The following is a 72,089-nucleotide window of genomic DNA, read 5'->3' as shown; positions in this document are numbered from 1 at the left end:
AGCCATACTGCTTCTTTAGCTGCCTCAGAGGCTGCTACATACTCTGCTTCCATGGTTGAGTCCGAAACACATTTCTGCTTAATACTCCTCCATGAAATGGCTCCACCTCCTAAAGTAAACACATAGCCTGATGTAGACTTACTGTTGTCCCTATCTGATTGGAAATCTGAATCCGTGTAACCCACAGGGAGTAAATCGTCTGCTTGGTAAACTAGCATATAATCTCTAGTCCTTCTCAGGTACTTTAATATATGCTTTACCGCAGTCCAATGTCCTTGTCCAGGGTTACTCTAATATCTGCTGACCATGCCCACGGAAAAACAAATATCAGGTCTCGTACATAGCATTGCATACATAAGGCTTCCTACAGCCGAGGCATAAGGAACTGCTTTCATGTCTTCTATCTCCTTTGAAGTCTTAGGAGACATCTCTTTAGAAAGAGCTATTCCATGCCTGAAAGGTAAGAAACCTTTCTTGGAATCTTGCATGCTAAAACGAGCAAGGATTGTATCTGTATATGAAGCTTGGGACAGACACAACATTCTTTTCTTGCGATCCCTTATTACTTTGATCCCAAGTATGTGTGCACACTCTCCTAAGTCCTTCATATCAAATTGTTTGGAAAACCATACCCTTACGTCTGACAATACCTTGACATTGTTGCCAATTAACAAAATATCATCTACGTATAGTATAAGAAATACCACCACGTTTCCGTTACACTTCTTATATACACAAGACTCATCCGGACTTAGAATAAATCCATATGACTGGATTACTTCATTAAACCGGATGTTCCAAGATCTTGAAGCTTGCTTCAGTCCATAAATGGACCGATTGAGCTTGCACACTAGATGCTCTTTGCCTTTTTCAATGAACCCTTCTGGTTACTTCATATGGATGTTTTCTTCAAGACTTCCATTAAGGAAAGCTGTCTTGACATCCATTTGCCAAATCTCATAATCCATATGAGCAGCAATGGATAAGAGTATCCGGATAGACTTAAGCATGGCTACCGGAGAAAAGGTTTCCTCATAATCGATTCCCTCTTTCTGAGTGTACCCTTTTGCAACAAGCCTAGCTTTGAAGGTTTCTACCTTCCCGTCTGTCCCTCTTTTCCTTTTGTAGATCCACTTGCATCCAACGACTTTTACACCATCAGGTGGTTCTACAAGCTCCCAGACCTTATTAGAGTACATAGACTCTCTTTCAGAATTCATTGCCTTTTGCCAAGATGCTGCATCTATATCTTGGAGTGCTTCGTTATATGTTTGTGGATCAGGTTCATGTTTACCCGGGATCAAGTCCGAAGACTCTCACAAAAACATGAATTACAACTCTCCCACTACGACGAGGCACTGTCTGTGGTTGTGTATCATGTGTGACACGTGCTGCAGTCTCTTGTGGTATTTCATCTTGTACTGTTGGTACTAAAGCAGATGTGTCCTCTCTAAGTTCTTCTAAAACAATTTTGCTACTAGGCTTGTGATCCATTACATAGTCTTCTTCTAAAAATTGGGCAATAGTACTAACAATGACCTTTTGGTCTTTAGGACTATAAAATAAATCACCTTTCGTTCCTCTGGGATAACCCATAAATACGCGAACTTCTGTACGAGATTCTAACTTATCAGCATCTAGTTTCAGCACATATGCTGGACTACCCAAAATCCGAATATGTCTTAGACTGTGTTTTCGCTCATTCCATAATTCTGTGGGAGTAGAAGATACTGATTTAGAAGGTACTAAGTTCAGAACGTATACTGCTATTTCCAGAGCATATCCCCAAAACGAATTTGGTAATTCTGAATAACTCATCATCGATCTAACCATCTCCATAAGAGTCCTGTTCCTTCGTTCTGCTACACCATTCTGTTGGGGTGTTCCAGGTGCAGACAATTAGGATTGAATCCCGGCCTCTGATAAGTAATTCCTAAACTCTCCTAAGAGGTACTCGCCACCACGATCTGACCGTAGTATCTTGATACTTTTACCTAGTCGTTTCTCCACATCAGCCTTGTACTCTTTGAACTTATCAAAGCATTCGGACTTGCGGCGCATTAGGTAAATGTATCCATATCTTGAATAATCGTCTACGAAAGAGACAAAATATTCAAAACCTCCTCTTGCCTGGACAGACATAGGCCCACATAAATCAGAGTGAACCAACTCTAACACTTCTTTGGCTCTATACCCCTTGGCCTTGAACGACCTCTTGGTCATTTTACCTTCCAAGCAGGATTCACAAGTTGGAAAATTTTCCAACTCTAATGAACCCAAAAGTCCATCGGCTATAAGCCTCTGAATCTTACTTAAGTTAATATGACCAAGCCTTAGATGCCAAAGATATGCTTGGTTCATTTCCGAAGGTTCTTTTCTCTTATTAGAATTAGAAGATGAGTTATAAATTTCCATGTTTTGCTTTGTGGAAGAAATTGGATTTAAAGTATACAAATTGCCAACCAATGCACCAGAACAGATAATCACATTATTTCTTTTAATAACTACATCGTTACTGAAAGAAACAAAATATCCATCTAGAAACAGTTTAGAAACTGAAATTAAATTCTTTCTAAAACTGGGTACATAAAGACAATTCTTAAAACCAAATTTCTATTTCTACTAAAAGATAAGTAGACGTCTCCCACTGCAACAACTGCCACCTTAGTAGCATTGCCCATGTAGACGGTAATTTCTCCTTCAGATAGTCGTCGGGTTTCCTGGAACCCCTGCAAGGAATTGCAGACATGATCAGTGGCTCCCGTATCTACACACCAGGTGCTGGTAGATAACACCGCTAAACATGTTTCAACAACTAGAGCATGAGATATACCTTTGTTTTGGTTCCTACGAGGACAGTCCGCCTTCCAATGTCCTGCCTACTTGCAGATGAAGCACTTCGGCTTCTTCACTCCAGCTTTAAATCCCGTACTCTGAGATTTATTCACTTTCTTTGCTGAACCAACTTGTTTCTTCTTCTTCTTTCCTCTCGGTTTAGAAGTAGAACCATTTTCAGCATAGTGAATTTGAGCATTGTGACGAAATAATCCTTCTGCTGCTTGAAGTTCTGTCAGTAGTTCCGCTAATGAATAAATCCTCTTATTCATATTATAGTTCAGGCGGAACTGCTCAAAACTTCTAGGTAGCGTTTGGAGGATCATATCGATCTGGGTTTCCCCATCAATTTCTCCTCCAAGGATCTGTATCTTGTTCAGATAAGCCATCATCTTTAGGATATGATCCCTTACAGGAGTACCCTCTTGCATGGTGGCTGTCATTATCTTTCTCATGGCTTCTTGCCTAGAAGCCCTATCCTGATGACCAAAGAGTTCCTTGAGATTGTTCATAATATCATAGGCTGTTGGTAAATCTTGATGCTGATGTTGCAATACATTTGACATTGAAGCCAAAATGTAACACCGCGCCATCTCATCTGCTTTTATCCATTTCCTATGATATTCAATCTCCTCTTGGGTAGATTCACCAGTAGGTGCTTCAGGGCACTGCTCAGTCAGTACAAATTTATAGCTTTCAGTAGTAAGAACAATGTCCAGGTTCCTTTTCCAATCTATGTAATTAGGTCCAGTAAGTCTATTCTGTTGAAGTATGATGGACAGTGGGTTGAAAGTCATCCTAAGAATCACAAATAATTTTTGGTCAGAACTCTAAATTTAGAATAATATTGATTCCTCAAACAATACTATTTTAAATTAACCAACACCTCAAAACACCGTGAATTTTGTATGTCACGTTAGTGTGGACGTATACAAATTCAACATTTGTAAAAGGAGGATTTTAACCCATTAATTTTATTATCTTGTCAACCTAACTTTTTGACAAATAAAATTAATAGTTGGTATCATTTGGTCACACAAATAATAGCAGTGACTCCGATGGGGAGGATACTATTAGATGTGTCTAAGTGTATACCACTACTTGACACTAAGTCCATTAATAAGATTATGCCCCTTCCTTTGGGGAAGATCACACGCTCTTAATTAACTTCCTATAGTCATCCAAAAATGGAAGTCTGTTCTAGTGATCCGCAAACAAGCTCATCCGTTATGGAGGAAGGCACTCAGAGCCAACGCGCAAGCTTGTTTGCATCACTTACAAACCAGTAATGGAGACCATGGGATTTACTTAAAAATCCCTCTCCCACTTAGTTATTTATAAATGAGGAATTTTAACTATGCTAGCCTACTAAACTTGTAAACTAACATGCACACACAGCACAATATAAATGCAATTAATAGAAAATCTAATTTTCAACTATTATGGCTTTTGTCTCTAGTTGTCCTCCGTGTGTTGTCATCTCAAGCTGCTGCCATATTTGGCCACCGCCACCGGGTCTAGCTGTCGCATCCATCTTGCTCCTAGTTCCACTGCGCCTCTGGTCCTTAGAAGGTTCCACGCGTTGCAAGATTCGATCCTCGACATAAATAGAATTTTACATTTTGATCCTATATTCCATAAAAGGAATGTACATGTATCTAGATCAAAAATAAAATTCTAATAAAACTAAATACAGCTCCTGCTGCATTTAAATACAATCATGCACACACATATAAATGCCCTTGAGATGTCTAAGGGTCCAATCAAACACATAATAACTAAAAGCCATAATAGTTGGATCCTGCATCCACAAAGTTAGCACATCCTACTATTAACCTGCCTAAATTATGTTTGACATGTGCATAATTAACCTAATACTAAATACACAGAGGCAAAACCCTAGCTCTAATACCAATTGTTGGTTGCTACTCGGAAAACCTAGAGGTTCCACTGTACAAAAATTTTGTACAAAGGTCTGAACCTTTTCCTAGCTACCATGTGTTCTTTTAAATTAAATTTTGGATCGCCTGCGGAACTTAACACGTTTGATCCAAAACTTAATATATTTGTTCTTTTAGGTTTTGACTTGGATCTCCTGCGGAACTTAACACGTTTGACCCAAATCACCTTAAGTTATTAATTCCATTAAATATTAATTTCCATAATCGGTTCCCAGTACTGATGTGGCGAGGCACATGGCCTTCTTGGATATGGGAGCAACCACCACCGACTAGACAAAACCTTTTATAGAAATCTAATATTTAATTTCCTAAAATAACTTTAGGTTAACCGAAGAGAACAATCAAATCACAAGGAAAAGAAAAAACAAAAGAACACAACATTGAAAAACATATTCGAAATTCTAGAATGTAAGCCTCTTGTATTTGGTATTATTTCCATAAATAACCAGTATGATGCGGAAAGAAAAAATTACTAGTTATACCTTGTAGAAAAAACCTCTTGATCTTCTACCGTATTCCTCTTCTAACCTCGGACGTTGTGTGGGCAACGATCTTCCGAGATGAGAAACCACCAACCACCTTCTTCTCCTCCTAGCTAGGTTCGGCCACAAAGAAAGAAGCTTCACCAAGGAAGAAAATCAAAACACTAACCAAGCTCCAAGAGATGCTCGCTTCCTCTCCTTCTTCTTCTTCTTCTCCAAGTAGTATCCGACCACCACAAGAGCTCCAAGGAAAGAGAGGGGTTCGGCCACCACAAGAGGAAGAGAGGGAAAGGATGGCCGGCCACACCAAGGAACAAAAGAGGGAGAGAAAATAATAGAGGTTGTGTCTTGTGAAGGCACCCTCACCCCTTCTTTTATATTCCTTGGCCTAGGCAAATTAGGAAATTTAATTACAATAAAATTTCCTTAATTTCCTTGACATGATTTAATTGAGAAAAAAAAAAAATTCCCCAATTAAATTCAAGTGGCCGACCACATCATGAAGAACAAATTGGACAAGTTTCAATCAACAATTAAAACTTCCTAATTTGTTTCCGGAAATTTTAAAATTAAAATTTCTATTCAAAAATCTCTTCATGGTTGATAAAAAGAAATTTCCATAATTTTAATTTTACAACATGTGAATAATTTTAAAAGAGAAAATAAAATATCTCACCAATCTACAAATAAGGAAAGAGATCTAATCTCTTTCTTTAATCTATTGTAGATCTTTTACAAGAGAGATATTTTAATTTTAAATCTCTTTAATAAATTATATTTTCCACATAATAAAAATTAAAATTAAATTTATTTTTTAATTTAATTTAGCCGGCCCCCACTAGCTTGGGTTCAAGCTAGGGCCGGCCACCCAATCTTATACCTAGGCCGGCCCTAGCTTGGTTCCCAAGCTAGCTTGGCCGGCCCCTTATTGGTGGGTATAGAAGGTGGGTATAGGTGGGTATAATACTCTATAAATAAGAGGCTACGATAGGAACCGAGAGGAGGAATTGGTTTTGGTCTCCCGATAAAATTAAGCATCCCGTGTTGGCCCCGAACACACAACTTAATTTTATCAATAATAATTCATTCCACTAGAGAACTATTATTGAACTACCGCACCAATCCCAAATTACATTTTTAGGCTCCTTCTTATTATGAGTGTGTTAGTCTCCCTGTGTTTAAAATATCGAATGTCCACTAATTAAGTGAGTTACTGACAACTCATTTAATTAATATCTTAGTCCAAGAGTAGTACCACTCAACCTTATCATCATGTCGGACTAAGTCCACCTGCAGGGTTTAACATGACAATCCTTATGAGCTCCTCTTGAGGACATTATCAACCTAGTATCACTAGGACACAGTTTCCTTCTATAATCGACAACACACACTATAAGTGATATCATTTCCCAACTTATCGGGTTTATTGATTCATCGAACTAAATTTCACCCATTGATAAATTAAAGAAATAAATATCAAATATATGTGCTTGTTATTATATTAGAATTAAGAGCACACACTTCCATAATAACTGAGGTCTTTGTTTCTTTATAAAGTCAGTATAAAAGAAACGACCTCAAATGGTCTTACTCAATACACTCTGAGTGTACTAGTGTAATTATATAGTCAAGATAAACTAATACCTAATTACACTACGACCTTCTAATGGTTTGTTCCTTTCCATTTTTGTCGTGAGCAACTGTTTATAATTTATAAGGTACTGATAACATTATCTTCTGTATGTGACATCATATACTATGTTATCTACAATATAAATTAATTGAACAACTACAACTAAATGTAGACAATTTGACCAAATGTGATTCTTTATTCATAATGAATGTTTACAAAGCTTAGGCTTTCAGTATACACTCCAACAGAATGTCCACTAATTAAGTGAGTTACTGACAACTCATTTATTTAATATCGTAGTCCAAGAGTAGTACCACTCAACCTTATCATCATGTCGGACTAGGTCCACCTGCAGGGTTTAACATGACAATCCTTATGAGCTCCTCTTGAGGACATTATCAACCTAGTATCTCTAGGACACAGTTTCCTTCTATAATCAACAACAAACACTATAAGTGATGCCATTTTCCAACTTATCGGGCTTATTGATTCATCGAACTAAATCTCACCCATTGATAAATTAAAGAAATAAATATCAAATATATGTGCTTGTTATTATATTAGGATTAAGAGCACACACTTCCATAATAAACGAGGTCTTTGTTTCTTTATAAAGTCAGTATAAAAGAAACGACCTCAAATGGTCCTACTCAATACACTCTAAGTGTACTAGTGTAATTATACAATCAAGATAAACTGATACCTAATTACACTACGACCTTCTAATGGTTTGTTCCTTTCCATTTTGGTCATGAGCTACTGTTTATAATTTATAAGGTACTGATAACATCATCTTCTGCATGTGGCACCACATACTATGTTATCTACAGTATAAATTAATTGAACAACTACATTTATCACAAATGTAGACATTTGACCAATGTGATTCTTATTTCTAGATAAATGTTTTATATCAAAAGCTAGGCTTTTAGTATACATTCTAACATTACTATATCCCCTAGAACACTTAGGTAGAAAAATGTGTTAGGGCTTTGAAATTTAACACACCAAAACCTTAGCATTATAGTAAGGGGAGTAATAAAATAAGGAGGATTAATAAATTAAGGGAGAGTAATAAATTAAAGGAGTATCAAATTCAGGGGGGGTTTATTTTTTTTAATTATCTCCTTAAGTGTTTTTTTTTTTATTTTATCTTTAAAATCTCTTTAGAAAACTCTACCTCAATTTATATTTTTTTTTAAATTAAAAAAATTATTTTGAAAATCTTATATTAAATATTCTTTGCAAATATTTTCAAAAGCTCTATTTTAATAATATCAGGTTCAGGGGGAGTAATAATTATTTTCACATCTATTTTTTACTAAAAATTTTTTTGAAATTAGGTTTTGGAAAATATTTTCTAAAAATGTTTTAGAAATGTGTTTATGAAACCTAACCTTTGTAAAACTAAGTTTTAGGTTAAATTTTTTTAAACTTGGTTTTGAAAATTGTATGTTATAATTCGGTTTGAAAACTGATTTTGAAAATCAAATGTTACAAACTTAGTTTTGAAATTATGATTTTTCAAACTTAATGATGAAAATTAATTTAAGAAAATAGAAACTTAGTTTTGCAAATTAGATTTCACAAACTTAACTTTGAAAAATTAGATTTTGAACATTGAATTTTATCTGGTTTGTGAAAATTTTACTTTTGTAAAATTATCTTTATAGAATTTATGTTTGGAAAATGTTTCAAAAGTTGGATTTTACAAACTGAGTCTTGAAAAATTAAATTTTATTTAGTTTTAAAAACTTGATTTGATAATTGGACTTAACCCTAATAATCATTCTTTAAAAATGCTATATTTGAAAATTATGTTTGCAAATTTTAAAGTCAAAAATTATCTTTTCAAAGCTTCAAAACTTAGTTATTTTCTTAACTAAAGATGTTAAAACTCCCCCAAGTCAATCCGACTTACATAGGTAGCCTTTATTACATGTTAAATCATCCTTTGTTCTCTATTTTTTGATGAATACCAAAGGGGGAGGGTTAGATGGTTAAGTTAGCTAAAATTAATTGAAAATAAAAACTAACTTAAAAACTTGTTAATGCTTGTCTTACTTGCATTTTACACTAACTTAACCAGGTTGTCATTCCATCAAAAAGGGGGAGATTGTTGGTGCGGTTAGCACTAACGGTCTAACCCAGATTTGATGAATGACAAATAGGTTAAGTTAGTTTTGTTGTTGATCTAACACTCTAACCGAGTGTGAAGGAGAAGCCCAGACAGGTCGACGGGTTGACCGGATGTCTGGCACGAAGCCCAGCTAGGTCAACGGGCTGACCGGATAGCTAGCACGAAGTCTAAACGGGTCGACGGGCTGACCAGACGTTTGGCACGAAGTCCAGCTAGGTCGACGGGCTGACCAGATAGCTGGCACGAAGTCTAGACGGGTTGAAAGGCTGATCGGACGTCTGCCAGGTAAGTAAAGGTAAGTCACTGGAGGGGAGTGACTGGGAGGACGCGTTCTAGGGAAGTGAACTTAGGCGCCGATCCGACTTAGAACCATTTCGAAACTCTAAGTTAAGATCTTGACTAGATTCCGGTCTCGGAGGCGTCAATCCGACTCTAATACTATTTTTGTTCATTATAACTATTCTAATAATCTGTTTTGCAGGAAATATAAGTGCCCAGGACTAACGGTTTCTTACAGGAAGGAAGCTGCTATAAATCAAGGTCCGGGCGCCCGGGAGGTACTCAGGCGCCCTGAGGCAAAAAGTTATCCCCAACGTAATTTTGTCGCGTGGAGTCCGCTGGTTGGCTCGGCTACATCATGGTTAGGGCACCCTGAAGGTTCTAGGTGCCTCGAACCTCTTATATAAGGAGGGTCAAGGCTGAAGCTCCAACAACGACTGAAAACATGCTCTCCTGTGCTCCTGCGACGTTACGAAAGCTCTCCGACAAAGCTCTTCTCTTTTTCTTATTGTTTATTGTCGGTATTTTCATTCTAGCATTTCTGTACTTAATTTTTGTAATCAATATTCAAATTGCTAGTGGATTGCCCATCGAAAGCACCCTTACATGCGGACCTTGGATTACGAGTCGTCAAAGGCTCCAAACCAAGTAAATTGACTTTGTTAGCATTGTTTTTGCTTTTCCGTTGTGTTTACTCTCGACGAAATTTTGAAATCGATATTCACCCCCCTATCGACTTTCACGATCTAACACAGTTAGTACTAACGGTCTAACCCAGGTTTTGATGAATGACAAAACATGTTAAGTTAGTTTTGTTATGATCTAACACTCTGATCGAGTGTGCAGGAGAAGTCCAGACAGGTCGACGGTGTCACGCTTCCAGAGGTGTAACACCCACGAAATTATAAGATAAGTATATGGGTGTTATTTTCTTTAGAGCATAAAAGTAAGAGGAATCAAAAAGGAATAATAGAAATAAAAAGGAGAGAGAGGTGAAGGTTTGAACCTTGAACCTCCCACAAGTAATAGAGATAAATTTGATGTATGATAACCACTAGAATAATGAAAAATATATGGATAGAAGGGAATGAAAATTGTAGTTAAAGGTGGGAAGAAAAAAACTAAGCAAAAGAGCAAGAGAAAACCAAATTGCTTACCTCCTTTTCCTCTTGGTTAAGAGAGGGAGCAAGAAGAAGGCAAATTGCCTTCCTCCCCTTTTCTTCTTCTCATTTTCGTGGGAATCAAAGAGAGAAGGGATAGAAGAGTTAAGGGAGGGATTAATGAAGACATAATTCACTCTCATGATGAATAAATAGGATTTAGAGGAGAAAAGAGAAAGAAAATTTCTAATTCTTCTTCTTCTTCCTCCTTCTTCCTCCTCTTTTCTTTTCCACCGAAACTTGGAGCTTTTCCTTCTCATTCTCAAGAGTAAAGTTAAGGTTTCCTCTCTAAGAAAACCTTATTTCCAAGGAGGAGTCTCAAGGTTTACCTCTTACAAGAAGAAGAAAACGAAAAGGGAAAACTAGGAAGAGAAGTTCTTCTTCCTCCTCACAAGGGTATTATTTTTCTTAAGGAACAACAAGCGAAAAATTATGTAAGTTTCCCCTCACCTATGGTACAATAGTTTATGTATTTTCTATGAGATTAGGTTGCCTAAAAACCTAGGATACCTTCATGGAATTTTCAGCCAAGACAAAAAGAAGGACCTAGGAAATGTAAAGACCCAAATTTTACATGCTCAATATGTTTCTTGTAACATGTATCTTATAGTAGGGGTTTTATCTAATGTTTATATGCTAGAATGTTTGGTTAGAACTTAGAATCATGCCGCTAGACTCTCGGCCAAGCATGAATAAAAGAAATAGGTAAGTTTAAGACTCAAACCAAACATGCTCCTTTTGTTTTATAATATGTGCCTTATGATGAGAGAGTTGTTAACATGATATGCTCATGCTTATATGTTGATTGAACTTGATTTCTTGCTCATAAGCATTCGGCCATGATAGGATTAGGGGCCTAGGAAATTGTTAAACTTAAACTAATCATGCCATGATCCTCCTTAAGACAAGATATGAAATTAATATGACATGCTCATGTTAGTAGTGTGGTTAGAACTTGTTTTCATGCCCCATGAACTTTCGGCCACAACAATTCTAAAGGCCTAGGAAACTTATAATCTAACCTAAATATGCTCATGATGTTCCTTGTAGGGAATACTATGAAAATGGTTTAGGGTTCTCATGTTTTTATGACACTTGAAACCTAGTTCCAAGCTTTACAAGTTTCGGCCACAATAAGTTTAAGGGCCTAGGAAACTTAGAACCTAACCTAATTATGCTCATGATGTTTCTCGTAATAAATACTATGAAAATGGTTTAGGGTTCTCATGTTTTTATGACACTTGAAACCTAGTTCCAAGCTTTCCAAGTTTCGGCCACAATAAGTTTAAGGGCCTAGGAAACTTAGAACCTAACCTAATTATGCTCATGATGTTTCTTGTAATAATTGCTATGAAATTGGTTTAGGGTTCTCATGCTTTTATGACACTTGAAACCTAGTTTCAAGCTTTACAAGTTTCAGCCATAACAAGTTAAGGGCCTAGGAAACTTAGAACCTAACCTAATTATGCTCATGATGTTCCTTGTAATGATTGCTATGAAATTAGGGTTCACATGTTTTCAAGCTACTTGTAACCTAGAATTGTGCTTACTAGGGTTTCGGCCATGACAAGTTTATAAGCTTAAGAAACCTTGAACCTAACCCAAACATGCTCATGATGTTCCTTATGGTATATGATATGATATTGGTTTAGGGTTCACATGCTTGTATGTTGATTTTAACCCAATGTGATGCTTGATAAGATTCGGCCATGACATGTTTAAAGACTTAGGAAGCTTAGAACCCAAACTAAACATGTTCAAGATGTTCCTTATGATATATGATAAGATAATGGTTTAGGGTTCACATGCTTTTATGTTGCTTGCTAACCTAGTCTACAACTACATGGTTCGGCCACTACATGATATTAGGGTAGGAGACCTAATTATGATTTTTATATGTGTCTCAAATGCAATACTTCATGATATGATAAGAACATGCCATTCTTCTACTCTCATTTAAGTATGCTTATGACCTATGCATGATGATGACCCTTATGAGGTGCTATGTGCCCAAATTATGCATGCTTTTATGATGTGCTATGTGCCCAAATTATGCATGCTTTTATGATGTGCTGTGTGCCCAAATTATGCATGCTATTATGATGAGCTGTGTGCCTAAACTATGCATGTATTTATGATGTGCTTGTTAGTTAGAGCCCTAGAGTCAATCATTTGATGATTGTATGGACTCATTGTATCATATTCTTGTATATTAATAAAGGCATTTGTTTGGTTATTATACTTATTTGTATTAGTGCCAAATAGACTAAGTATAATAGCGTCCTTGAGTAGAAGGTTCTTACCTATATCAATCGATTGGTTGAATCGATAGTGAGATGATATAGGGAACACTACTCTAAATCATTCCTAGTCGAGTATTAACATTCAGGGACAATGTTAATACAATAAGACTAGCATGTAGGTCAGCTCGATGACTTGATCTCACAAGTCATGGATATAGAGATATCAAGCTGACACATGAGTATGCATTAGAGAATGTATACTGAATGATCCGCCATGAGAAAGTATCATGGATCGTTATATGAGTGTCATATACTTTCTCATGTGGCTATTAGTATGACTATTAGTCCTTTGACCTGAAGTCACCATGAATCCCTACATAAGGAGTTATGTGTTTTGGTTTCGTCAAACGTCACCCGTAACAGAGTGGACTATAAAGGCGATTACTGGGTATGTAACAAATTATGCAGAGGGATGTGAGTGATGTAGATGGGATCTATCCCTCCCATATGACGGGAGAGACATCAATATTCTTGATAGAGTTAGACCACGAAGTGCATGGCCATGCCCAAATGAGTCAACATTAGATGTTGAGCTCATTTGATCGAGTGAGTCTACTTGGAGTTCAAGATTTAGATTGATTAGAGGATGACACGGTCTATGCCTCACATTGATCAATCTAGATGTCAAGGATAGAAGGACAATGTCACATATTGTGAGGAGTCACAATTAGTAGTCACAAGGTGATGTTGGATCTCAACATTCTTGTAACTTGGGTAGTAATGATGTGTTGCTAGATACCGCTCATTACTTATGCTCCTAAATGAGTTTAGGGGCATTGCCAATGTTACAAGAACCTATAGGGTCACACACTAAGGACAATTAGATGGAGATTTGGTTCATACGATGAACCAAGAGGATTAGATTCATTTGATGAATTAAATTGGATTAAGAGTAATCTAAATTGGGCTAATTGAGTTAGACTCAAGTTGATTCATGCATTTAATGAGTCTAATTTAGATTATGACTCATTAGATCAATTTAATTTAATGAATTAGATTCATTATATTAAGTTGGCTTGAATCAAATGGTTAGATTAGATCAACCATGAGAGAGATTGAGTCAAGTTTGACTTGACTAGAGAGGAAGAGGAAGAGTCAAGTTTGACTTGACTCTTTGCCACATCATGAGTGAGGTGGCAAGATGTGGACCAATAGTGTTGTTCTACATCATCTTGCTTTGCCACCTCATGGAGGTTACAAGCCTCCATTGGATTTAATGTGGGTTGGCCACATTAAATGAGTGGAGGTTGCTCATTTGCCACATCATTGTGAGGTGGCAAGATGTGGACCAATGGTAATGGTCCACATCTTCATGATGTGCCACATCATAGGAGTTACACAACACCTCTTAATGGATTCACATTAATTGTGATTAATGTGGAATGGGAGTTACACTCCATGGAGTGGCCGGCCACACAAAAGTGTGAATGGAATTTGATTTTCATTCAAGGCATTACTTCTTCTTCTTCTTCCTCAAGAGAGCTCTCTCCCTCTCCTCCTCTTGCCGTGACCACACAAGGTGCTAGCACACCTTTTGTGTGTTTTCTCCATCTACGTGTTCGTGTGGATACTTCTAGAGGAGTATCTATTTTGATACTTTAGAGATCCGGCAATTCCTTGGACGAGCGGGAACGCGAAAGGGCACGCTTCGAAGGTATAACTCTCATCTAGTGTAGATCTAGAGTCTTTGAAACTCGTACTCGTATTTTCGTTCGGTTTTTCTTTGCACGGATCTACGGCTTTGGGTGATTCGGGGTTTCCGCGACGCGAAAAGCGGTTTTCGCGGCCCGAAAAACCCAACAGTGGTATCAGAGCCACGTGCAAGGCTTGTACGAGTTTAAATTTTTGGTTTTATGAAAACTAAACCTTCTGTGATTTTCTGTAAAATTTAGTTTTTTATGTTTTTATGGGTAATTTTTCCGTAGAAGCGAAGCACAAGTGTCTCGGCACTTGTAGGCTTCGGCTACCGGGAAGTTTTTCCTTAAACGGCTTCGTTTTGCCCCAAATTTGTTTGGGACAGCAGGCTTGGGTGCCATTAGATCGCAAAGGAGCAACTCACGATGGTTAGATCGTGGGTAGGGGTACAGCCCCTAACCCCGCAAGGGGATTTGCTCCGCGATTGCACCCGAAATCGCTAAAAACGAATCCGCCGGGAAGATTTTTCCGAAACGGCAATGTCTCGACCCAAATCGTTTTAGGACAGCGGGTTTAGGTGCTGTTGGATCGCAAAGGAACCCTCGCGATGGTTAGATCGCGGGTAGGGGCGCTGCCCCTGGCCCCGCAAGGGGATCCGTTCCGCGATTGCGCCCGAAATCGCTAAACGGGATCGCCGGGAAATTTTACTCGTAAAATTGTAAAAAAATTAATTTTAAAATTACAGAAAATTATGAAAATATATAATTTTGAATTATATATTAATTTAGTGATAGTAATGGCCCAAAAACCCAATATGATTGGATTGTGTTGTAATTCATAATACGGCCTGCGTGCCGTTATGTGTTTGCCCGTGTTGTATTTTTTTATTTTTTCCGCGACCTGCGCGTCGTGCCTTTCTCATATATTCTGGTTGTAAATTAGATTTAGACTCGAATGTAACTCGAGTTTCAAATTGTAATGTACAAATTGGAGCGGTGGAGGGTCCACACGAGACGGAGTTCCGAGGCGGGCACGAGCAACACAAGGTGGTCAAAGGGAGGAGCTTGGAGAAGCTGTTGACCCTAGGTTGACCATTCGATCTTCTCATTGGCTTGAGAAGATCGTAGTAGGGCCATGACTAAATCACAAATAGATTAATTAGTTAATTGCTTATGTATATGATGTATGTTTAATAAGTAATTAATTAATTAGTGCCTTACGATTAGATTAGATCTAAGTCGTGCACATGATGCACCCTTGGGATTAGATTAGATCTAAGTCGTGCACAAGATGCATCCTTTTCGATTAGATTAGATCTCGATCTAACCAACTCTAAATGCCTAACCGTGCCGTGATACCTATCACTACCTCGATCACATGTATTGTTGAATCTGCCAAAGCAGAGCAATACATATTATCTTGGTAGGGTACGGAGGGACAATCTTGGTCCCGCCTATCAACGCATGGGTGAATACAAACTCAATTAGATTGAGTATTCCTAGTTACTCGGTTGGATCGAGTCAACTATAGGCATTCTTCCAATAATTGGAAAGGTAGGACAAAATCATGTTTATATTAACTCTCGGGCGTATTAGCCAAAGCTAACTTGAGTTTTAATATAAATATGGATCTTGATCCTATAAACAAGAGTTGCATAGAGATGTAATTGGTAATCGTTACCTACCGATCATACTAAGCCTTGGGCGTATTAGCCAAAGCTAACTCAAGGGTTAGTATGATGTAGATCTTGTCCCACAAGAATTATAGTATTCAGTGGGAGCATCATTTAGTTAAAGGCCTAATTAAATGATTTTAAAAGAATATGATATTTATTTCTGCAAATTTTCTGTTGTAGATAACCATGACGTCGAATACGAACACTTTCTCTCTGCGATCTGTCCTTAAGAAGGACAAGCTCAACGGAGCAAATTTCCTGGACTGGTATAGGAACCTGAGAATAGTTCTCACCCAAGAACGTAAATTGTACGTTCTGGTGCAGCCCATTCCGGAGGCTCCTCCTACCACTGCCACGTGAGCAGACCAAGATGCTTACAAGAAGCATCAAGATGACGCATTAGATGTGTCCTGTCTTATGCTCGTGACCATGAACTCTGAGCTTAAGAAGCAACATGAGTTGATGGGTGCTTACGATATGGTTGAACATCTTTGTCACCTATATCAAGGACAAGCAAGGCACTGGAAGAGGAACTCCAAAGAATACCTGGAAGATCTTAAGAAGAATAGAAATAAGATTTCTACTTCAGGTATACATGTTATAGATGTCAACCTCTCTGTTTCTTCATCGTGGGTATTAGATACCGGATGTGCTTCGCACATTTGTACTAATGTACAAGCGTTGAGAAATAGCAGGGCATTGACGAAGGGTGAGATAGACCTACGAGTAGGCAATGGAGCACGGGTTGCTGCTATTACTGTAGGAACTTATCATCTATCTCTGCCCTCTGGCTTGTACTAGAATTAGATGATTGTTGTGATGTGCCTGCCATGACTAAGAACATAATTTCAGTTTCTTGTTTGGACAAGAAAGGATTTTCGTTTACAATAACGAACAAATGTTGTTCTGTCTATTTAAACGATATGTTCTATTGCAGTGCACCTCTGATAAACAGACTCTATATTCTAGACCTTGAAAGCCCTATCTATAACGTAAATACCAAGAGGTTCAAGTCTAATGACATGAACCAAACTTACCTTTGGCACTGTCGCTTAGGTCATATAAATGACAAGCGCTTATCACAGTTCCATAAGGATGGTTTGCTGGACTAATTTTATTTTGAATCATATGAGATATGCGAGTCATGCCTACGAGGCAAGATGACCAAGACTTCCTTTAGTGGGCACAGTGAGAGAGCAACTGATTTGTTAGGACTCATACATAGTGATGTATGTTGCCCTTTCAATGTTGCTGCTAGAGGCGGTTATAGGTACTTCATCACATTTACTGATGATTTCAGTAGATATGGTTATGTGTACTTGATGACACATAAGTCTGAATCCTTTGAAAAGTTCAAAGAATTCAAGAATGAAGTACAGAACCAGCTTGGCAAGAGTATTAAGATACTTCGATCAGATCGAGGTGGAGAATACCTTAGCCATGAGTTTCGTGACTACCTATCTGAGTGTGTGATTCTATCCCAACTCACTCCTCCTGGAACACCACAGTGGAATGGTGTATCCGAAAGGAGGAATCGTACCCTATTAGATATGGTACGATCTATGATGAGTCACACTGATCTTCCGACATACCTTTGGGGCTATGCTCTAGACACGGCAGCTTTTATACTCAACCGAGTTCCATCCAAGGCCGTGATAAAGACACCATATAGGATATGGACTGGGAGAGATGCCCAGGTGTCTTTCATGAGGATTTGGGGTTGTGAAGCTTACGTTCGACGTCAAGTCTCAGACAAGTTAGGACCCAAATCAAACAAGTGTTATTTCATCAGATATCCCAAGGAAACTAAGGGATATTACTTCTACATTCCCAGTCAGCACAAGGTAGTTGTGGCAAAGACTGGGGTCTTTCTAGAAAGGGACTTTGTTTCTAGAAAGACTAGTGGGAGCACGTTCGATCTTGAAGAAGTTCAAGATGCGAACAATAGCACTGATGCCTCGATGGAAATTGAACTGGAACCACAAAGTGTTGTGGATGATGTTGTTCCACAAGGAGTTGAGGAACAACAACCGGTTCAAGTAGACATACCTCTTCGCAGGTCTGATAGGGTACGTCGTTAGCCTGAGAGATACTCATTTCTCTTGTCTGACCATGATGACATTGTGCTCATAGAGGATGAGCCCACCACCTACCAGGAAGCTGTGATGAGACCAGATTCCGATAAATGGCTAGAGGCCATGAGATCCGAAATGAAATCCATGTACACCAACCAAGTATGGACTTTGGTTGATCCACCTGAAGGGGTAAAACCCATTGGGTGTAAGTGGGTCTTTAAGAGAAAGACTGACATGGATGGACTTATCTATAAGGGTCGCTTGGTAGCTAAAGGTTTCAAGCAGATTCATGGTATTGACTATGATGAAACCTTTTCTCCAGTAGCGATGTTTAAGTCCATTCGGATCATGCTTGCTATTGCAGCCTACCATGACTATGAGATATGGCAGATGGATGTCAAAACTGCGTTTCTGAATGGAAACCTGCTCAAGGATGTGTACATGACACAACCTGAGGGTTTTGTAGATCCACAGCATACTAGCAGAGTATGCAAGCTGCATAGGTCCATTTATGGACTAAAGCAAGCTTCTCGGAGCTGGAATCTTCGATTCGATGATGCAATCAAACAGTTTGGTTTCATCAAGAACGAAGATGAGACTTGTGTCTACAAGAAGGTTGTAGGGGATATAGTTGTCTTCCTCATATTGTATGTGGATGACATACTACTCATTGGGAAAGACATCCCTATTCTTCAGTCTGTCAAGACCTGGCTAGGGAGTTGCTTCTCAATGAAGGACTTATGTGAGGCATCCCGCATTCTAGGGATACATATCTATAGAGATAGATCTAAAAGATTACTTGGCCTAAGTCAGAGTACATACATTGACAAGGTACTCCTTCGGTTTGCCATGCAGAACTCCAAGAAGGGATTTCTGCCGATGTCACATGGCGTGAGTCTTTCGAAGACTCAAGGTCCCTCTTCTAGAGAGGAGAGAGACTGCATGGATCAGATCCCTTATGCCTTAGCCATAGGATCGATCATGTACGCTATGCTATGTACTCGACCTGATGTCTCGTATGCTTTGAGCATGACGAGTAGGTACCAGTCAGATCCAGGTGAAAGTCACTGGATAGCGGTCAAGAATATTCTTAAGTACTTACGAAGGACTAAAGAATATTTCTTGATATATGGAGGCAATGATGAGCTAACTGTAAAGGGTTATAGTGATGCAAGCTTCCAGACCGAACAGGATGATTACCGATCGCAGTCAGGGTTCGTGTTTTGCTTAAATGGTGGTGCTGTGAGCTGGAAGAGTTCAAAGCAGGACACAGTAGCTGATTCTACAACAGAGGCCGAGTATATTGCTGCATCAGAGGCAGCAAAGGAGACAGTTTGGATCCGCAAGTTCATCACTGAACTTGGGGTGGTTCCTAGCATCGCTGACCCAGTTGAGCACTATTGTGACAATAATGGAGCTATTGCACAGGCGAAGGAACCTCGCTCACACCAGGGGACCAAGCACATATTACGGCGCTTCCATCTCATTCGAGAGATTATCGATAGAGGAGATGTGAAGATTTGCAGAGTACCTACAGAGGCTAACATCGCAGATCCCTTGACCAAGGCTTTGGCACAGAGAAAGCATGATGGTCACACTAGGCCATTAGGCCTTAGAGCCTATACTGATTGACACTAGTGCTAGTGGGACATTGTTAGTTAGAGCCCTAGAGCCAATCATTTAATGATTGTATGGACTCATTGTATCATATTCTTGTATATTAATAAAGGCATTTGTTTGGTTATTATACTTATTTGTATTAGTGCCAAATAGACTAAGTATAATAGCGTCCTTGAGTAGAAGGTTCTTACCTATATCAATCGATTGGTTGAATCGATAGTGAGATGATATAGGGAACACTACTCTAAATCATTCCTAGTCGAGTATTAACATTCAGGGACAATGTTAATACAATAAGACTAGCATGTAGATTAGCTCGATGACTTGATCTCACAAGTCATGGATATAGAGATATCAAGCTGACACATGGGTATGCATTAGAGAATGTATACTGAATGACCCGCCATGAGAAAGTATCATGGATCGTTAAATGAGTGTCATATACTTTCTCATGTGGCTATTAGTATGACTATTAGTCCTTTGACCTGAAGTCACCATGGATTCCTACATAAGGAGTTATGTACTTTGGTTTCGTCAAACGTCACCCGTAACAGGGTGGACTATAAAGGCGATTACTGGATATGTAACAAATTATGCAGAAGGATGTGATTGATGTAGATGGGATCTATCCCTCCCAAATGACGGGAGCGACATCAATATTCTTGATAGATTTAGACCACGAAGTGCAAGGCCATGCCCAAATGAGTCAACATTAGATGTTGAGCTCATTTGATCGAGTGAGTCTACTTGGAGTTCAAGATTTAGATTGATTAGAGGATGACACGGTCTATGCCTCACATTGATCAATCTAGATGTCTAGGATAGAAGGACAATGTCACATATTGTGAGGAGTCACAATTAGTAGTCACAAGGTGATGTTGGATCTCAACATTCTTGTAACTTGGGTAGTAATGATGTGTTGCTAGATACCGCTCATTACTTATGCTCCTAAATGAGTTTAGGGCATTGCCAACGTTGCAAGAACCTATAGGGTCACACACTAAGGACAATTAGATGGAGATTTGGTTCATACGATCAACCAAGAGGATTAGATTCATTTGATGAATCAAATTGGATTAAGAGTAATCCAAATTGGGCTAATTGAGTTAGACTCAAGTTGATTCATGTATTTAATGAGTCTAATTTAGATTATGACTCATTAGATCAATTTAATTTAATGAATTAGATTCATTATATTAAGTTGGCTTGAATCAAATGGTTAGATTAGATCAACCATGAGAGAGATTGAGTCAAGTTTGACTTGACTAGAGAGGAAGAGGAAGAGTCAAGTTTGACTTGACTCTTTGCCACATCATGAGTGAGGTGGCAAGATGTGGACCAATAGTGTTGTTCCACATCATCTTGCTTTGCCACCTCATGGAGGTTACAAGCCTCCATTGCATTTAATGTGGGTTGGCCACATTAAATGAGTGGAGGTTACTCATTTTCCACATCATTGTGAGGTGGCAAGATGTGGACCAATGGTAATGGTCCACATCTTCATGATGTACCACATCATAGGAGTTACACAACACCTCTTAATGGCTTCACATTAATTGTGATTAATGTGGAATGGGAGTTACACTCCATGGAGTGGCCGGCCACACAAAAGTGTGAATGAAATTTGATTTTCATTCAAGGCATTACTTCTTCTTCTTCTTCCTCAAGAGAGCTCTCTCCCTCTCCTCCTCTTGCCGTGACCACACAAGGTGCTAGCACACCTTTTGTGTGTTTTCTCCATCTACGTGTTCGTGTGGATAATTCTAGAGGAGTATCTATTTTGATACTTTAGAGATCCGGCAATTCCTTGGATGAGCGGGAACGCGAAAGGGCACGCTTCGAAGGTATAACTCTCATCTAGTGTAGATCTAGAGTCTTTGAAACTCGTACTCGTATTTTCGTTCAGTTTTTCTTTGCACGGATCTACGGCGTTGGGTGATTCGGGGTTTTCGCGACGCGAAAAGCGGTTTTCACGGCCCGAAAAACCCAACAGTGCTGTGTGCCCAAAAATTATACATGCTATTATGATGAGCTGTGTGCCCAAAATTATGTATGTTATGATGTGTTAAGAAATATGATATGCATGAAATGATAAGAACCATGATATGTATGACAGGTTACTTTACTTTATATGGCTTGTACCAAGGGTGGGCTCCAATAGCACCCCGGGGTCGATGGACTAAGAAACGGGTCTCTTTAGGGATGGGCTCTTAAGTGCCCCTAGGTTGATGGACTAAGAAACGGGCCTAGTAAGTATGCCTTATAGGGTTCAAGACTTGCTACCTTGGACCTACATAGGACGCGCGCATTTATGTATGTGGTACAAGCCGGGGCCCTAATCATGTTGATATTATGTTTAAGTATGTATGTAATAAGTTTTCAAAAGACATGTTGCATATATTTTCACGATGCATGTTTTTGAAAGTCATCTTGCATATACTTTTGATTTTGTTATGATATGCCAGGATGCACTTTATGATTATGCCATGATATGCCATGATACCTTACGATTATGTTACGATATAATGCTTCTATACATGATATGATGAGTTGTCTTTATGCTTTATGCCTTATGCTTTACGGTTTTTGTGAGTAGGAAGGATCTTACTGAGCCTTGTGTGCTCATAGCTTACGTTCCTTGTACCACAGATAAAGGCAAGGATTGGATGTACTAAGGGAGCAGCAGGAGGGGCAAGAAGGATGTGTGTGTTAGTGACTCGGCTAAAGGAAAAAGACCTGCTTTTATTTAATAAGAAACATGCTTATGATTGTTGATTCATGACACCATGGTATTTCATCATGCTTGTTAGTATTATGGCCTAAATTCATGTTAAGCATGCTATGTGACTTTATATGCTAGGTAGATGAAATGATGATTTGAAAAGAAAAGAAAAGTTTAAAAAAAAATACTATATACGAGACTTCCGCTGTTTAAGTAGAAAAGATTATTAACAAGTAAGATAAGATAAGTAAAAAGGTAACCCCCGTCAGCTTGAGCAGGAAGGGGCGGGGCGTTACAGTTTGGTATCAGAGCGAGGTTTAGCCTTTTCACTACACACATGTCAAGCCTCCATCCTGCCGCTCCATGTAAGAATCTATATGCTTAATTTGATTCCTTATGATGCTTTAATATTATGCATGTTTACTTATTCTTTTTTTGATTATGATAAGTCACAGTTCTAGTTTAGGTATGCATGATGGTAGGATAAGGATAATGATAATCTTATGTTGGCCTGGATAGAAATAACGATAATTTATTGTCATTTAATGAAGATAAGTATGGCTAGGAGACGCACTAACCGTGCAGACGAGACACCGACTCCACCAGATCTGACCCAGGTAGTTACTGAACTCCAGCGTCAGATCACGGAGCAACAACAGCTGATCATGACTTTAATGGATCAGCAAGGAAATCCTGCCACCCCGCCAGTAAATCAAAATGCAGTGCCCGTCATACCAATAGTTGCACCAATACCACCGGTAGCCCCTGCCCAGTGGTCCGACAGGAGACCTACTTGATACAGTGGCTAAAGCTGAAGCCGGAGAACTTCTCGGGTACTTACGAGCCATGGGACGCCCATGCCTGGTTCAAAACAGTGGAAAGCATAGTGTAATTACAGGACTGGCCCGTATCAGAAAAGATCAAATGCGTATCATTCTGCTTTTCCGGAGACGCAAGAATGTGGAGGGAAAGAGTGAAGGCAAAGAGACAGATTAATCTGATGAATTGGACGGACTTTGAGACAGAGTTCTTCGAAGAGTTCTTCCATATGCAAGTGACGAACCGACATTACGATGAGTTCACCGAGTTCCGGCAAGGTGACTTATCAGTGAACGAGGCAGTAAAGCGCTTCAACCGTCTGGCACGCCTTTGTCCAGAGTTGGTCCGCACGGAAAGAGAAAGGGTCAGACTGATGCTGAAGATGCTTGGACCCGAGATAGCACTAAACGTGGCCGGCGGAATTAATAAACCGCAGACTACAGAGGAACTGGTCAGCAGTGCCCTGATCACAGAACATTTTCAGAAAGCGATGAACGAGAATAAGAATCAGGCACGAATAGAAGGACAGAGACCTCCAGGTACCAAGTCAGGCTGGAAAGGGACCCCTACGGGGAAAAGGAAACAATGGGACAATGCAAAAGGTGGCCCAGTGAATAAGCAACCAAAATACCCTCAGTGCACTCTTTGTGGAAAGCTGCCATAAGGGTACAATAAAGTGCTACAATTGCGGAGGGGAAGGACATCTGGCCAGACACTGCACTAACTGGTTTCAGGCACCACCACAGCAGAATAACCAGAACAGGAGTGCCCCCTCACAACTACATCAGATGCAAGCTGCTATTGAAGGAACACCGATTAGACAAGAACGATTAGAAGCCCCGCCAACTACGACGAACGCCAGGGTTTTCTCGCTTACCAAAGAAGATGTGGCGAGCGCCTCTACGGTTGTTACAGGTCAACTGCCTATTTTCAGTCGGTATGTTATAGTATTATTTGATACTGGGGTTACACACTCGTTTGTCTCAGCACCATTTATGAAGAAATTAGATATGCCACCACAAACACTAAATGGCACGTTCTTAACAACCCTACCATCCGGGGAAGTTATGCCATCAAATCATATGCTGCGGGCCGTACCTATCCGAATCGCAGACAGGGAACTCTACTACAATCTGATAGTACTCGACATGCGGGATTATGACATTATACTGGGCATGGATTTCCTGAGCAAGTACGACGCTTCAATCGAGTGCCGTAAGAGAAAAGTAGTCTTCCGACCTGAAGCTGAACCGATGTTTGAATTCATTGGGGGAACCTGGGAAAGAAACTGAAAGATTCTTATCACCTATAAAGGCACAGAAGATGTTAGACAAGGGATGTACTAGATTTCTAGCGCACGCGGTTGATACAAGTCAAACCGGGGGCCAGAAGCTAGAAGAGGTCAGGGTGGTATACAACTATCCAGAAGTATTTCCCGAAGAACTACCGAGATTAGCCCCTGATAGGGAAATAGAATTTACGATCGAATTAGTTCCTGGTACTAAACCGATCTCTAAAGCACCTTACCGGATGGCGCCGGCTAGGTTGAAGGAACTTCAAGAACAGCTACGGGAGTTACTCGACAAGGGACTTATTCGCCCTAGTCACTCTCCATGGGGAGCTCCAGTACTGTTTGTGAAAAAGAAGGATGGGTCTATGTGAATGTGTATAGACTATCGAGCGCTGAACAACGCGACAATTAAGAACAAATACCCCATTCCACGGATCGACGACCTGTTCGACCAATTGAAGGGAGCAACCGTCTTCTCTAAGATTGACCTAAGGTCCAGCTATCATCAAGTGAAAGTGAAACAAGATGATATACCCAAGACAGCCTTTCGAACAAGATACGGACACTGTGAGTTCGTAGTTATGCCCTTTGGAGTGACAAATGCCCCTGCTGTGTTTATGGATTTGATGAATCGGGTATTTACGGCATATCTCGATAAGTTTGTGATCGTCTTCATTGACGATATTCTCATCTATTCAAGAACCCCGGAAGAACATGCCGAACATCTGAATATTGTACTACAGATCCTCCGAGAGAAACAACTATATACAAAGTTCTCCAAATGCGAGTTCTGGCTAGACCGAGTAATATTCTTGGGTCATGTTATCTCCAAGGATGGAGTCATGGTAGATCCAAGCAAGATTGAAGCTGTAAGTAATTGGAACAGGCCAAAGAATGCCAGTGAAATCAGAAGTTTTCTCGGATTAGAGGGCTACTACAGGAAGTTTGTAGAGGATTTCTCCAAAATTGTTGCCCCTATGACGGTTCTCACCAAGAAAAACAAAAAGTATGAATGGACGGATGACTGCGAGAAGAGTTTTACGGAACTAAAACGGAGACTGACCAGTGCTCCGATCCTTACTCTTCCGGAAAGTAACAAAGGCTTTGATATGTATAGCGATGCTTCCTTACTAGGACTTGGAGCTGTACTCATGCAAGATGGCAAAGTCATCGCCTATGCCTCTAGACAACTCAAAGAGCATGAAAAGAATTACCCCATTCATGATTTAGAACTAGCAGCTGTCGTCTTCGCACTAAAAACATGGAGGCATTACTTATATGGAGCCCAGTGCAGGATTTATACAGACCACCAGAGTCTGAAATATTTCTTCACGCAGAAAGATCTAAATATGAGACAACGTAGATAGCTTGAGCTAGTCAAGGACTACGATTGCGAAATCTGTTATCATCCCGGAAAAGCGAACAAGGTGGCCGATGCACTTAGTAGGAAGTCCGGTACCACCTGACATCGCTATTCTAAGTTCGAGGATGAACTTTCTATGAGGTATGGGGTACTGTAACACCCACGAAATTATAAAATAAGTATATGGGTGTTATTTTCTTTAGAGCATAAAAGTAAGAGGAATAAAAAAGGAATAATAGAAATAAAAAGGAGAGAGAGGTGAAGGTTTGAACCTTGAACCTCCCACAAGTAATAGAGATAAATTTGATGTATGATAACCACTAGAATAATGAATAATATATGGATAGAAGGGAATGAAAATTGTAGTTAAAGGTGGGAAGAAAAAAACTAAGCAAAAGAGCAAGAGAAAACCAAATTGCTTACCTCCTCTTCCTCTTGGTAAAGAGAGAGAGCAAGAAGAAGGCAAATTACCTTCCTCCCCTTTTCTTCTTCTCATTTTCATGGGAATCAAAGAGAGAAGGGATAGAAGAGTTAAGGGATGGATTAATGAAGACATAATTCACTCTCATGATGAATAAATAGGATTTAGAGGAGAAAAGAGAAAGAAAATTTCTAATTCTTCTTCCTCCTTCTTCCTCCTCTTTTCTTCTCCACCGAAACTTGGAGCTTTTCCTTCTCATTCTCAAGAGCAAAGTTAAGGTTTCCTCTCTAAGAAAACCTTATTTCCAAGAAGGAGTCTCAAGGTTTACCTCTTACAAGAAGAAGAAAACGAAAAGGGAAAACTAGGAAGAGAAGTTCTTCTTCCTCCTCACAAGGGTATTATTTTTCTTAAGGAACAACAAGCAAAAAATTATGTAAGTTTCCCCTCACCTGTGGTACAATAGTTTATGTATTTTCTATGAGATTAGGTTGCCTAAAAACCTAGGATACCTTCATGGAATTTTCGGCCAAGACAAAAGGAAGGACCTAGGAAATGCAAAGACCCAAATTTTACATGCTCAATATGTTTCTATAACATGTATCTTATAGTAGGTGTTTTATCTAATGTTTATATGCTAGAATGTTTGGTTAGAACTTAGAATCATGCCCCTAGACTCTTGGCCAAGCATGAATTAAAGAAATAGGTAAGTTTGAGACTCAAACCAAACATGCTCCTTTTGTTTTATAATATGTACCTTATGATGAGAGAGTTGTTAACATGATATGCTCATGCTTATATGTTGATTGAACTTGATTTCTTGCTCATAAGTATTCGGCCATGATAGGATTAGGGGCCTAGGAAATTGTTAAACTTAAACTAATCATGCCATGATCCTCCTTAAGACAAGATATGAAATTAATATGACATGCTCATGTTAGTAGTGTGGTTAGAACTTGTTTTCATGCCCCATGAACTTTCGGACAAAACAATTATAAAGGCCTAGGAAACTTATAATCTAACCTAAAAATGCTCATGATGTTCCTTTTAGGGAATACTATGAAAATGGTTTAGGGTTCTGATGTTTTTATGACACTTGAAACCTAGTTCCAAGCTTTACATGTTTCGGCCACAATAAGTTTAAGGGCCTAGGAAACTTAGAACCTAACCTAATTATGCTCATGATGTTTCTTGTAATAAATACTATGAAAATGGTTTAGGGTTCTCATGTTTTTATGACACTTGAAACCTAGTTCCAAGCTTTACAAGTTTCGGCCACAATAAGTTTAAGGGCCTAGGAAACTTAGAACCTAACCTAATTATGCTCATGATGTTTCTTGTAATAATTGCTATGAAATTGGTTTAGGGTTCTCATGCTTTTATGACACTTGAAACCTAGTTCCAAGCTTTACAAGTTTCGGCCACAATAAGTTTAAGGGCCTAGGAAACTTAGAACCTAACCTAATTATGCTCATGATGTTTCTTGTAATAATTGCTATGAAATTGGTTTAGGGTTCTCATGCTTTTATGACACTTGAAACCTAGTTCCAAGCTTTATAAGTTTCGGCCATAACAAGTTAAGGGCCAAGGAAACTTAGAACCTAACCTAATTATGCTCATGATGTTCCTTGTAATGATTGCTATGAAATTAGGGTTCACATGTTTTCATGCTACTTGTAACCTAGAATTGTGCTTACTAGGGTTTCGGCCATGACAAGTTTATAAGCTTAGGAAACCTAGAACCTAACCCAAACATGCTCATGATGTTCCTTATGGTATATGATATGATATTGGTTTAGGGTTCACATGCTTGTATGTTGATTTTAACCCAATGTGATGCTTGATAAGATTCGGCCATGACATGTTTAAAGACTTAGGAAGCTTAGAACCCAAACTAAACATGGTCAAGATGTTCCTTATGATATAGATAAGATAATGGTTTAGGGTTCACATGCTTTTATGTTGCTTGCTAACCTAGTCTACAACTACATGGTTCGACCACTACATGATATTAGGGTAGGAGACCTAATTATGATTTTTCTATGTGTCTCAAATGCAATACTTCATGATATGATAAGAACATGCCATGCTTCTACTCTCATTTAAGTATGCTTATGACCTATGCATGATGATGACCCTTATGAGGTGCTATGTGCCCAAATTTTGCATGCTTTTATGATGTGCTATGTGCCCAAATTATGCATGCTTTTATGATGTGCTGTGTGCCCAAATTATGCATGCTATTATGATGAGCTGTGTCCCCAAACTATGCATGTATTTATGATGTGCTGTGTGCCCAAAAATTATACATGCTATTATGATGAGCTGTGTGCCCAAAATTATGTATGTTATGATGCGTTAAGAAATATGATATGCATGAAATGATAAGAACCATGATATGTATGACAGGCTACTTTACTTTATATGGCTTGTACCAAGGGTGGACTCCATAAGCGCCCCGGGGTCGATGGACTAAGAAATGTGCCTCGTTAGGGATGGGCTCCTAAGTGCCCCTAGGTCGATGGACTAAGAAACGGGCCTAGTAAGTATGCCTTGTAGGGTTCAAGACTTGCTACCTTGGACCTATATAGGACGCGCGCATTTATGTATGTGGTACAAGCCGGGGCCCTAATCATGTTGAGATTATGTTTAAGTATGTATGTAATAAGTTTTCAAAAGACATGTTGCATATATTTTCACAATGCATGTCTTTGAAAGTCATCTTGCATATACTTATGATTATGTTATGATATGCCAGGATGCACTTTATGATTATGCCATGATATGCCATGATACCTTACGATTATGTTACGATATGATGCTTCTATACATGATATGATGAGTTGTCTTTATGCTTTATGCCTTATGATTATGCTATGCTTTACGGTTTTTGTGAGTAGGAAGGATCTTACTGAGCCTTGTGTGCTCATAGCTTACGTTCCTTGTACCACAGATAAAGGCAAGGATTGGATGTACTAAGGGAGCAGCAGTAGGGGCAAGAAGGATGTGTGTGTTAGTGACTCGGCTAAAGGAAAAAGACCTACTTTTATTTAATAAGAAACATGCTTATGATTGTTGATTCATGACACCATGGTATTTCATCATGCTTGTTAGTATTATGGCCTAAATTCATGTTAAGCATGCTATGTGAGTTTATATGCTAGGTAGATGAAATGATGATTTGAAAAGAAAAGAAAAGTTTAAAAAAAAAAAATACTATATACGAGACTTCCGCTGTTTAAGTAGAAAAGATTATTAACAAGTAAGTAAGATAAGATAAGTAAAAAGGTAACCCCCGTCAGCTTGAGCAGGAAGGGGCGGGGCGTTACAAGAGGAGTCCCTTCCAGACAAAAATCCGACAGCATCTCCCCTGTACCGGTGACAATATGAAACATATATACATATATCAAACAACATAATACATATTCATCAGCCCACATGGCTGGAACACAAATAACCACACAGTTTATATAACACAGCCTACCCGGCTGGACATAAATCAATAAAACAACCACGCAGTTAATATTCAGCCCACACGGCTGTATTAAAAGCACTGCGAAAAAATGAAGACAAAACCTACCATCCACAACTAAAGTTTACTAGCCAATTAAGCTTACACAACCACAGGATCACGAAATCAAAACACCATGAATCAAACTCCAAAACACAGACCAATTCATACAATACTAAAACCGTTGTACGGTAAAAATACAAGTAAAGCGGAAATAAAACCGATATAACGTAGGACCCAGGAGTGGCAACCGACATCTCTCCAAGCATCCATGAATCATCTACTACTAACTGGCGAAAGAAAAATCAATTTGCAAGGTGGTGAGTATTGGAACTCAGCGGGTAAAGAAAGATAGTGCATGAACATAACATACAACTAGAAAGTGAGCCAAGAGTATACAGTCTCATACAGGAAATAGCAGATACTAAAATAAAACCATAATAAATGCTCATACCAGAAACCATATCCTAGGCTAGCAAAAAAAGGTCAGAAGTAGTATTAATCTGCTACAGTATTGCTCATAACTACAAAGGAAATATGTAAGGTATATACAAACTTCCAACAAGTAAACCAAGGACTAAACACCTACAACGAGTGTATATCTCAACATAAGCAAGCATATCAGCATAAGAAATAACAGTAGCATAAAGTAGCAACAATAGCATAAGCTAATAACTGCAGCATAAAGAAGCAACAATAACAGTAGGTATAATAATAACAGCGTATGCACGGATAGTCACTCTCGCCCACCTCTCTGCACCATGACCCTAGTATGGTTGAGAGGTCGGGTCAGTGACAGACTGTACACCACTCTAGCTACCACTCTCTCAAGTGGCTGAGGGGACAGTTGCATAGTAGCTAACTAGCTACATCTGCGATGGGGGTCCCTACTGCTCGCAACTCCAGCTTTCACTACCTATGAGTGACCGAGTGGAAGCACGATAGGACAAGCGGCATCAATTCCAGCTACCACTCTCTCGAGTGGCTGAGGATGCGGCCCTGGTTAACGACTCTCTTGACCCCAATGGAGAATTGGTCGTTGACATGCATGCCATGATATGATGCGCCAAATGCAATAGTCATCATACAAATATAAGCAGAAATTAGGTATGCTACATGAAGCCAGCATGCTCAATACGATACATAAACAGACAACAGTCATCATACCAATATAAGCAAAAATTAGGTATGCTACAGGAAGCCAACATGCTCAATATAATACTTAAATATACAACAGTCAAGCATACAAATATGGTATCTAGTATCTGCTACTTATCATGGACAACAACAAGAGGCTGTATGGATATAAAAATGAATATCTCGAAGGTTTTGAGTGGAATTATCAAGCGTAGGAAAATAAGAGTGGAGTCAAGGTAAAAATAATTTCTTATCCAAAACAGTTCATGAACTAAGTTCAAAGAACTACAGAATCAAGGTAAGAAGTACCTACCTTATGTGTAGATCGTGTCAAGTAGTCTCCCGTCGAGACGCTTGTCTCGAGTTAGCGTCATGCAAATAATATGATATATGGTTTAGCTAATCACATATACAACAACTAGCTAAACCCCAAAACGCAATCCTAATTCGATTAGGTAATTGTTTAATTTCACCGAATAATCTAAATCCAACTAGATGATAAGTTCATCTTTAATCCACCAATCAATTTAAGATCTACTCAAATTTACATATCACAATAGAATAATCCAACGCATCAACTTCTAAGCATTATGAACCCAACATACATAGTTCATCCACATAATCAATCGTTAGCTATCCATCCACTAACTAATCTAACTCATTAATCAATCTCCATTAATCGTCACACCAAATGGAATCCAATAAGCAACGAAATTAATTCTAAAACTCACCTAGATCTGGATGCCCCGCTATAGGACTCTCAGCCGAAGAACCTGCCATCAAAATCATGGCCAGAGCTGAGTTGAAATGCTGATCTCCCAATTTGTTAAACCTAAATCACAAACAACACATTCACATCCAAGCATTAGACCTAATTCTTAACCCACAGTCTAATTCCAACATCTTATCCTTATTGTGAGGTCTCCCCCTGTTGGCTCGCGGCTGGGAAGACTGGTTGCTGGATGAAAGCCGGAGATGAACCAAAACTCAAAACCCTTTGAGACTGGTAGAAGCTTGCCCGAAGGGGATGCAAGGGAGATGATAAACCTTGTTGGAGAAACCACTCCATCGAAGTCCAGTGATCGTTGTTTACTCTCCGCAAGTGTACGGAAATGTTGTAAGTAATAATAAAAGATATCGAATCCACAGGGACTGGAATAAGCACTAATGATGTCTTAATGCAAATTAGCTAAACAACTAATCAAATGGTTTTCAAAAGCTAAGTATGACTATGAAATGTAAACAAAGAAATGAAAGAATAAGAAACAAGAATAAGGGCGACAATAAAGGGTATGTTCCAGGAGTTTTGGTTTATTTGTAAGGATTGTTCAATGTAAATGATCTGCCAAATCTTATTCTTCAATTGTCCAACATTTGTAGAAGGTTGTCGATTCTCTCTTGCAATAGACAACCGGCCTAGGACTGAAATCTATACTTAAATGTGATCAATTAGGAATGAACCTATGTTGTCCTTACACGGGCTTGCCTATCACGTGCGTCTCTTGGATAATTAACATATAATCCATCACTCCTCAACCATATTAAGATATAATATATAAACACATACAATCTATCTTACCCTCTTGAAATACCTAATTTCCCCTTCAAGATTACCCCTCAAACGTCCTTACACGGGCATGTTCCTGTCACGAACGTCCCTGGGAAAATCGAATGAGGAATTACATCTACAAGATCCACAAGATATCCAAACATTCAATCAAGCATGGTAATTAAGCCCTAATCACAACAATCCACACAAGAGGGAATAGATACAAACAGGACAAAATAATAAAAATAGGAAATTGGCACATCCTCAAGAGTTTTACATCAAATCATCCTTACAATTACTCCCTACATCCTAGAACAAGAAATATATTCCATAAAACAAGGAAAGAAACCCAAAGAAAAGAGATTACAAGCATTATTGATCCCCTCTCATCCAAGAAAGGAGAGAAAGAAAACTTATCTATAAAGAAGAATAGTCTTCGGATCCAATCCTTGCTTTCCCGGAGTTGAATCGGTGAAGATCCGCCCTTAGATCGCCGGAAATCCCTCCAAGAATTGTAAGGAACGCCCAAATCTTGATTTCCCCCCAAAAGGGAGAAATCCCTTTCCAAATCTTGAAGAAGGCTTTATATAGACGTGAGGTTTGGGCGCCATACGAGCCCGAGGCACGGCCGTGTGAGGTGTTGGTTGGTCCTAGGAAGATCGTATCGGCCCCACTGTACAAAAATTTTGTACAAGTGTCGAACCTTTCCTAAACAACTTATGTTGTTTTTAGAAATTAAATTAGGAATCGCAAACGGAACTTAACATTATTGATCGCAAATTTAACTTATCTGTTCTTAATGGTTTAGACTTGGATCGCAAGCAGAACTTAACACTATTGATCCAAATCAACCTATGTTACAAATTCAATTAAATATCTATTTCGAAAATCGGTTCCCAAGACAAACATGGTGAGCCACATGACCTTCTTGGCTATGGGAGCATCCACTACTACCTCGACAAAACCTTTTAACGAAATTAAATATTTAATTTCCTAAAATAACATTAGGTTTAACCAAAAAGAACAATCGAATCACAAATTCAAAAAAATAAAAAAAAAACACAAACTTGAATCACAAATTCGAAACTCTAGAATCATATGCGTCTTGTGTTTGGTATTTCCAAAAATAACTATACAAAGAAAACTAGTATGATGCGGAAAATAATTACTAGTTATACCTTTCTTTATAAGCAAATAACCTCTTGATCTTCTACCGTATTCCTCTTCTAATCTCCGACGTTGTGTGGGCAACGATTTTCTGAGATGAGAACCACCAAACTCCTTCTTCTCCAAGCTAGATTCGGCCACCACAAATCCTCCAAGAGAAGTAGTGTTAGTTAGAGCCCTAGAGCCAATCATTTGATGATTGTATGGACTCATTGTATCATATTCTTGTATATTAATAAAGGCATTTAGTTTGGTTATTATACTTACTTATATTGGTGCCAAATAAACTAAGTATAATAGCGTCCTTAGGTAGAAGGTTCTCACCTATATCAATCGGTTAGTTGAACCGATAGTGAGATGATATAGGGAACACTACTCTAAATCATTCCTAGTCGAGTATTAACATTCAGGGACAATGTTAATGCAATAAGACTAGCAAGTAGGTCAACTCGATGACTTGATCTCACAAGTCATGGATATGGTGATATCAAGTTGACACATGGGTATGCATTGGAGAATGTATACTGAATGACCCACCATGAGAAAGTATCATGGATCGTTATATGAGTGTCATATACTTTCTCATGTGGCTATTAGTATGACTATTAGTCCTTAGACCTGAAGTCACCATGGATCCCTACATAAGGAGTTATGTACTTTGGTTTCGTCAAACGTCACCCGTAACTGGGTGGACTATAAAGGCGATTATTGGGTATATAACGAATTATGTAGAGGGATGTGAGTGATGTAGATGGGATCTATCCCTCCCATATGACGGGAGCGACATCGGTATTCTTGATAGAGTGAGACCACTAAGTGCATGGCCATGCCCAAATGAGTCAACATTAGATGTTGAGCTCATTTGATCGAGTGAGTCTACTTGGAGTTCAAGATTTAGATTGATTAGAGGATGACACGGTCTATGCCTCACATTGATCAATCTAGTTGTCTAGGATAGAAGGACAGTGTCACATATTGTGAGGAGTCACAATTAGTAGTCACAAGGTGATGTTGGATCTCAACATTCTTGTAACTTGGGTAGTAATGATGTGTTGCTAGATACCGCACATTACTTATGCTCCTAAATGGGTTTAGGGCATTGCCAACGTTACAAGAACCTATAGGGTCACACACTAAGGATAATTAGATGGAGATTTGGTTTATACGATGAACCAAGAGGATTAGATTCATTTGATGAATCAAATTGAATTAAGAGTAATCCAAATTGGGCTACTTGAGTTAGACTCAAGTTGATTCATGTATTTAATGAGTCTAATTTATATTATGACTCATTAGATCAATTTAATTTAATGAATTAGATTCATTATATTAAGTTGGCTTGAATCAAATGGTTAGATTAGATCAACCATGAGAGAGATTGAGTCAAGTTTGACTTGACTAGAGAGGAAGAGGAAGAGTCAAGTTTGACTTGACTCTTTGCCACATCATGAGTGAGGTGGCAAGATGTGGACCAATAGTGTTGCTCCACATCATCTTGCTTTGCCACCTCATGGAGGTTACAAGCCTCCATTGCATTTAATGTTAGTTAGCCACATTAAATGAGTGTAGGTTACTCATTTGCCACATCATTAGTGAGGTGGCAAGAGGTGGACCAATGGTAATGGTCCATATCTTCATGGTGTGCCACCTCATGGGAGTTACAAGACACCTCTTAATGGCCTCCACTTAATTGTAATTAAGTGGAAATGGGGGTTACACAACCTAATGTGGCCGGCCACTTTAGTGAGGGGAATGAAATGAATTTTTCATTCAAGCCTCATTCACTCCTTTCTTCTTCCTCAAGCTCTCCCTCTCCCTCTCTTCCTTGCTTGGCCGAATCTTATCAAGGTGCTAGCTCACCTTTGGGTGAGGTTTTCTCCACCTACGTGTCCGTGTGGATACTTCTAGAGGACCGATGCTTGACGGTCTAGAGATCCGGCAATTCCTTGGACGAGCGGGAACGCGAAAGGGCACGCTTCAAGGTATACTTCTTAACACATAGATCTAGGAGTAGATCTAGATATTTAAAAACTCGTACTCGTAATTTTCGTTCAGTTTTCCTTGCACGGATCTACGGCTTTGGGTGATTCGGGGTTTCCGCGACGCGAAAAGAGGTTTTCGCGGCCCGAAAAACCCAACAAGTAGAGGTCCGGCCACCGCCACCAAGCTCCAAGGAATACAAGAGCAAAGCCTCCTTTTTCTCCTTCTTCTCCTAGCTAGAACCGGCCACCAACAAGTTCTCCAAGGGAAGGATAATCCAGCCACAAAAGAAGAGGAGAAAAGGAAGAAATAGGGACGACCATACACCAAGGAAAAGAGGAGGAACAATAGAAGAGATGTGTCTCTTGTGAAGGCACCTCTACCCCCTCTTTTATATTCCTTTGTCTTGGCAAATAACGAAATTTAATTGTTATTAAAATTCCCTTATATTCCTTGCCTTTGGTTGTTAAGGAAAAATTAATTAAATTTTCCTTTTAACCATGTTATGGCCGACCACATCCCCATGCTCCAAATAAGGAAAGTTTTAAACAAAAAATTAAAACTTCCTTATTTATTTCCAAAATTTTAAAATTAAAATTTCTCTAATAATTTATCCCTTCATGGTTGGTTATAAAAGGAAATTTTATAAATTAAAAACTTTCTTTTAAACATGTGGATGATTTCCAAAAAGGAAAGTTATGTTTAAAATTAAAATCTCCTTTCAATCTACAAATAAGGAAAGTTATCAAATATTTTCTTAATCTTTTGTAGAAACTTATAAAAGAAAATATTTAATTTTAAAACTCTCTTTTTAAATCATGAACATGGTTAAAAAAGGAAAATTTTCTCAAAATTAAAATCTTTCTTTCAATCTACAAATAAGGACAGATTTCAAATATTTTCTTAATCTTTTGTAGAAAGCTATAAAAGGAAAGATTTAAATTTAAACTCTCTTTTAAAACCATGATATCCATATTAAGAAAAGATTAAAAATAAAATCCCTTTTAATATGATGTGGCCGGCCACACCAAGCTTGGGTTTGAGCTAGGGTCGTCCACACCAACTCAACTCATCCTATTTACTTGGCCGACCCAAGCTTGGGTTCCAAGCTTGCTTGGCCGACCCCATTAGGATGGGTATAAAGGTGGGTAAGAAGTGGATATGTGGTGGATATAAATCTTTATATACAAGAGGCTATGATAGGGACCGAGAGGAGAAATTAGTTTTGAACTCCCGATGAAATTAAGCTTCCGTGTTCGCCCCGAACACCCAACTTAATTTCATCAATAATAATTCTTACCACTATAGAATTATTATTGAACTACCGCACCAATCCAAAATTACATTTTGGGCTCCTTCTTATTATGAGTGTGTTAGTCTCCCTGTGTTTAAGATGTCGAATGTCCACTAATTAAATGAGTTACTAACAACTCATTTAATTAATATCTTAGTCCTAGAGTAGTACCACTCAACCTTATCATCATGTCGGACTAAGTCCACCTACAGGGTTTAATATGACAATCCTTATGAACTCCTCTTGAGAACATTATCAACCTAGATTATTAGGACACAGTTTTGTTGGTGCAGCGGGAACCGGCAAGAGGGGGGTGAATTGCCTGCAAGTAAAAATTACCCTCCTCAAAGCGTTTCAACTCTAAAAGTAAAGCAACACTAAATAACAGAAAGAGAAGTGAAGACAGTATTTTTAACCTGGTTACAACCAAGAGGGTTGTTAATCCAGGGCGATAGAAAGTGCAGTAAGAAACTCCTTCTTTGAAGGCGGAGAAACCTTTTACACTTTGAGGGCACAGATGTTGCTTAACTAGAGAGTACAAGAGTTACTATTTCGTTTGTGTTTATTGTATCTCTAAAGCTTCTCGAGACCCTCTTTATATAGGGGTTCTCGAGCTTATCAGATCACCTGATCCATCGGGATCAGGTTTGACTCGAGAGGGATTGGTAGACCGATCCCCAGGTTCAGTCGACCAACTGCAGTCTCTGTGGATCGAGCTTGGGTTCGGTCGACCGATCCTTTTGTTCAGTCGACCGATCGGCCAACGGTCTCCAGCTGAGTTGGCCCGATCAAACTGCTCGACTTGGTCTCTGGATTAGCTTCGGTTCGGTCGACCGATCAGGATGTTCGGTCGACCGATCAGGATGTTCGGTCAACCGATCAGGATGTTCGGTTGACCGATCAACTTTACCAACGGTCAGCTTCTGACGTGGCATTCGACGTGTCTGCTGCGGTTGGCTTCGGCTAAAGAAGGGTTTAGTCGACCGATCAATAGGTTCGGTCGATCGAACCATTGACAACTCAACTTCCAGTTGACTTGCTTCGGTTCGGCTCCTTGGGTGATTGCTGCCATCCGGAATAGGGCTCACCCGAACCCAGTTCCCAGCCTTCTCCTCGAGCAGTCTTCTGTCCCGGCTTTACGTCCCTCGAACGCCACGCATGTTCTTCTCGCCCACCGGAGTACTCTTCCGTAGCTCTCCCATCCTTCGGACGCACCGAGCCCGTCGGCTCCCTTCCCGTGCCGTCCTTCTCGCCAGCTGCGTCTTCTGCTCGACTTCCTGCGCTCCTAAGTTCCTGTACACTTAGACACAGGGTTTAGACAAACAGGACCTAACCTAAACTTGGTTGATCACATCAAAACTACCACAGGGTCCAACAATCTCCCCCTTTTTGATATGCATCAACTCAAGTTTAGTTAGGGTAAACCAACAGATAGTAATTTAAAGAAAATTACTAAACTAACAATTCAGGCATAAATTTGCAACTTTAAAATAAATTGCAATATGAAAATTTATACTTAAAAAAAAAATTTAACTAACTCCCCTTTAACTAACTCCCCCTAACTGAACTTATCATTATTCTCCCCCTTTGATTAAAACAAAAATGGGGTGCAAACAAATTTCAAAAATTGAGTTAGTTTTAATTTAAAAAATCGCTAAGTTTTGAAAAAAAATTTCAAGTTAAAATGAATTTTTAGAATATTCCATAAAAAATTTCTAAGTAAAAATTTCAAGAAACATTTTTTCTAGAGTTAAAAAAAATTTAAAGAATTTTTAAGGAAATGTTTAAAAACTTTTCAAAGCATTATGTAATTCTAATTTTAATGCTTTTGTCAGAATGTTAATTAAACATTTTTATTTCGATATTTCGGCTTCCAGGTCGTGGCGAGGCACTAGGCCTTCTTGGTTATTGGAGCAACAACCACTTCCTTAGACAAAGCTTCCATAAAGAACCTCAATGTTTAATTTTCTCACTGTAAGATTTTAATTAAAAGAGAAATCTAAACCAGTAACGATTTTGGAACCCAATAAAGGTTCCTACCTACAGGGTTGGTCAAATACTTAGGGGGTACATAGTTTCTTGGTATTTTCCTAAGTTGACCTTGATGCTTTCTTATGTACCAATTTAATTTTCCATATAACTTTAATTTTGAATGTGGAAAAACATTTTTATAACAAGAATCAGTTTTCAATTTTTTAATTTCTAATTTTAAAACTTCATTTTCTGATTTCAAATATTCATTTTCTTTTCTACTTTATCTAATTCTCTAGAAAGAGCTTTAATAAAACGAAAGAACTGTTTAGTGTTTAGAGCACGTACCTTACTTACCTCATCTTGCGATGCTCCCCCTTCATCATAGCTTTCTTCTTCTTCTGTTCCTCCCCCTTCATGATGCTCATCTCTGAGCTTGACTCTTCTTCCAACTGATGATTGGCCATCAGTGCTAATCCTGAGAATTCTTTGAGTTCTGATTCGGAGGATGAAGAGTCTTTCCATGTCACCTTCAGATTTTTGTGCTTGGGTCGAGCTGGCTTCGTGCTTCTTTCCTTATCTTTCTATTTGCTCTTCAATTTTGGGCAATCATCCTTGATGTGCCCCTCTTCGTTGCAGTTTTAGCAACGAACCATCCTCTTCTTTTGATGATGCCTCTGCGATTTAAATTTATTAGTACTGAAAAACTTATTGAAGCGTCTTACCAATAGTGCCGCTTCGGATTCGTCGACTGAGGCTTCGGAGTCAAAACCGTTTACTTTTGCCTTTAGGGCAGTGTTCTGACTGATTTTCTCTACTCTAGTGGGCTCTCCAACTCGAGATTCATGAAGTTTAAAAGTCGAAAACAATTGTTCTAAAGTACTTACCTCGAAATCCTTAGAGATGTAGTACGCATCTACTAAGGAAGCCCAATCGGGAGTATTCGGGAAGGTGTTGAGCGCGTACCGGATCGAGTCCCAGTTCGTTACTTCTTCTCCAAGGTTGTTGAGTTGCGTAATCACCTCTTCGATCCTCGCTTGGAGTTGCGCTACCTTCTCGCCTTGGTTCATTCAGAGATTCGTTAGTTGTGTCCGAAGAATGTCGCGCCTCGCTAGTTTTGCTTCCGAGGTGCCTTCGTGGAGCTCTAGGAATTTCTCCCAGAGATCTTTTGCGGAGTCGTAGCTTCCGATCCGGCTTACCTCTTGGGGCAGAAGAACGCTGAGGAAATGAAACTCAGCCTTTCCATTCGCCACGAAATCCGCCTGCTCCTTCTTCGTCCAACGGGATTCTTCTTTGTCTTCCGGTGCTGCAAAGCCATATTTCATAGTAATTAAAATGTCAAAATCTGTCTTGAAGAATACCTACATTTTTTGCTTCCATGTAGCGAAATCTCCGTCAAACTTTGGGGGATGGATGTTCGCGCCGGCCATTGTTCTGATCTTTCTACTTCAGATGGCGGTTAGTCCCTCTAAGGCTGTTGGGCTATGATACCACTTGTTGGTGCAGCGGGGACCGGCAAGAGGGGGGTGAATTGCCTACAAGTAAAAATTACCCTCCTCAAAGCATTTCAACTCTAAAAGTAAAGCAACACTAAATAACAGAAAGAGAAGTGAAGATAGTATTTTTAACCTGGTTACAACCAAGAGGACACTTAATCCAGGGCGATGGAAAGTGCAGTAAGAAACTCCTTCTTTGAAGGCAGAGAAGTCTTTTACACTTTGAGAGCACAAGGGTTGCTTAACTAGAGAGTACAAGAGTGGCTATTTCGTTTATGTTCGTTGTAACTCTAAAGATTCCTGAGACCCTCTTTATATAGGGGTTCTCGAGCTTATCAGATCACCTGATCCTTCGGGATCAGGTTTGACTCGAGAGGGATCAGTCGATCGATCCCCAGGTTCGGTCGACCGATCGGCCAACGGTCTCCAGCTGAGTTGGCCCAATCAAACTGCTCGACTTGGTCTCTGGATTAGCTTCGGTTCGGTCGACCGATCAGGATGTTCGGTCGATCGATCAGCTTTACCAACGGTCAGCTTATGACGTGGCATTCGACGTGTCTGCTGCGGTTGGCTTCGGCTAAAGAAGGGTTCGGTCGACCGATCAATAGGTTCGGTCGATCGAACCATTGACAAGTCAACTTCCAGTTGACTTGCTTCGGTTCGGCTCCTTGGGTGATTGCGGCCATCCGGAATAGGGCTCACCCGAACCCAGTTCCCAGCCTTCTCCTCGAGCAGTCTTCCTTCCCGGTTTTACGTCCCTCGAATGCCGCGCACGTTCTTCTCGCCCACCGGAGTACTCTTCCGCAGCTCTCCCATCCTTCCGACGCACCGAGCCCGTCGGCTCCCTTCCCGTGTCGTCCTTCTAGCCAGCTGCGTCTTCTGCTCGACTTCCTGCGCTCCTAAGTTCTTGTACACTTAGACACAGGGTTTAGACAAACAGGACCTAACCTAAGCTTGGTTGATCACATCAAAACAACCACAGGGTCCAACAAGTTTCCTTCTACAATCAAGAATACACATTATAAGTAATATCATTTCCCAACTTATCGGGCCTATTGATTTATCGAACTAAATCACCCCCTTTGATAAATCAAAGAAATAAATACTAAATATATGTGTTTGTTATCATATTAGGATTAAGAGCACACACTTTCATAATAACTATGGTCTTGTTCTTTTATTAAGTCAGTATAAAAAGAACTTACCTTAAATGGTTCTGCTCAATACACTCAGAGTGTACTAGTCTAATTTATTGGTCAAGATAAACTAATACTTAATTACACTATGACTATTCCAATGGTTTGTTCCTTTCCATTTTAGTTGTGAGCTACTGTTTATAATTTATAAGGAATTGATAACATGATCTTCTGTGTGTGACACCACACACCATGAAATCTACAATATAAATTAATTGAACAACTACACTTAGCTTATAAATGTAGACTTTTGACCAATGTGATTCTTATAAATGTTTATACAAAAGCTAGGCTTTTAGTATACACTCTAACAATCTCCCACTTATACTAAAAGACTATGCTGCCATACATCTGATTCTCATCCCCTCCTCATGCCGATCAAAAGCTTTCACTGGAAAGACCTTAGTTAAAGGATCTCCTAGGTTATCATCTGATGCAATCTAGGCGGCAACAACTTTTCCTCGTTATACGATGTCTCGTATTGGGTGGTACTTGCGCTCTATTGTGTTTACTTACCTTATGGACTTATGGTTTCTTTAAGTTTGCTACTGCACCATTATTATCATAATAAATTGTAATAATTTTTGGACAAACTAGAAATCATATCTTAGTCCATCATGAAGTTTCTAAGCCATTCAGCTTCTTTGGCTGCCTTAGAGGCTGCCACATACTCAGCTTCTATGGTGGAGTCCGAAAAAATAACTATGCTTAACACTTCTCCATTTTATGGCTCTACCCCTTAAAGTAAACACAAAACCCCGAGGTTGACTTACTATTGTCCCTATCTGATTGGAAGTCTGAATCCATGCAACCCACAAGAATAAAATTATTTGCCTTGTAAACTAGCATATAATCTCTAGTCCCTCTAAGGTACTCTAATATATGCTTTATAACAATCTAGTGTCCCGGTCCTGTGTTACTTTGATATCTGCTAACTATGCCCCTGGGCAAGACAGATATTCAATCTCGTGCATAGCATACTTTAGGCTTCCAATAGCCGAATCAAAAGGAACTACCTTCATGTCCTTTATTTCCTTTGATGTCTTCAGAGACATCTCTTTAGATAAAGTCATGTCTAAAAGGTAGAAAACCTTTCTTGGAGTCTTACATGCTAAAACGAGCTAGGATAGTATGAAGCTCGAGATAAGCACAACATTCTTTTCCAGTGATCCTTTTGATCCCGAGAATATGTGCGCATTCTCCCAAGTCCTTCATATCAAATTACTTGGACAACCATACCCTTACTTCCGACAACAATTTGATACTATTTCTGATCCTGTCCGTGCGCTGAGTGGATGAAAGCTGGGGACGTCGCGCTCTCTGCTGCCTCCGGGTGATCTCCACAATGACGTGGACCTCCGGTGAACCTGCAACAAAGCCGGGCCGGGAAGGGGTTCCCGGCGACGACCCTCCGACGCTCAAGATAGGCAACGGCGAGCTGAAGCAGAGGTAAAATAACGAGACTGTGGCTACAGTAGAGGAGAAAAACATACCTCCGTCGAAGTCCGGAGGTCTTTATATAGGACCCCGAAGAGGCGCGTGCACACTTCCCGAGGCATGCACGCTCCTCAAATCATACCTCTGAATGGTTGTATCAGAAAAGCATGCCTGACACCATACCACAACTGTCCGAGCATATCTTTGCCACGACAGTGGAAACTTCCACCGTACGATCCTCGGTACAGCCCGACCGCCGACCATGCTGATTATCGGCGGTAGATGTCTCGAGAATGATATCACTAGCTGCCCTTTTTGTCCTCTTCTAAGTCTTTTGTCTCTTACTGTGCTAAACGGGATGCCCGCTCGGCCTCCAGGGCGCTCGGGTGCGCATGCGCATCGAACCGGGCGAGAAGGCCGCTCGGTCAAATACTCGGACGGGAGTGCGATCTGGTTGACCTACGGTTCGGCCAAGAGGATCGGCCGCTCGGCACGACGGCTCCGCTATAAGGGAGCTTGTGAGCGTCGGAAGCTCGACCCGAGGTTGAGCAATCTACACGCCGGCTCGGGATTTACTCCGGTCGGTCGGCCAGGTGGCTTCTCCCCGCTCAGCCAGGACCTTGACTCCCCCGTGTCGTTGACCCCTCCCTATGTGGGTCCCTGATTCTTACCACCGCATCACGTGCCTTCCCTTCAAGTCTAGTCAAAGGAGGCTGCAAGTCCGACTGACTGGACCACTGGCTTGGTGACATCACGACCTCTCTGCCCCTGGCGTAAATATTTTTCCGATCGGGCACTGTGCAGTGAATGATGTCGCTCGACATATCACCCGCTGGCACTTGGCAAATACTGGTCTTACAGCCGTCTGTCTTGCCGACCCAGCGTTAGTGGATGTTGACGCCCGTGTTTTCAAAGGCTCCTGCTCTGTTCTCAGGCGAACCAGTTCTCCGCCTTCCGGCCATTTGCTCTCTTCTCCGACCATCTTTTTTTCTGTAAGAACTCTCTGCCCGTTCCTTTTTCGTTCCCTTCGCGCTTTTCTTCGCATTCCGGTGGTGTCTGTGCTTCCTGGGCACTGTTCTGCTCACCTCCTCCATCGCCTTTTCTATTTTTACTTTGCTTCACATTCCGGTAGTAATGGCCAGTTCCTCTGCCCCCTCTCCCGACCTTTGGTATCAAACCATGGAGAGTTAGTTTGATTCGGGGGATGGCTTTAGGCTGATTAGTATATATGACATCCCTGCTGACCATAAACTCATTTTGGCCGAGTCATCCGACCGCCCACATGACCCGCCGACCGAGACTGTTACCTTCTTCCGTGACCAATTTGTAGGTGGCCTTAGGTTTCCGATCCACCCATTCATCTTAGATGTTTGTAATTATTTTCTCAATCCGCTCCGCTAGCTCGTGCCTAATTCCTTTAGGCTGCTGTGCGGCGTAGTTGTGCTTTTCCGGGTGCACAATATTCCACTCAAGCCTCAAATCTTTCACTATTTTTATTACCCCAAGCAATCCGAGATCGGCACCTTCCTATTTCAATCACGGATCAGCTTGGTCTTCTTCGACAAAATGCCTACCTCCAACAAGCATTGAAAGGATCATTTCTTCTTTTTGAGTTTTCCCGAGCCGCCACCCTTCCGAACCCAATGTCTAACTTCGTTGCCGCCTCCCCCCGACCTGAAAATATACTAGACCGAACTTGCCTTTCTACACACGGCTAATTTGTTGGCCAGGCTGAAGCTGGACATCCATAAGTTATTGCCCAAGGGGATGATGCATCTATTCGGGTTAAGTCCGATCCGAACGCGGCTTCCAAACGACCTTGGTAAGAAAGAATCTTCTCTCCTTCTCTTTGAGTCTAACTGATTTTTTTTTTCTCGTAGCTGAGACCATGATGAAAGCATTGGTGTTTGGCAAGCTGATACGCAAGGCCGCCGATATAGAGGTGGTTGCCGCGCAGGAGGCGGAGAAACTGGGCCTCACCCCGATCGGCTCTCACAAAGGTGAGAGTGAAGAGGTACAGACGACGGGTGAGGCGTCAGCCGCTGGGACGGTAACTGCCGATGCAGCTGGGGAGACCGCTCCATCGAGTGCGCTACCGGCCACTCGGCCCGAGGAAGCCGGATCTGATGACGATGAACTTCCGTTGGTCGGGCGCAAACGCCACCGAACGGGCACCCCCACTCGGCGGCCACCTCAGTCGTTCACGTGTCCGAACAGATGGGCGATCCTCCAGCTCCTGCGTCTGTGGAAGCACTGTCGTCCGACAGGACCCTATCCCAAGGAGACTGGCCTTCTGACCCTGTCGCGGCTCGATCCCTCTAGCTCGCTGAATAATCAGGCGATCTCTTATTCGCTCTAAGCCGGCTGGAGAATCTTCTACCCCATCCGCGTCCGCTCAGTCTACTCCGGGCCGGCACAGGACAATCAAGGCTCTGCTCCACCTACCAATAGAGGAATATTTGCAGAAGGCTGAATAGCCGTCGAGCCCTGAACACTTGATAACAATTCGAGGGCCCCTCGCAAAAGTCTGGGAGGACGCCCGAGCGCGCGTGGGCATGATGCTTCCTGGGCTGCTTGGCAACAGCTATCTGCAACAAACTACCAAGGTAACTCTTACAAGCCATTACTTCTTATCCCCCGTTCCGTATTGACTATTCTTTACATTTTTAACCGAATCACAGCATTGGGTGGAAAGTATAGCGTTCTACCACCGCTTAGCTTTTCTCGAGGATGAATTCAAAAAGCTCAAGGTCTCTGGTGGGACTCCTCTTCAAGGCCCTTCTTACGCCGAGCTGAAGGCCAATCTGGAGAAGACCAACAAACTGCTGGAGGCCGAGCAGTACAGATCCTCGGGCTTGCAGACCATGGTGGATCGGCTCGAGACCCAGGTCAAAACATATGACAAGAAGATCACATTGGCCACCAACAGAAAGAATCAGGCCATCACCGACCTGGAGGCAAAGAATGCTGAAGTCGGGTGCTTGAGGTGAAAGTCAACGAGTTGACCGACCTGCTGACCACTGAGAAGGACGGACGCTCGGCGGAGGTGACCACTCCTTAGAGTGATCTGAAGACCCTTCAAGATGCCTTAGAGGGCTCCCGAGCTGCCTTCAAATAATATCAAGATTCCGAACCGAGCCGGGTTGCTATCTTTTACATTCCGCAAGTGTACGGAAATGTCGCAAGTAATATAAAAGATTATCGTATCCATAGGGACTGGAAGAAGCACTAGAAATGTTTCAACACGAGTTAGCTAAACAACTAATTAATTGGTTTCCAAAAGCTAAATGTAACTAATGAAAAGTAAACATAGAAATGAAAGATCAACAAACAAGATTATAAGCTTTGATAAAAAAATGTTCTAGGAGTTTCGGTTTCTTTGTAAGATTCCTCAATGTAAACGATCTACCAAACCCTATTTCTCAATTGTCCAACATTTATAGAAGGTTGCTGGTTCTCTCTTACAATAGACAATCGACCTAGGACTGAAATCTATACCTAAATGTAATCAAGTAGATATGAACTTATGTTGTCCTTACATGGGCTTGTTCCTGTCATGAAGATCCCTCGGATGATCAACACAAGATCACACTCCTCAACCCATAAGATATAAAGATTAATCCCAAAATCCATCCTACCCACTTAAATTATCCTCCTTTTCCCTAAATCTTATCCCTCAAACATCCTTACACGGGCTTGCACCTTTCGTGTACTTCCCTCGGAAAATCGAGTGGGAGATAATCTTTATAAGATCCATAGGACAATCAAACAATCAACCAAGAATGTGAATTAGGTCCACATCACAACAATACATTCAAGATCGAATTGATACAAACAAGACAATATCATAGAAACAAGGAAATGGTAAATCCACAAGAGTTTACATCAATTCATCATACAAATACTCCCTCATCCTAAATCAAAGAGATCTACTCCATGAATCGAAGAGAGAAATGCGAAAATATAAAGATTACAAGCATTTCTTGATCCCCCAATCTAAGAAGAGGAGAGAAAGAAAACTTATCTAAGATGAAGCTTGGTCTTCGAATCGAATCCACGCTCCCGGAGCTGATTCCGTTGAAGATCCGCCTTTAGATCGCCCAGAAATCCTCCCAAGATTGGAAGGAAAGCCCCAAATCTCGCTCTCTCCCAAGAGGGAGAAGATCCCCTTTCAATTCTTGAAGAAAGGTTTAAATAGAGGTGTAGTTTGGGCGCCACACGGCCCCGTGGCACGGCCGTGTGAGGTTCAGACGGCCTTGCCCACTCTCCTCTCTGCCAGCCTTGCACGGTCGTGTGTGAGACACGGCCGTGAAAAACATCCGCCAATGGCCCCTTACACGGCCGTGTAGATCTACACGGCCTGAACTATGTTAGCCTCTGGAAATCAGGCACGGTCATGTGATGCACAGTCGTGTGATGCACACGGCCTTCCTGGTCTCTAGAAACCTCACACGTCCATGTAGATCTACACGACCATATAAAGTTTAAGCTCTGGATTGCTTCATATCTTGACATGGCCGTGTGAGGTTCACACGGCTGAGCCTACTTCCTTTCCTGTTGCTGCCACACGGCCTCTGATCTCCACACGGCTTGAGCACCCCTCTGTGGCATGGTCGTGTCTGGTACAAGGCCAGGTGCTTTCTCCCCTTACTTTACTTATAGGTTTGGCCTTGAACACAAAATCTTCACCAAATTCGACTCCTGCGTACAAAAAAATGCACAAAAGTAGATCTCTGAACAAAGAGAGTAAATATGCTAAAAAGTAAAGCTGAAAGTACAAAAATGCATAGATCAAGCTTGCTCAAAGTATGTGAATGTGCTTCAAAACATGCCAATAAGTGTATACAATCTACGCACATCACACCCCCAGACTTAAACCTTTGCTTGTCCTCAAGCAAAATGCTGCAATCTACATTCATATATTCTACAACACATTCATAAGCCATAATGTACTTTCCTAACTCTATCAAAAAGTTTCACTAACAAGCATGATCATGAAAACAAAGTCAAGTATGACTCAAGCATAAGTATCTTGTGCTTAGTACAAAAAGTACTTAAAACCTTTCTAGTTTCAAAATATGTCCTAGTCAAGTCGTCATCAAATTTGAGTTCCTAATGTTTCCGATGATGGACAAGTAACTAGTGATAGACACTTACTTGTCACACACTTGGTTCATATTTCTCATTCAACCCAAGGTCTCAAAGGCGTGCTCAATTTCAAGAGAAGCTAAGCAGTCATTTCCCCAGTAACCCAACTCGGTCTCAAAGGGGTGACTTGCAAGATTCCACTCACGACAACTGTTTTTTTAATATCCCTTATTCACTTTTTTTTTATTGCTTTTTCTTTCACATTTTTTTTCATAAGCATTTGCATTGTGCAAATCTTATTTCACAATTGTACCTTTAGCACAAATGTTGGGATATTTTTATTTTTCCAAATGAGCTTACATGATTTGAGCCTCATCCAGTAACCAAAATGAAGTTTGAGAAATCACCATGGAAACTAAGTACTAAGCAAACAAGATGAATCATGACTATTTCAATGATATCAACCATTCAAGCATTAAGTCAAAGTGTAGTGAAAAGAAGATCCTTAAGGTCAAGCCAAAACTAAAACTTATCTCCAAAAGATACTTAGCTTATTTCATACTACTCAAGATAGAGAAAAGAGTTACACTAGACATACTACTAGCATCATTTATAACATCATGAATCTAGATAATGAACGTGCTAATATTTTATCTTGAAGACAAGAAAGCATATAAGTGAAGTTTGATGTTCTCAAGATGTATGCCACAAGATTTCAAAAGATAGTCAAATGACTATCAAAACAAACACTCAAGAAAGACAAACAAAATAGAATGCAAAACAAAAGATAGTCATGCAGAAAACAAGCAAAAACTGAAAACTAGAATGCAAAAAGAAATCAGGTTTGACACCACCCCCAGACTCAAATCTTTCATCGTCCCGATGAAATCAATAAGGTGGAGGTGGAGGTGGAGGTGGAGGGGGACGAGGAAAAGGGTGCCTACGACGTGGATGACCAACGGGAAAACTAGGGAAACCTGGAGTTTCGCTCAAGACTATATGATACTCAAACAAAGCATCTACTTGTTGGCTAGTGACACTCATGCTTTGCATAAAATCTCTCATTATAGCTTGATCCGTATCATAATCCTGGACAAATTCTGCCACTTGACCTTGAAAGTTCCTTGTGAACTGAAAGTGCTCTTATACTTCTCTAAATTGATTATCCGATAACGAGAAATGACCTTCCAACATTCTTCATTGGGCATCATGCTTCTCGTGAAGCGATTCTATAGAAGTACAAAAATCAGAAAAGTCAAATCTGGAGGGACCCGTACCATAGGCAAAAGAATGCCTAGCAGGATCCGGATGTCCGAAAGGCTGCGGGTATCCAGATGTCGAGGGCTCGATGTGCGGCTCTGTGTCTCCGGATATAGAGGGAACATTTTCGGGGTCGACATCGGTGATTACCCAATTAGCAGGATTGCGAATTGAAGTTCGATCGGGACAAGGAAGAGGCAGAGGAAAACCATTCCTCCTAGGAAATGCAAACCCAATCTCATCCCGAACGATCATCTTCATGGCAAGACATGCATCCATGTCAATCATATGATTGCCATGAATAACTTCCAACCCTTCTAAATCAAGTTCCAAGTTAATGGCTACTTGGGTAATCAAACCACCAAGCACTATTGATCCCGAAGATGTCGTCGCAGTTCTCACTAAGGTTTGAAGGAAATGAAAACTGGAATCAAAATCAACCTTATATAGCATAGCCCATAGAGAATAAAGTTCTACCTTTTTGACGACTCCATCACTATCACCCCTACCAAAAATAGTTTTGCTCATAATTCTATGTAAATATCTAAAAACAGGGTTTTGCATGTGAGAAGCCTTGGCTCTAGAGGGCTCATAAGGATGATCTAATCCAGTAATTGAATTCCAAAAATGGTTCCAATTAAACCTAGAATCAAACCTTCGAGAATTACCGGAAAACAATCCAAAACAAGTGTTAAAGTCACTAAATGTCCATTAAAATTCTTGATTCATTAATCTAAAAGTTATTTTACCAACATAATCGTCCTCGTTGGTAAAGTGGACATCTAACGAACTCAGAAACTCCAAAACAAAGCGAGGATAAGTTGGTAGATGTTAGTACAACATATCACTCCAATCTAGGAACCCTATCATCCAATCTACATCATTCCTAATTCCCATCATATCTAAAATAGTAGGGTCCATATATCTATTACACATAATTTTTCTATTGACAATAATTGCAAATCTAATTATATGATCATCGTTTCTAAATACAATATTGAATTCATTGTCATTACCTTCGTCGCGTGATGTCCTCTTCCCTTTACCTTTAACTGGTTGTTTCCCTTTATCCTTGCGTGGCTCCTTCCCTTTGTCTCCACTTGAACCACCTCCCCTGCGTAGTTTCTTCAAAAGATTGGACATAATGTCTAGTTTGAGTGGGTGTGGGTACTATTTATGCTTAAAGGAACTAGATCTTGAGGAAATGGGTCTCAAAGGACAAGATCTTAGGTTAAGGAAATGGAGATCATAGATCTTGGAGAAGAGAAGGATCTAGATCTAGATGAAATTTATGAAGAAAAGAAGGGTTCAGAACTGGATTTGAGAGAACTTTGAGGAGAGGTTTGAGGAAAGAGGAGTTTTGGAGAGAAGGGGGTGCAAAGATGAAGGGGGTGTGTGGGGGACACGGCCTAGACCTGGCCGTGTATAGCAGACACGGCTTGGCAGGGTTTCCCCACACAGGCCGTGTAGATCTACACGGCCATATCCCTCTCCTTCTCGGGTTGAGTCACACGGCCGTGCCAATTGGCATGACCATCTACTTCTTCCTGACTGGATTCTCCACACGGCCGTGTCAGATGGCACGACCAGTGCAGGCTTTCGCACTGGTTCCCTCACACGGCCATGTGTGAGACACGGCCGAGAAGCTTTCCTCCTCTGGATCCTCCACACGGCCGTGTCATATAGACACGGCCCAAGCATCTCCCTTTTCTGCACCGTAAGCCTGGCCGTGTGCAGCACACGGCCATGCTCCGTTTTGCTCCAATTGCCACTTCTCCTCCATTCTAGCTCCTCCCACACTTCCATGCCCATGAAGAAATCATGGCCAGCTCATGGAAGTGAAATTTCAACCTGAAAATAAAACAAAAACCAAGTAAAAAGACTACCAAAGAATAATAGAGACAGGAAATGAAATTAACTAAAAAGAAACCCTTGGGTTGCCTCCTAAGAAGCGCTTGTTTAACGTCTTTAGCTCGACCAATCTAATTACTCCCCTCTCTTCTTCGCCCTTGGAGGGCAGACATATTTGTCATTTTTGTTGGGAGATCTCCTCCCAACATCTTCTACCACACAATTTTCTTCATTAGGTGGCCTCCCATGAGGATGGAAATTCCATTCCTCTAATTTGTAAATGCTTGTCCTGCTACAAGTATTCAAAAGAGAAGAGACATGGTTAGAGTTTTTAGACAAATCATATTCCAACCGTTCCTTACCAATCACCAAATAAAGTTATGATTTTTAACATCAATAATAGCTCCTGCTGTAGCAAGGAATGGTCTTCCCAATATGATCAGGATTTTCGGGTCCTCCTCCATGTCTAGCACAATGAAATCAGTGTGAATTATACTCCCACCTACTTCTACCGGCACATCTTCCACAATACCCATAGGGTACCTGCAGGAGTGATCAGCAAGTTGTAGTGCCATGGTAGTAATTTTAAAGTTTTTGAGACCTAACTTATTACAAATAGAATAAGGAATGAGGCTAACACTTGCCCCCAAATCACAAAAAGCTTTTTCAATAAACTCAGTTCCTATATTACAAGGAATACAAAAGCTTCCAGGGTCCTTCAACTTTGGGGAAGTGTTCTTTCCCAAAAAGGCGCTGCATTCCTCTGTAAGTGCGATGGTCTCAATATCTCCTTTCTTCCTCTTACTTGACATGATGCCCTTCAAAAATTTGGCAAACTTGGGCATCTGGAGGATTGCATCGATGAGTGGTACTTCAACACATATTTCTTTCACCTTCTCCAAGAATTTGCCAAACTCTTCATCTTTCCTTAACATAATCAATCTTTGAGGAAAAGGGACTACTATACTTTGATGGATGAGTGGAAGAGTCTCTTCAACCTTAGTGGTACTCTCCTCATCAACTTGAATCTGATTTGGTGATGGAGGAGAGAGCTCTTCTTCATTGTGCATCGCTTTTGGAGCAGTCACTTGGGGATCTCCCAAGGTCCGTCCGCTCCTAAGCTCAATTCTATTGCAATGTTCCATGGAATTAACATCAGCCTTTCCTGGTAATTGTCCTGGTGCTCTAGAAGATGAGGAAGCTAGTTGGGCAATCTGACTTTCCAAAATCTTTTGATGTCTATCAGAATTGTCTATTTTCTGAGTAAGCTTCAAAATGTCTTGTTTCATTTCGTTCTGAGCTTGTTTCATTTCATTCTGACTGGACATAATTTCTTCAAACATCTTTTCAATTTAGGACATAGGAAAGCTTTGAGAAGATTGTTGCTGAAAATTTTGTTGCCCGGATTTAAAATTAGGCCTTGTCCCCATGGATGGTCCTTGATCTTGGTTATTTCTATAAGAGAAATTAGGATGACTCTTCCATCCAGGGTTGTAGGTATTTGGGTAAGGGTTGTTCTGCCTCTGATTGAAACCCATGATTGCATCACATTGCTCTAATTGATTGATTTGTGCAGTTATAGCCCCCAATGGGCATGAGTCACTTAGATGTTCAGAACTTCCACATACTTCACAAGAAGCAATAATGGCATTGGTTGTATTTGAACTAGCTCCCATATTCTCAAATTTTTTTGTAAGAGCATCCAGTTTTGCAGCCAACAAGGTCACTACATCAACATCGAATTTTCCTGATGCTTTTGTTGTTGGGTTTATACAAGAATAGCCACCACTTCTTTCATTAGCCCATTGATGGTGGTTTTGTGCTACGCTCTCGATTATCTCCTCGGCCTCATCTAAAATTTTTTTCATAAGTGCCCCTCTAGCAGGTGAATCAAGGGACACTTTTGTGTGATAGTTGATGTCGTTATAGAACGTGTGTAACACTAGCCATCTTTCCAAACCGTGGTGTGGGCATTGTCTGAGCATGTTATTGTATCTATCCCATGCTTTAAATAAAGATTCTGAGTCTGCTTGTTTGAAGCTTGCAATAAGATTCCTCATATGAGCTGTTTTGCTAGGGGGATAGAATTTGTCAAGGAATTGTTGCTCACATTGTTCCCATGTGGTGATGCTATTTGGAGCCAAAGAATTCAACCATTGCTTGGCTCTATCTCTCAAAGAAAACCCAAACAATAATAGACGCACTGCCTCTGAAGGAACACCATTCATTTTCATTGTATCACATATTTCATAGAAGACCTCCAAATATTGATTTGGGTCTTCATGCGGTCCTCCACCAAATTGATTTTGCTGCACCATAGATATGATTGCAAGTTTGATCTCAAAATTATTTACCTCAACTGAAAGCCTAGAAATACTAGATCGAAAACCCCTAGCATATGGTGCTGCATAATCCTTTAGTGGTCTGTTTGGCATAATATAATGTTCTTGTTCTTCTTGTTGTCTTTGCAAAATTTTTCTTCTATGAAATGTTCTGTCTATCTCAGGGTCTAGAGGAAGAAGTTCTCCTGCGTAGTTAGATCTTCGCATACACAAGAGCAAAATGACAAGATATGTTCACAAAAGAAAAAGATAGAGGAAGAGTAAATCAAAAGAAAACAGAGAAAAGTTAGACAAAGAATATTAGAATCTAAAATGCAGAATTAGAATCACAATCACAAGAATGTTATACAATAAATGAAAAACTTATAAAAACAGGATTCTAACAATTAGTTACAACTATGAAAATGAAAAGAAAGAAAGAAAAGTTATGTTTAGTCTAACTCAATTGATAATACCTAATGTTATAGTGCAATCCTTTGCAAAGACGTCAAAAATTTGTTACATTCCACAAGTGTACGGAAATGTCGCAAATAATATAAAAGATTATCATATCCACAGGGACTGGAATAAGCACTAGAAATGTTTCAACATGAGTTCGCTAAACAACTAATCAATTGGTTTCCAAAAGCTAAATGTAACTAATGAAAAGTATATTAGTTAGAGCCCTAGAGCCAATCATTTGATGATTGTATTATGGACTTGTTGTATCATATTCTTATATAAATAAAGGCATTTGTTTTTAGTTATTATACTTGTATTGGTACCAAATAAACTAAGTATAATAGCATCCTTGAGTAGAAGATTCTTACCTATATCAATCGTTTAGTTGAACCGATAGTGAGATGATATAGGGAACACTACTCTTAATCATTCCTAGTCGAGTATTAACATTCAGGGACAATGTTAATGTGACAAGACTAGCATGTAGGTCAACTCGATGACTTGATCTTACAAGTCATGGATATAGAGATATCAAGTTGACACATGGGTATGCATTGGTGAATGTATACTGAATGACCCGCCATGAGAAAGTATCATGGATCGTTATATGAGTGTCATATACTTTCTCATGTGGCTATTAGTATGACTACTAGTCCTTGGACCTGAAGTCACCATAGATCCCTACATAAGGAGTTATGTACTTTGGTTTTGTCAAACGTCACCCATAACTGGGTGGGCTATAAAGGCGATTACTGGGTATGTAACGAACTAAGCAGAGGGATGTGAGTGATGTAGATGGGATCTATCCCTCCTATATTACGGGAGAGACATCGATATTCTTGATAGAGTGAGACCATGAAGTGCATGGCCATGCCCAAATGAGTCAATATGAGATATTGAGCTCATTTGATTTAGTGAGTCTACTTGGAGTTCAAGATTTAGATTGGTCAGAGGATGACACGGTCTATGCCTCACATTGATCAATCTAGATGTCTACGATAGAAGGACACTTGTCATATTTTGTGAGGAGTCACAATTTGTAGTCACAAGGTAATGTTGGATCTCAACATTCTTGTAACTTGGGTAGTAATGATGTGTTACTAGATACCGCTCATTACTTATGTTCCTAAATGGGTTTAGGGGCATTGCCAACGTTACAAGAACCTATAGGGTCACACACAAAGGACAATTAGATGGAGATTAGGTTCATATGATGAACCAAGAGGAATAGATTCATTTGATGAATCAAATTAGATTAAGAGTAATCCTAATTGGGCTAATTGAGTTGGACTCAAGTTGATTCATGTGTTCAATGAGTCTAATTTAGATTATGACTCATTGAATCTACTTAATTAAATGAATTAGATTCATTATATTAAGTTGGCTTGAATCAAATGGTTAGATTAGATCAACCATGAGAGAGATTTGGTCAAGTTTGACTTGACTTGAGAAGGAAAAGGAAAGGTCAAGTTTAACTTGACCATTTGCCACCTCATTGTGAGTTGGCATTAAGTGGCCAATAGTGATGTGCCACATCATCAAGGCTAGCACATTTGTGTGCCGCCTCATGGAGGTTACAAATCTCCTATTTAATGTGGCCTCCACATTAAATGAGAAGGGGGTTACAAGCTTTGTGGTGGCCGACCACTTATGGGGTTTTGATGAGGTGAATTTGATTCAAGCATTTTTTTAACTCTCATCTTCTTCCTTGCTCCAATTCTTCTCTCCCTCTCCTCTCCATTGCCGAGACCTTCTTGGAGTGCTAGCACACTCTAAGGTTCTCCCTCCATCGATTAGTTCGTGTGGATACTTCTAGAGGGTTGTCTACTTTGACAATCTTGAGATCAGGCACCTTGGACGAGCGGGATTTGCGAAAGGCACGCATCAAGGGTAAAACTCGTACTATAATGTAGATCTAGAGTTTGTAAACTCGTACTCGTAGGTTTTTCAAAATTTTATTCTTCGCACGGATCCGGTGGCGGGGGTTTCGGGGTTTCCGCGACGCGAAAAAGCGGTTTTCATGACCCGAAAGACCCAACAAAGTAAACATAGAAATGAAAGATCAACAAACAAGATTATGGGCTAAGATAAAGGAATGTTCTAGGAGTTTCGGTTTCTTTGTAAGATTCCTCAATGTAAATGATCTACCAAATCATATTTCTCAATTGTCCAACATTTATAGAAGGTTGTCGGTTCTCTCTTGCAATAGACAACCGGCCTAGAAATCAATACCTAAATGTGATCAAGTAGATATGAACTTATGTTGTCCTTACACGGGCTTGTTCCTGTCACGAAGATCCCTCGGATGATCAATACAAGATCACACTCCTCAACCCATAAGATAAAAAGATTAATCCCTAAATCTATCCAACCCTCTTGAATTATCCTCCTTTTCCCTAAATCTTATACCTCAAACGTCCTTACATGGGCTTGCACCTTTCATGTGCTTCCCTCGGAAAATCGAGTGGGAGATAATCTTTATAAGATCCATAGGACAATCAAACAATCAATCAAGAATGTGAATTAGGTCCACATCACAACAATACATTCAAGATCGAATTGATACAAACAAGACAATATCATAGAAACAAGGAAATGACAAATCCACAAGAGTTTACATCAATTCATCATACAAATACTCCCTCATCCTAAAACAAAGAGATCTACTCCTTGAATCGAAGAGAAAAATATGAAAATATAAAGATTACAAGAATTTCTTGATCCCCTAATCTAAGAAGAGGAGAGAAAGAAAACTTATCTAAGATGAAGCTTGGTCTTAGGATCCAATCCACGCTCCTAGAGCCGATTTCGTTGAAGATCCGCCTTTAGATCGCCCAGAAATCCTCCCAAGATTGGAACGAAAGCCCCAAATCTCGCTCTCTCCCAAGAGGGAGAAGAGATCCCCTTTCAAATCTTGAAGAAGGGTTTAAATAGAGGTGCAGTTTGGGCGCCACACGGCCCTGTGGCACGGCTGTGAGAGGTTCACACGACCCTTCCCACTCTCCTCTCTGCCTGCCTTGCATGGCCGTGTGTGAGACACGGCCGTGACAAACATCCGCCAATGGCCCCTTACACGACCGTGTAGATCTACACGGCCTGAACTGTCTTAGCCTCTGGAAATCTGGCATGTACATGTGATGCACACGGCCAGAGCTCTCTTGATTACTGGAAACCCTGCACAGCCGTGTAGTGCACACGGCCAGAGCCTTCCTGGTCTCTGGAAACCTCACACGGCCATGTAGATCTACACGACCATATAATGTTTAAGCTCTGGATTGCTTCATATCTTGACACGGCCATGTGAGGTTCACACGGCCAAGCCCACTTCCTTTCCTGTTGCTGCCACACGACCTCTGATCTCCACACGGCTTGAGCACCCCTCTGTGGCATGGTCGTGTCTGGTACACGGCCAGGTGCTTTCTCCCCTTACTTTACTTATAGGTTTGGCCTTGAACACGAAATCTTCACCAAATTCGACTCCTGCGTACAAAAAAATGCACAAACGTAGATCTCCGAACAAAGAGAGTAAATATGCTAAAAATGAAAGCTGAAAGTATGAAAATGCATAGATCAAGCATGCTCAAAGTATGTGAATGTGCTTCAAAACATGCCAATAAGTGTATACAATCTACGCACATCACTATCTTGCAGCAGAACTATATCCGCTCAGATAAATTTATGGAGAAAACCTGTGATCGGCTCGTCCACGCATTTGAGTTAGCCATTACTACCACGGGCGACTACCTGAAGACCAAGGGCCGGCTTCCTAAGGACTTCACTATTCCCTTTCGGGATCACGTTGATCTTCTAACCACGATTCCGTATGAGATTTTTAATTATCTAGAGTGAAGTCGTGGCATATGTACTGGTTGTTCGGCCTATATTATCTTGTATGTTTGCCTTTTTTGGTTTTTAATGAACTTTCTTTATTGCTCTTCTGCTGTGTGTATTTGTGCGGGTTATCCGCTTCTTTGATCTTCACCAAATTCATGGGAGCATCTTTTGATTTCCGAACCACTGCTCGGCAATCGAGTACAAGACCACATGAGTCTTGTTAAGCTTAAGCGATGCCTTGGCCAAATCATTACAGAGGCTGATCGGCGATAGGCCAGCTTTTTAATAGCCACCAGTTCAACTCTAGATTTAACGTCGTCGCTCGACGGTCTTCGGGCCGAGGGTTTATAGTCGCCGGTCCGACTCTGGGATTTAACGTCGTCGCTCGACGGTCTTCGGGCCGGGGGGTTTATAGTCGCTGGTCCGACTCTGGGATTTAACGTCGCCGCTTGACGGTCTTCAGGTCAGGGGGTTTATAGTCGCCGGTACGACTCTTGGATTTAACGTCGCCGCTCGACGGTCTTCGGGCCGGGGGGTTTATAGTCGCTGGTCCGACTCTGGGATTTAACGTCGCCGCTCGACGGTCTTCGGGCCGGGGGGTTTATAGTCGCCGGTCCGACTCTGGGATTTAACGTCGCCGCTCGACGGTCTTCGGGCCGGGGGGTTTATAGTCGCCGGTCCGACTCTGGGATTTAACGTCGCCGCTCGACGGTCTTCGGGCCGGGGGGTTTATAGTCGCCGGTCCGACTCTGGGATTTAACGTCGCCGCTCGACGGTTTGAGGGAGATTGCCGTTCGGTAGAAATCAGTATAGCCTTGTATTTTGTGATTCCATTCCGGGGGGTTTATAGTCGCCGTTCCGACTCTGGGATTTAACGTCGCCGCTCGACGGTCTTCAGGCTGGGGGGTTTATAGTCGCCGGTCCGACTCTAGGATTTAACGTTGCCCCTCGACAGTCTTCGGGCTGGGGGGTTTATAGTCGCCGATCCTACTCTGGGATTTAACGTCGCCGTTCGACGGTCTTCGAGCGGGGGGATTTATAGTCGCCGGTCCGACTCTGGGATTTAACGTCACCGCTCGACGGTCTTCGTTCGGCATAAATTGTTCGTATCCTTGGTTTCCTTTAATTTTCCTCCTGCGGTCAAAAGATACAGTAGGATTGAATATCATGAGTTACAATGGTACACCTTTCACCTAGCTCGGTACGGCTGGAGATGATTTGCGCTCCACGGTCGTTCTCGCATCCGCTCATCTTCATCCCCGAGGTAATAGGTGCCCGAATGGACCTTTTCTACAATTTTGAACGACCCAGCCCAAGGAGCTCCCAGCTTGGTCACATCACCGACCGACTTGACTTTCTTCCAGACGAGGTCGCCGACCTGAAAAGATCTAGGAATTACCCGTCTGTTGTAGCTTTGCTTCATCCTCTACCGGTACGTCATCAACCAAATGGCGGCCTTGGCTCACGTCTCGTCCACCAGGTCCAGCTCCAAATGCCTCCGCTCAGCATTGTTCTCGTCGTAGATTTTGATCCGGTCGGATTCTACCCTGACTTCTACCGGGATGATGGCTTCTCCCCCGTACACCAGGTGAAAGGGGGTCGCTCCTGTTCCCTCCTTGGGCATCATTCGGAGCACCCATAATACCCCAGGCAGCTCATCCACCCAACTGCCACCTTCATGGTCGAGCCGAGCTTGAAGAACTCGTAAAATCTCCCGATTGGTGACTTCGGCTTGCCCGTTACATTGGGGATATGCTACAGAGGTGAAGGCTTGCAGGATGTCGTACCCTCGCACCATTCCCTGAGTTGTTGACCTGAGAACTGCCTCCCATTATCGGAGATTAGCCGTCGTGAGATGCTGAATCGACAGATGATCATATGCTGCCATATAAATTTTTTGACCATCTCCTCAGTTATTTTAGCTAGCGGCTCGGCTTCAATCGATTTGGAAAAATAGTCCACTGCTACTAGCAAGAACTTTTACTGTCCGGTCGCCATTGGAAATGGTCCCACAATGTCCATGCCCCATTGATCGAACGGGTAGGACACCATGGAAGTCTTTAATTCTTCCGCGGGACAATGTGAGAAATTGTGGTACCGTTGGCAGGATAAACACATGGCGACTGTCCGGGCGGCGTCCTCCTGTAAAGTTGGACAAAAGTAGCCAGCCAAAAGAATCTTCCTCGCCAACGAGCGGCCGCCCGGATGCCCGCCGCATGAGCCTTGCTGTACCTCTTGCAGAATATAGTCCACATCCTCTGGGCCAACGCATTTAAGTAGAGGCCTGGAGAACACTTTTTAGTAGAGCTGGTCGCCAATGAGAATAAACCGACCAGCTCTCCTTCTAAGCATATGCGCCTCTGACCGATCGGACAGTGTTGCTCCTGACTTCAAAAACTCTGTTATAGCCATCCGCCAGTCATTTGGAAATGTGAGTCCCTCCATCCGGTCGATGTGGGCGACCAGAGACACCTGCTCGACTGGCAGCTCAATGACGATCAGTGATATCGAGCTGGCTAGCTTAGCCAGTTCAATTGTAGCCTGATTCTCCACGCGGGGGATCTTCTGTATCACCACCTCTCGAAAACCGGCCTTCAGTTTGGCGAAGGCTTCCGCATAAAACTTGAGCCTGACGTTGCTTATCTCAAATGCTCCCGAAAGTTACTGAGCATCCAACTGTGAATCTGAATGAATCAAAACATTGCTAGCTCCCACATCCCGAGCGGCCTACAACCCTGCTATCAGCACTTCATACTCTGCTTCATTGTTGGTTGCCCGATAATTCAGCCATATGGAGAGGTGCATCCGTTCTCCGTGGGGGGAAACCAGCAGCACGCCAACCCCACTTCCCTGCCGAGTGGACGATCCGTCTACGTACACCTTCCAGGTGGCTTCGGGCTCGGGATTTTGCACCTCCGTGACGAAGTCTTCCAATGACTGTGCCTTAATTGCCGTTCGAGGCTGGTACTATATATCGAATTCACTGAGCTCGGTTGTCCATTTGATAAGCCGTCTAGATGCCTCGGGGTTGTGGAGGACTCTCCCTAGAGGACTGTTCATCATAACGATTATTGTATGCGCCAAGAAGTAAGGCCGGAGCCTCCGAGCGGCAAGGACTAGCGCAAATGCAAGCTTCTCAAGACTAGTGTAGCAGGATTTGGCATCCTTCAGAATGTGACTTAGAAAATACACCGGCTGTTCTTCACCGTCCGGCCGTACTAATGCCGAGCCAACAGCATGCTCGGCCGATGATAAATAGACACGGAGCGGCTCACCTTATTGCTTCGTTCGGTGGTTAGTCCTCCTGAAGCCCTCAACACCGATACCACTTGTAGGACTGTTGGGCCAGCTAGAAGGGGGGGTTGAATAGCCCTCAATAAAATACAACCCTTTCTTGAACAATTAAGCTAACACTTGAAAAAATAGATTAAGCAGAAAATAAAGCATAAAAATGAGGCACCGGATTTAACTTGGTTACAACCGTGGAGGTTGTTAATCCAAGGAAGATGATTGCACTAAGAACTCCTTCAGGCGGAGAAGCCTCGTTTACAGCAGTGTAGGCACAAAAAGAAAGAAGCTGATCAAAGCAGTGGAAGCACACAAGTGTTGTTACAATTTCTGAACTAATGATTAGCTTCTGGACCAAGGCTATATTTATAGCCTTGGTCGGGGCGCCTGGAAGGGTTCCGAGCGCCCTGGGGGGATAAAACTTTATCCCCCAACGTTGAAATAGCGTAAATCGCGATCCTGGTCAAAATCAGGGTCCGGGCGCCCCGGAGCCCAAAGTCAACAGGTGTTGACTTTTTCATCCGGGACCTCTTCTCTGGTTCAGTCTCGTCTCGGTCCGGTTCTTCTCCTCCGGATCCGCTCACTTGGGTGATCTCTGTCATCCGGAAAAGGGCTCACCCGAACCCAACTTCCGGTCTTCTCGAGCGGGCTTCCCTCCGGCTTCTCGTCCCTCGGAATTGCCGCGTGTTTCCTTCTCGTCCGCCAGCGTACTCATCCGCAGACTTCGTCCTTCGGTCGTCGACCTTCTCGCTAGCTGCGTCCCTTGCTCCCCGAGCAATCTGTTGGTGCAACCTTAGGTCAAGGTTGACCTGGTTGACCCGACTCGAGTTGACTTGACTCGAGTTGTATTTTGATGTTTGACTTGGGAAGATTGTTGATGCAACCTTAGGTCAAGATTGACCTAGTTGAGTTGTATGTTGATGTTTGTCGAGAAGAGAGTTCTATTCTTGATGTTTGACAAGAATAGATGTTTGGGAAATTGTTGGTGCAACCGTAGGTCAAGGTTGACCTGGTTGACCTAATTCGGGAAAAGTCCAAGCAGGGAGCTTGGCACGAGAGCACTGGAGAAGTCCAAGTACGGAGACTTGGCACGGAGAAGTCCAAGCAGGGAGCTTGGCACGAGGGAAAGTCCTAACTGGGATGTTAGGCAGTTGGAAAGTCCTGGTGAGTGAAGCCAGGCAGTGGAAAGTCCTAACTGGGATGTTAGGCAGTTGGAAAGTCCTGGTGAGTGAAGCCAGACAGTGGGAAAGTCCTAACTGGGATGTTAGGCAGTAGGAAAGTCTTGGTGAGTGAAGCCGCAAAGGAGAAAGTCCTAAGCTGGGATGTTAGGCGTGTGGAAATCCGGTGAGTGAAGCCGGTGAAAGTCCCGTGAGTGAAGCTGCAGGGAAAATCCAGATGGATCGGGGATGATCGGACATCCGGTGTTGAGGAAAGTCCAAGTAGGTCAAAGGATTGACCGGACACTTGGGGAATTCTAGCAGGTCAAGGGAGTGACCAGATGTTAGAATGAAGTACCAACAGGTCGAGGTTGACCGAATGTTGGTTTGGGAGACTTGGGACTTGGTTTGGGCAAAATCCAAGCTCTGGATCGATCTGATACGTTAGGTATCCGATCGGTCTAGTGACCGATCGGACTAACAAAATGGACGAGCATCGATCGGTGGGGACCGATCATGAAGCTTGATCGGTCTCCACAACCGATCGAGACGCAATGAGGATCGGTCTGTGGACCGATCCAGCTGTGGCCTGATCGGTCCACAGACCGATCAGGAAACGAACAGAAAGTTGGGCACCTTTCTGTGAATCATGCTGATCGGTCTGGGGACCGATCAGTAGGTTCCCTGATCAGTCCACAGACCGATCAGGGAACTAGCCGTTGCGACGCAACGGCTAGATTTCTTCTCCGCTGGCTTCTATCTTCGCTGTGCAGGTTCGCAGGTTATAAAAGGAGATCAAGGCTTTGGTGCTTCCTTCTTCTTCTTCCTTCTTCCTGTCCCTAAGTGCTGCTTGAGCTTTGTTGAGCTCCTCCGAAGCTTCGCGTGAGCTTCCAGTCGTCGATCAGCTGCCGCTGTTGTCCGAGAAGTTGTTGCTTCACAGGCAGTCGACAAGAAGGCGAGTTAGTGTTTGTACATTGTTCTTGTCTTTCTACTTGTATTCCTTGTATTCTATCTTGCTGTTGCGAGTTATTGTGGCAAGGTTTCTCCACCCACAAGGAGTATCTATTAGCCGGATTTCTGGTGACTCATCCACCGACGGATTGGTAGGCTTCGTCCACCTTACGGACACGCCGAGGAGTAGGAGTTCATCTCCGAACCTCGTTATATGGTTTGTCTTTCTTCTCCTGTTTTCTTTCTACGTTGTATTTCCGTTGCACTAACCTAATTGTAGGAAGAAACGCGAAAGATTGGGGTCGGCTATTCACACCCCCCCTCTCTAGCCGTACAAAGGATCCTAACAAGTGGTATCAGAGCGAGGCCGCTCTTCGACGGATCAACACCCGGGGGAGCACGGGCTAGAGATGGATCTCTATGGAGAAGATGTCACGATTCAACCCTTCTACGAGTCTCATGACAACTTCACATATTGGAAGGTAAGGATGATGTATTTTCTTAGGACTAATATGTTAAATTGGTTTTGTGTACAAGAAAGGTTTTCCCCTCCGATGGATGAGGAAGGAAAACCTATCAAGAAGAAGGAGTGGATGAAAGAACAAATCCACCAATCCGAGATCAATGATGAGGTAACAAAAATTCTTGAGTTTTCATTACCTAGTGATATTTTGTTTAAGATAGGAGGATACAATAATGCCAAGTAGTTGTGGAACAACTTGGCCAAACTCCATGAGGAGAGCCCCACTTCAAGCCATGAAGAGGAGCCTAGTGAGCCAAGTAGCTCACATCGTGGAGGTGAGGAATTAGAAGTTGAGGGCTACTCAACATCTAAAGAAGAAGAGGAGGTGAGTTCTTCTTCAAGATCGGAGAACGAAGAAGAAGCTTCTACCTCCGGGAGGGATGAAGAAGAGAGCATCCATCCATCCTCAACCCTAGGTAACTCAAACACTTTAAGTTCAAGTAAATTGCATATAATGTGTTTTGAGTGTAGGGAATTTGGACATTACAAGAGTAAATGTCCAAAGAAGACTAAGAAGACTCCACCGGCGCCAAAGATCAAGGAAGTCGGAGTTCCAAAACGCAAGGGCAAGGAGCACGTGGTGTGCTTCCAATGCAAGCAATGTGGACACTATAGGAGTCAATGTCCAAGGGGGAGGCAATCTCACAAGGACAAAAGACCAAGCACGTGTAAAGGGGGAGCGAAGGCAAACCCTAAGGTATCCTCTAAGGTTCATTCTTGCACTCCTAATAAGATACATGCTAGTAGTCTTATTGCAATTGTCAAGAATGATAAGCATGTTAATTCTAGGAACCAACATATGTGCTTAGGTGCCAAACATGTTAGTCTAGATAAGGATAACACTAGGAAAGCCAATCCTAGGATCAACTCATCTAAGGTTAAGGATAACCTAGGTAGAAATCCCAAAACAACTAGACACATGCCTAGGAATACCTCAAAGACAAATGACAAGTTAAAAATTGAGGTATTAGAGAAGGAAAATCAAGTCTTGAGGTCAAGACTTGATACTTTGGAAAAGGCTCTTAAGAACTTGGAGAAGTCATCTCTAGGGTTTAAGGGTCAAAAACCAATGTCCAAGGACAAGAAAGGTTTGGGTCACAAACCGAAGTCCCAAATGGTCAAGCCCACCTATCATAATGTTCCATTCGATTATGGAACAAAACCTAGGGCTAGGAAGACCATTACCAAGGTCACAAGGGGAGTCACCCCTATAGTTGACCTTGATGAGACCCAAATGACCAAGGCTTTAAAGCCTAAGAGGGTCATTAGGAGGGTTGCTAGGGAAGTTATCCCTAGTGAATATTTAGTGAACCCAATGAGCTCTAATAGGTATTGGGTTCCTAGGAGCATCTTCTCTACCCCATAGATGGGTTAGAGAGTGTCAACTCCGATTAGAAGGGTAGTTAACCCAACTTTGAGGAAATTGACACTCAAGGAGCATTTTTAAGGTTTTGAGAACTTTTGAAAATGAAATGGAATTATCATTTACTCCTTTGAAGAGTTAAATGTGCCTAAAGATTGGAAATTTCATTTTTAATCTCAATTGACACAATTTGGGAAAATCTAGAGAACTCTTGAGGAAAAATGAAACATGCCAAGTTTTGAGGATAAATTTGATCTTTAAGTGGCGTGAATTAATCTAGAGTTCAAGAAGTGTCAAAATTAGGATTTTGGCATTTTGGGGCAATCTAGGATTAAATTTGAAGTTAGCCAAGTGGTTAAGGATACTTAGATAGGTAATCTAGGTATATTTATTTATGCTAAATCTTGCCATGATTGTTTGCCCTCACATGTCATGACATCATGTTTAGTTTTATCATCATTTGAAATGTCATGATAATGCTTAGGCTAGTTTTTATGTCATGTTTATTTAAGTTTCATACTTTATGCCATGACATCATGACATTGGCACATGTTTTCATTTATGATACCATTTTATGCCATGTCATCATCTCTTGCATTAATAATCAATTGAATTGATTTAAGGATGAAAAACACATTTTGATATTGAGATCAAATTTGTGTTTAGAAAATGCATGAGACCTTAGTCTAAGATACCTAAACCCATATCTCACATCAAAATTGACTTGGATGTGTTTGATACACTTTAGATGTGTGTGAGATATTAGGATCATGAGTTAGGATCAAGGTGCATAGTCCTTGTACCTAGATGACCCTAATTCAAGAAATTAAGGATCATAGGGAAAGCTTGTGTACAAGTCATATACATCTAGCCCTAAGATTATGGTCCTAAATTCAAATGGTTTTAAAAGCATTTTAAAATTGATTTGAAAAACCTTGATGAAGCTTTCCTAGTGATAGCATTCATCATTGAACATTGTGATACAAAGTTGAGTTAAACTTGAACTATTTCAAAGTTTTTGAACTTTGTATCAAGATTGAAAAATGGAAACTATTTTCATAGAAAACTATTTTTCCTTGATAGTGTATGATATGAGGAATGTATCCTCAAGGTTTTATAATTTTTGAAATTTTCTGGAATTTTCTAGGAGTTTCTGAATTTCGGGAAGGAAATTTCAGAAATCTCCTGTCAGAGTCTGGATCGGTCTGGGGACCGATCCAGGGAAGTCCTGATCGGTCTGCGGACCGATCCAGTGAAGCATGGATCGATCTGCAGACCGATCCAGAGAGCTTGGTGCGATCTGGTGAAGGCCTGATCAGTCTGGTGACCGATCAGTGACGATCCAGTAAGCTGGATCGGTCTGGGGACCGATCTAGAGGGGTCCTGATCGGTCCGGTGACCGATCAGGAGTGATGATTTTGCTGAATTTCGACTGTGATCTGAAATTTCAGCTGCGGGAGTTGAGTTTCGGGGTTTCTAAAGATTTGAAACTCTCCGAGACATTGTTGGTGCAATGGTCAAGGGGGAGTTGACCTTAAGGGGGAGTTTTACCTAATAGTCAAGGGGGAGTTGACTTTTAGGGGGAGTTTTTACTCCTTAAGACTTTTGAGGATTAGTGATATGGGATTATCACTAAGTTGATTGTTGAGTTTAGTATCAAGGGGAAATTAAGAGTTTCAATGAAAGGTATGAGACTTTCATTAGAAAGAAACTCTTGACCTTGATACCCTCCTTTTTCTTTTTGATGTGTGTCAAAAAGGGGAGAGTGTTCATTGGAGAATTATTGGAGAACCCAAGTTAGGTTATCGGGTTAACCTAAGCTAGGGGAAGAATGTCAAGGAATGTTCAAGGAAGAACAGTGGAATTCTTTTTGATGTGTGTCAAAAAGGGGGAGAATTATTGGAGAACCCAAGTTAGGTTATCGGGTTAACCTAAGGGGAGAATGTCCAGAGAATGTTCAAGGAAAGAACATTGGACATTGGAAGATGGTTGGAAAACCTAAGTTAGGTTATCGGGTTAACCTAACTTGAGAATTATGGTTTTGTCAAACATCAAAAAGGGGGAGATTGTTGGTGCAACCTTAGGTCAAGGTTGACCTGACTCGAGTTGACTTGACTCGAGTTGTATTTTGATGTTTGACTTGGGAAGATTGTTGATGCAACCTTAGGTCAAGATTGACCTAGTTGAGTTGTATGTTGATGTTTGTCGAGAAGAGAGTTCTATTCTTGATGTTTGACAAAATAGATGTTTGGGAAATTGTTGGTGCAACCGTAGGTCAAGGTTGACCTGGTTGACCTGATTCGGGAAAAGTCCAAGCAGGGAGCTTGGCACGAGAGCACTAGAGAAGTCCAAGTATGGAGACTTGGCACGGAGAAGTCCAAGCAGGGAGCTTGGCACGAGGGAAAGTCCTAACTGGGATGTTAGGCAGTTGGAAAGTCCTGGTGAGTGAAGCCAGGCAGTGGAAAGTCCTAATCGATGTTAGGCGCTGGAAAGTCCCGTGAGTGAAGCGAGGCGGTGGGAAAGTCCTAATCGATGTTAGGCGGTTGGAAAGTCCTGGTGAGTGAAGCGAGGAGAAAGTCCTAATCGGGATGTTAGGCGGTGTGAAATCGGTGAGTGAAGGTGAAAGTCCCGTGAGTGAAGCTGCAGGAAAATCCAGATGGATCGGATGATCGGACATCCGGTGTTGAGGAAAGTCCAAGTAGGTCAAAGGATTGACCGGACACTTGGGAAATTCTAGCAGTCAAGGGAGTGACGATGCTAGAATGAAGTACCAACAGTCGAGGTTGACCGATGTTGGTTTGGGAGACTTAGGACTTGGTTTGGGCAAAACCAAGCTCGGATCGATCGGCCGATCGGATACGTTGTGTATCGATCGGTGCCGTGACCGATCGATAACAAATAGAAGGCAAAGCGCATCGGTTCTGGGGACCGATCAGCATGAAGCTTGATCGGTCTCCACGACCGATCGAGACGCAATGGAGGTGGGATCGATGCCGTGGACCGATCCAGGTTGTACTGATCGGTCCACGCCGATCAGGAAACGAACAGAAAGTTGGGCACCTTTCTGTGAATCATGCTGATCGGTCTGGGGACCGATCAGTAGGTTCCCTGATCGGTCCACAGACCGATCAGGGAACTAGCCGTTGCGACGCAACGGCTAGATTTCTTCTCCGCTGGCTTCTGTCTTCGCTGTGCAGGTTCGCAGGTTATAAAAGGAGATCAAGGCTTTGGTGCTTCCTTCTTCTTCTTCCTTCTTCCTGTCCCTAAGTGCTGCTTGAGCTTTGTTGAGCTCCTCCGAAGCTTCGCGTGAGCTTCCAGTCGTCGATCAGCTGCCGCTGTTGTCCGAGAAGTTGTTGCTTCACAGGCAGTCGACGAGAAGGCGAGTTAGTGTTTGTACATTGTTCTTGTCTTTCTACTTGTATTCCTTGTATTCTATCTTGTTGTTGCGAGTTATTGTGGCGAGGTTTCTCCACCACAAGGAGTATCTATTAGCCGGATTTCCGGGGACTCATCCACCGACGGATTGGTAGGCTTCGTCCACCTTACGGACACGCCGAGGAGTAGGAGTTCATCTCCGAACCTCGTTATATGGTTTGTCTTTCTTCTCCTGTTTTCTTTCTACGTTGTATTTCCGCTGCACTAACCTAATCGTAGGAAGAAACGCGAAAGATTGGGGTCGGCTATTCACACCCCCCCTCTCTAGCCGTACAAAGGATCCTAACACAATCTTCCGCTTCGGCTTTCGTCCCTTGGAACCACCGCGCGCTTCCTTCTCGTCCGCCGGTGTACTCTTCCGCAGCACCTCGTCCCTCGGACTGCCGTCCTTCTCGCTAGCTGCATCTTCCGCTCGACTACCTGTGTTCCTAAGCTCCTGCACGCTTAGACACAAGGTTAGAAACAAACAGGACCTAACTTAACTTGTTGATCACACCAAAATAACCTTGGGGTTCCAACAATCTCCCCTTTTTGGTGTGATCAACCCCAGTTAAGCTAGGGTTAAAATAGACATTAAATAAGATTAAGTAAATTAACTTAATTTTCAATTTTAAGTGCAAAAAGATAGAAAAGATAAAATCAAATTAAATCTATCTACCTCCCCCTAGACTTATACTTTCCCTTCTCTCCCTTTGATCACAAAAAATGGGGTTCCAAGAAAAACAATCTAAGGGTTAAAGACTTAGAAAAAGTATAAAAAAAAATTCCTAAGTTTTTAAGAGATTTAGAAAATTTCTAGTTTCAAGAAAAAGTTCTTAACTTAGGAAAAAATAATTTTTGAGAATTTTTTTTAAGTAAGAAAAAAAAAATCCTAACTTAAATTTTTGAGAATTTTTAAGCGCAAAAAACATGACTTAAGAAAAAAAAATTCTAAGTAAATTTCTAAAATAAAATGTTTTGAATAACCTTTTTAAAGCACTAATTAATTCTTGTATTAATGCTTTATTAGTAAGTTAATTAAACATTTATTTTAATATTTTGGCTTCCAGGTCGTGGCGAGGCACAAGGCCTTCTTGGTTATTGGAGCAACAACCACTTCCTTGACAAAGCCTCATAAGGAAATTCTTTGTTTAAATTTTCTCACTTAAAGCGCTAATTTTATAATTTAGTTTAGGCATGTTTTAGGAACCCAATATAGGTTCCACCCTACTGGATTAATTAAAAAGCTTTTAGGGACATATTTTCTTGAAATATTCCTAATTTGTCCCGGGTGATATTTAAAGTACCAATTTAAATTATTAAATCTTCTAAAATTGGTTTTAGATGAACATGCATAGTTTTTCAAATTATCTACTTGAATTTTCAAATCATCATTTTCAAGTTTCAATTTTTCATTTGCTATTTTTAATTTATCTAATTCTTCTAAGGGACAAGACTTAGCTAGAATTACTTTTAAATTTTTATTTTCACTTTCTAATTTGCAGCAATCTTTTGTTAATAGTTTAACGAACTTAAACATTTTATCGGGAGGAAGAGATCGTACCTGACTTACCTTGTCGATCTCGTTGTCTGTTTCTCCCCCTGAGCTGCTGCTTTCTTCCGACGTGTCTCCCCCTTCATCGATGCTCTCGATGCTCATTTCGGAAGAGCTTGAATCGCAGTCGTCGTCTTGATGACTCGCCATCAGTGCGAGTCCAAAGAATGCTTCGACTTCCGATTCGGATGAGGTATCGTCCCACGTCACCTTCAGGGCCTTTCGTTTTTGGATAGGCTTCTTACCCTTTTCCTTGTCTTTGTTCTTCAGCTTGGGGCAGTTGTCCTTGACATGCCCTTCTTCGTCGCAATGGTAGCAGCGGATCGTTCTTTTCTTTCTACCCTGTGGATGGTTAGTTTTTCTAGAATTGTATAACTTCTTAAATCGTCTTACCATCATTACCATTTCTTCGTCGTCGAGAGAAGATTCCGATTCAGGTTCGTCTCTCGAAGCTTTGAGAGCGACGTTGTTCTTTGGCTCCCTCATTCCTGCACATCTTGACTCATGCACTTCAAATGTTGAAAAAAAATTCTTCTAATGAAATTTTTTCTAAGTCCTTCAAAATGTAAAAAGCATCTACTAGTGATGCCCATTTTGAATTTCTAGGGAAGGAATTTAAAGCGTACCTGAGCGAATCTCGGTTACTTACCTCTTCTCCGAGATTCGAAAGTCCGATGATGAGCTCCTGTATCCTTGAGTGTAGATGTGCAATTGTTTCACCTTCTTCAAGACGGAGGTTGGTGAGCTGGTTGCGAAGTAAGTCCCGTCTCGCAAGCTTGGCTTCAGATGTTCCTTCGTGTAATTCAAGGAACTTCTCCCAAAGCTCCTTTGCCGAGTTGTAGGTGCCGACACGGTTGACTTCTTGTGGCGGAAGTACATTTAGCAAATGGAATTCTGCATTCTTGTTTGCCACGTACTCGGCCTGCTCTTTCTTTGTCCATTGATTTTTCGCTTTGCCCTCGGGAGCTTCAAAACCGAGTTCCATTATTAGTAATAAATCAAAATCGGTGCCGAAAAATACCTCCATGTGCTTCTTCCAGCTTGCAAAGTCCCCCTCAAATTTTGGTGGGTGGTTGTTAGATCCGGCCATCTCGTTGCTTGGTTCGGCGGTTAGTCCTCCTGAAGCGTCTTGGCTCTGATACCACTTGTGCGACCGTTGGGCCGGCTAGAAGGGGGGGGGGGGGGTGAATAGCCCTGAATAAAATACAACCCTTTCTCGAACAATTGAGCTAACACTTGAAAAATAGATTAAGCAGAAAATAAAACATAAAAATGAGGCACCGGATTTAACTTGGTTACAACCGGGGAGGTTGTTAATCCAAGGAAGATGATTGCACTAAGAACTCCTTCAGGCGGAGAAGCCTCGTTTACAGTAGTGTAGGCACAAAAAGAAAGAAGCTAATCAAAGTAGTGGAAGCACACAAGTGTTGTTACAATTTCTGAACTAATGATTAGCTTCTGGACCAAGGCTATATTTATAGCCTTGGTCGGGGCGCCTGGAAGGGTTCCGGGCGCCTTGGGGGGATAAAACTTTATCCCCCAACGTTCAAATCGCGTAAATCGCGATCTTGGTCAAAATCAGGGTCCGGGCGCCCGGAAGGGTTCCGGGCGCCCCGGACTGTTCCGGGCGCCCTGGAGCACAAAGTCAACAGCTGTTGACTTTTTCGTCCGGGACCTCTTCTCTGGTTCAGTCCCGCCTCGGTCCGGTTCTTCTCCTCCGGATCCGCTCACTTGGGTGATCTCTGCCATCTGGAAAAGGGCTCACCCGAACTCAACTTCCGGTCTTCTCGAGCGGGCTTCCCTCCGGCTTCTCGTCCCTCGGAATTGCCGCGTGTTTCCTTCTCGTCCGCCAGCGTACTCATCCACAGTCTTC

The 72,089-nt window shown here is 41.4% G+C and overlaps 1 protein-coding gene across 1 annotated transcript; it reads right to left on the bottom strand.

Annotated features, from left to right (window-relative positions):
* Positions 1-59,427: 59,427 nt before the first annotated feature.
* LOC122026467 lies at positions 59,428-59,763 on the bottom strand. The gene has a single exon (XM_042585211.1). It carries the CDS (start codon positions 59,761-59,763, stop codon positions 59,428-59,430), a length of 336 nt encoding a protein of 111 aa, XP_042441145.1.
* Positions 59,764-72,089: the final 12,326 nt, after the last annotated feature.

The sequence above is a fragment of the Zingiber officinale genome, chromosome 10A (genome assembly GCF_018446385.1).
Source record: "Zingiber officinale cultivar Zhangliang chromosome 10A, Zo_v1.1, whole genome shotgun sequence".
NCBI classification, from domain to species: Eukaryota; Viridiplantae; Streptophyta; class Magnoliopsida; order Zingiberales; family Zingiberaceae; genus Zingiber; species Zingiber officinale.
The sequence above is the reverse complement of the archived record's forward strand: the minus strand, read 5'-3'. Positions and strand labels throughout refer to the sequence as shown.

What these genes read in the sequence shown, in the direction of transcription:
- LOC122026467 (XM_042585211.1), bottom strand. Translation starts at nt 59,763, where the DNA reads ATGGTGCGAGGGTACGACATCCTGCAAGCCTTCACCTCTGTAGCATAT.